The sequence below is a fragment of the Dermacentor andersoni genome, chromosome 7 (genome assembly GCF_023375885.2).
Source record: "Dermacentor andersoni chromosome 7, qqDerAnde1_hic_scaffold, whole genome shotgun sequence".
Taxonomy (NCBI): domain Eukaryota; kingdom Metazoa; phylum Arthropoda; class Arachnida; order Ixodida; family Ixodidae; genus Dermacentor; species Dermacentor andersoni.
In genome coordinates, this window is record NC_092820.1 from 160,747,816 (window position 1) to 160,818,354 (window position 70,539).

General features: G+C 47.7%; 4 protein-coding genes and 1 non-coding gene across 7 annotated transcripts in view; 4 read left to right on the forward strand and 1 right to left on the reverse strand.

The window, feature by feature from the left end:
* Positions 1-1,776: 1,776 nt before the first annotated feature.
* On the forward strand, positions 1,777-17,289 carry LOC126533179 (kelch-like protein 10). Its single transcript, XM_055071598.2, has 8 exons — positions 1,777-1,871; positions 2,752-2,954; positions 3,890-3,969; positions 5,482-5,681; positions 10,078-10,232; positions 10,921-11,099; positions 14,479-14,598; positions 17,185-17,289. The coding sequence occupies exons 1-8, from the start codon at positions 1,857-1,859 to the stop codon at positions 17,196-17,198; spliced, it is 966 nt and encodes a 321-aa protein (XP_054927573.1). The 5' UTR covers positions 1,777-1,856; the 3' UTR covers positions 17,199-17,289.
* Positions 17,290-21,274: 3,985 nt separating this feature from the next.
* LOC129385256 (kelch-like protein 10) lies at positions 21,275-32,612 on the forward strand. The gene is made up of 7 exons (XM_055071624.1): positions 21,275-21,652; positions 24,552-24,759; positions 25,501-25,650; positions 26,266-26,468; positions 29,987-30,065; positions 30,823-31,022; positions 32,366-32,612. The coding sequence occupies exons 1-7, from the start codon at positions 21,384-21,386 to the stop codon at positions 32,610-32,612; spliced, it is 1,356 nt and encodes a 451-aa protein (XP_054927599.1). The 5' UTR covers positions 21,275-21,383.
* On the reverse strand, positions 24,959-25,031 carry TRNAT-UGU (transfer RNA threonine (anticodon UGU)). Its single transcript has one exon. It is a non-coding gene; the product is annotated as a tRNA-Thr (tRNA).
* Positions 32,613-33,435: 823 nt separating the features above from the next.
* On the forward strand, positions 33,436-39,750 carry LOC126533270 (uncharacterized). The gene is made up of 5 exons (XM_055071597.1): positions 33,436-33,587; positions 34,522-34,700; positions 35,391-35,510; positions 38,096-38,221; positions 39,519-39,750. The coding sequence occupies exons 1-5, from the start codon at positions 33,448-33,450 to the stop codon at positions 39,530-39,532; spliced, it is 579 nt and encodes a 192-aa protein (XP_054927572.1). The 5' UTR covers positions 33,436-33,447; the 3' UTR covers positions 39,533-39,750.
* A 14,090-nt stretch (positions 39,751-53,840) lies between these two features.
* Positions 53,841-70,539, forward strand: part of LOC126533323 (uncharacterized) — a 17,790-nt gene continuing 1,091 nt past the window's right edge. Inside the window, exons 1-3 of one of the 3 annotated variants that reach the window (XM_055071883.1) lie at positions 59,404-59,504; positions 63,887-64,114; positions 68,642-70,539. The exon at positions 68,642-70,539 is cut by the window's right edge and continues 1,091 nt beyond it. In XM_055071883.1, coding sequence (XP_054927858.1) covers positions 68,946-70,535 — 1,590 coding nt within the window. In that variant the 5' untranslated portion in view covers positions 59,404-59,504; positions 63,887-64,114; positions 68,642-68,945 and the 3' untranslated portion in view covers positions 70,536-70,539. Of the gene's footprint in view, positions 55,159-59,403; positions 59,505-63,886; positions 64,115-68,641 lie in introns of those variants that run through there. The other 2 variants (XM_055071885.2, XM_055071884.1) reach the window with 2 other exon arrangements.

Below are 70,539 nucleotides of genomic sequence, written 5' to 3' on the forward strand. Positions count from 1 at the left end.
TGTTGTTGTACAGCCCAAAACGACAAGGCAAAAGGCCTAAGGGATGGAAACCACCGACCGAGCGCAACATCACTATCCGCACCAGAGACGGTCGCCCAATCCCCAGGGTCGATTCCATCCGAGTACTGGGAATGATTATCGAGGCGGGCGGATCAAACATCCAAACGGTCCACAAGCTGACGACAAAGACGGACAACGCAATACGACTTGTACGCAGGGTGGCCAACCGTCACCACGGCCTCAAAGAAGACAATCTGCTGCGTCTCGTACACGCGTTCGTCCTATGCCACTTCACCTACGTCGCAGCAATGCATAAGTGGAAACAATCGGAGCGTGACAAGCTCAATGTACTCATACGAAAGGCAGTGAAGCGGGCCCTTGGGCTCCCGATCACGACGCCGACGTTTCGACTCCTCGAGCTCGGTGTGCACAATACCCTCGAAGAGATCGCTGAGGCTCAGGAGAGAGCGCAGATGATACGTCTGACGATGACGAAGACTGGCCGTCACATCTTGCGCGAACTGGGGTACTTTCCACCGAACACCCAGGATCCCCCGGAGCTTACGCCGGTTCCCCGCGAGCTCCGCGACCTGATCACAATCGCACCCATTCCGCGAAACGTCCATCCGGAACACAATCGAGGCAGGCGCCTAGCCCGGGCCACCGCGTTCCTCAAACGAATAAACGAGAAAGCCGACGACGTCGCTTTCGTGGACGCCGCCGCCTACCGGTGCAACCGAGCCTACGCCGCGGTAGCCGTCTCGTCCTTGCAACGGACTTTAAACGCCGCAACGGTACGCACACGTGATCCCGAGGTGGCGGAGCAAGTGGCCATAGCCCTGGCAATGCTCGACGATAAGCGAAGAACAATATTCAGCGACTCGAGACCGGCCATCAAAGCGTTCGAGAGAGGAGTCGTCTCCGTCAAGGCGTTACGCATTCTCCGCGGCGCTGATCCAAGCACCCTCAAACACCACACCGTCGTCTGGTTTCCCGCCCACCTGGGTCGGATCCCGGGCGCCCCGCCCAACCTCAACGAGACAGCCCACGACGCTGCGCGCGCGCTTACCGACCGCGCCGTCACCCCCGGGCAACCACGTCTCGATGAGTTGGAGGCGAACAGGGACGCCCCAGTAACCTACAATGACATAACCAAACACTTTTACTTGGGACGACGTCTCTTTCCGCCCCCGCACCCCAAACTAAACAGGCCACAGGCGCTTACGCTACGCTTATTACAGACAGATACCTATCCGAACCCCGCCACCTTACACATCATCTACCCGGACGTCTACCCAGACAATGCGTGCCCCTCGTGCGGGGTCACGGCGACACTCGCACACGTGCTCTGGGAGTGCAGAAACGCTCCGCCCGACTCTACCTCCGACAAGTGGGAGAGGACGATACGAAGTCCGCTCCTAGAAGATCAGCAATGGGCCGTCCAGCAGGCTCGCGCAGCGGCCGCCAGGTACTCCCTGTCGGTCCCTGCGTGGGAGACGCCCACTGCGCGCTGACGTGCGTCCTGCAGGACTTCTATTAAAGTTTTTCCAATCCAAATCCTAAGCCGCAGGCGCTGGTGGGTATGCCCTATTAAAACATAACTAAAACTGGCGCGCGGCATTGCTCCACAGAGCTACCAACGCGCGGCAAAATGAAACGGACGGTAGGATAAAAACAACGATTTAAATATTTTGTTTCAATCAAAGACAAGATATTAAAAATATTCAATAATGAATAATCGCACACACCATTGCGTCGCGTGGCGTCATCGTTTTCTTTCCAGCCATTGTGCCTTCGACCAGCTTAAGCGGCTCTGCAAGAAGAAGAAGAAGAAGAAGAATTCGATTCGGCGTCGGATGCCCGTCATTACGGTAAGTCGATTTCGGTTAAGTCCTGGGATTCCGATGCATGGTGCAACCCGCTGTGTTGTGAAGAATGAGCTTGTATTGTCGTCCTGCGAGTATGAACTCGAGCAGACGTCTCTGGTGCTTCTGGTCCGACTGGAAAAGACTGTAGCGTCGATGCTACAACGTCCTGAATACAAACACGAAGTCGAGGGCTTGGTTCCTTGGTTGCGGCGACCTCATTTCGATGAGAACGAGGCGTGCTTAAATTCACTTGCACGGTAAAGAAACCCAGATGGTCGTTCATCGATATATCGATCATATCTGATAGCGATACCTGGGCCGCTATCTTGTACACGTTCGAAAAGCGGACGTTCGATTTCGCCTCGCGCGATTGTCCAGGCTGCGCCGGTATCGCGGCCTAGGCGAATCTAGTCCAATCGCGTTAGGCGAAATCGAACGTCGGCTTTTCGAACGTGTACAATATAGCGGCTCTAGTGTGATAGCGCGATATTGTGATAGCGATACCTAGTGCAACTGGAGCAAATGGCCTTACGTGCCCGAAGTTCCCGCGTAATATAGAATTATTCTCGAATCTGACTACGAAGTGCACTGTCCAGAACGACCGCGTCGCCCTTTTCTTTAAACGCGCACCTTGAGTTTGCTCCACGTTAAATAAGACGTTTGTCGGCGTAATCCTCGGCAAGTTTCAGCCGAGTTCTCGCACCTCGGTACGTTTACTTTGAAATTTGAAAAAAACTTGAGTGTATAGTTACATTCACACAAAACAAGATTTCGGCATGCCGCTTTGGCTATGTTGCTGTTCCTGGTGATATACATGAAGCGGAAGTTCTCCGGCGCCTTTGTTTGCAAACAGCGGAGGGGGGTGTCTGTACACGTGACGCAGGTGTGGAAGAACAGCGCCCAGTTCCAGGATCTGACGCCAGAGGAGCTGCGTGCCATCCTGGAGCACGACCGGCTCCACGCGCCCGACGAGGTGGAGGACACGTTCGGCGCCGTCCTCAAGTGGATCTCCGCCGACGTGGACGAGAGGAAGGCCTGCCTCGCCAAGTTCCTGCCGCTTGTGCGCTTCGCGCGCTCCTCCGTCCCGTGAGCGCACCCTCTTGACGTCATAAGCCGCATGTCTATAGCCATACACGCGGACGTGGCAAGAACGCCTCTTGTCCACTCGTGCATCGAATCGCAGCGCTTCGAATTTTACTTGATTTCTTGACTTCGCGGCGGAGGCGAAACCCCAGTGCGGTTTTGGTGCACAGAACTTGAACTCAATTCTCGGGATGTGGCGGAGCTAAATTAAATTAAGAATACAGGCTTTGTTGAACCTTTGGCATCAATTATGAAACCGCGAAGGTGGTTGCACTTCGTGTTTGTTTGGGAACTAGACATTGCAAATAAAGCTTCCGAAAAAAACGAAGGACGCTGCACTTTATACCCTGCTGAAATTGCTAAAATTAAATTAAATTATGGGGTTTTACGTGCCAAAACCACTTTCTGATTTATGAGGCACGCCGTAGTGGAGGACTCCGGAAATTTCGACCACCTGGGGTTCTTTAACGTGCACCTAAATCTAAGTACACGGCTGTTTTCGCATTTCGCCCCCATCGAAATGCGGCCGCCGTGGCCGGGATTCGATCCCGCGACCTCATGCGCAGCAGCCCAACACCATCGCCACTGAGCAACCACGGCGGGTTGCTGAAATGGTTCACCTTTGACGCCATTTCACTGTCGATAATATGGGACGGGGCGTGGTTGTACATGGTTTGCCTCCGCGATCGCTCGGCGCGATAGATCTATCTCTGTATAGATTAGTGGCCACCGAGTCGGTGCTCTAAAGGTACGATGTCCCGTGTACTGTTCTGCGTTTACAAGCGCCGAGCCAGAAAAAGGGTGCTTTCAATAGCGTGTCACGTGTGGGATCACCACACAAAGTGGAGTGTGGCGATTCCTCGATCGAGGCCGGGTCGCCTACTACGCACTTCGCACCCCTCTGCTTTCTATGCAGCAGCATTCGCGTCTTGTTGCAGAGACTTCCGAGAAAGTCGCCACTCACCCACAAGTACTGGGCGACGGAGACAGCCTGAAGGTGATGGACGTGATCCACAAGGTTAGCTGCTCTTCTCTTTCTCTCTCTCTCTCTCTCTCTCTCTCTCTCTCTCTCTCTCTCTCTCTGCACATCGGGCGCTTGCTTCATTACTGATAGCACATGGCTGTACATCGGGCATGCAGTTGATGGCGTGCTGATCGCGACGTGACTGCATTCACAGGCACAATTCAGCCTAATGCGATCTGAACAGGATGGCTCCAACCACATGGGAAAGTGCAGGTATATTTACTCGTGTACTTGACATGTGTACTCGTATACGTGGTTTGCACTCGCGTCATCTCGGTGGCCACGTTGGACTTACTATAGCACTGAGAGGTGCTTCGCCTTGATTTGATGCACTTGTTTCCCATTGCATCGCCAGGTCTGCGCTGGGAGGCACGAAAGTGGCCTCAATTTGTTCTCCGTGACGACACATGAAACAGTACTGTTGAAGGTGTCGCGAGTCGGCTACCGTATGCGGCGCCCCACTGCCACTGCGCACTGCGATCACGCGCATATACATGTGCCATATGAGCGGTGGTCAGGACCCGTAGATACTATCGAAAACTACGAAGATCTTCTTGCGAATTAGTAATTAATAATATAGATGCTAGCGCTGTCAGTTACAGGGGCACGCGTGATGCGTCTGTAATGTTGGCCCCCGCTTTATTAGTGCTTGTACAGGGTTCTCGAAGTTAAGATTAACTGTATAATTTTAATAAACACGCGATGCTAGCTACGCAAAATACTGTTTGCCCAGGCAGGTTATACGCTTAGCAATAACTTTCTTGCTACAACGGTTATGATATGTGTTTATATTTGAAAGGTTAAGACAATCATATTTGACGATGACTGCACTTTGTTTGGTCCGCCTGGAGTGCGCTTCTGTTCCGAGATAACATCGTCAAATTCGACCCTCGGTCGGCTAATTTCATAATTCAAGGGCGGGGATCTCGACACAACGTGAAGCCCCCGTTTTCACAAGAAACAGCCTGACAATTACGCTGCGTTTGGCGACTCTTACTTTCTCGCGCTAATTGTGTCCGCCAAAGTGCATAAAACGCCTGATCAAGTAGATTTTTGCGTAGCTAGCAAGTCGTTTTCGTCAATATTACCATTACACTATACTTAAAGACCTTGCATATTAACGCGTTGTGTAGACGCTAAGAATTTCGCAGTCTCGCAAGTACTCGCGCGGCCACGGCCCTCATGCCCTACGGCTGCTACGTAAACGCCCGTAACACCGTAACAGCGTTGGTGGCGCCGTCCCGTGGCATAGATTGTAATCACAGCATGCAACAGAGCCACACGCGTCTTTTGTTTTGTTTGTGTTGGGCAGAACAGCGGCCCAGTTCCTGGCGCTTTTTAATTCCTTGCCGTGACCTACGAGGTTACTTCAATTGTCCACGCAGACGCGGCTAGCCCGTTATATGTAGACCGACAGGCTCTCCAGCGTTATCGCCTTTCCAAAATCTCGGTACGTCAGGTCTTGCTAATCAAACACACGAGTAAAAACGTGCTGTATTCGTGCAGACGCTCACCCGGCAGTCCATGGCGGTGGGCGTAGTTGCCGGCGTCGACCTGTCCCCGAAGCTGTGGCTCCCGCCTCGCCTGCCAAAGGACATTCTCTTCCTTTTCGGCGGCTGGACAGCGGGCGCGAACAACAACCTGTTCACGTACAACTGCCGCGCCGACAGGTGGCGCGTCAGGAGCGAGCAGTACGCTGCGTCCAGGTAATTGGTGTCCGCTCGACGACAAGCCACATATTGTTTTCAGGTTGTTTCGATCGAGGGCTTCGCACAGTTTGCGGAGAAAAGCAACGCGCCTCATAAATAACGCTACAGAAAGAGGTCGCCGCTATAGCTGAGAGGCTCAAACGCACAAGTATTACGTGTAGACCCTTTTCGCGGAGTATAGTTTGCTCCAGTCGAACGAGATGGCGCTTTCGGCGGTGCACCGCAGATGCCTCAGGCGAAAGCGCGAATTCGAAACCATTACCGCTTCTACGCTGCTACTGTACGACCAGCTGTCGGAAATGCAATTGGGTGGCGGTAACACATTGTGCTTCATTCATTCTGAAAGATGACGCGTGTGGTATATGGCTGCAAAAATATAGTGACTGGTACGAAATTAACCTGTGTGGCCAAGTTCACGGACCGCTGCTACACAGGTACTGTTGCAGGCCCTTCGCGATGAACGACTTTGCTCGTGGATAAAAAAAAAAGTTCACTTATCCGCCAGCATTGCATCGCTAACAAAGAAAGGACTTCAACCTTGGAGCGTCGGCAAGATTTAGAGCCGCTCGTTACACAGTAACAAATGGAGTAGCACCACTTCCTGCCAAAGTAACTTTCCAACACGCTATCTACCCACGTGCCCCGAAAAACCACCCAATTCACAATCCCGCCCACTCTATCACTCACGTATCAAAAATGAGTGGGCGTGCTCTAATGAATGCGCCGAAGCATGGGTTATGCCTCAAGCATACGAATGTTCGAAGCTGTTACTTTCGTGACAGACCATATAGAGTAAGCGAGTGGGAAACTTCCTTTGCTTTAAGCCATTAAAAGAGTACAGAACTACTACGTCCCAAGTAAGGTGCGCTTCGAGAAAAAATATACCGCCACTGACCGAGGAACGTTACTGAGGTGAACACATGGCAAGCCGCTTCTTCAAAGCTTTTGGCAAATAAAGAACTGAGAGAAAAAGACACTGATCCTGATTCAGAAGCAAAAAGTATAGACAGCTTGTTCATTTCTAGCCCCCCTTATAGTACAAACGCCCTATACAAGGTGTAATGAGCGCCGAGCACTTGCGTCATGCACATCTGTTGTAAACACGGAGGAAACAGAAGTGGCTGAGGCGAGCAATGGACGCGCCACCACGTGATCAAACATGGCGGCGCCCGCGGGATCACCATGAAAAAATCAACAGATGCAAGCGGCCGCATGTCAAACGATGGGAAGTGATGCGGCTCCGTATTGTTGAGAAACCGTGGCCTTAAGGAAAGCTTTTACGCAACATTCGCATTCTATGATGGGATATACGCATTTAATACACCCATAAAACCATTTGCTCGGTTAGGGTAGTGAGATTACAGAACGGTTGCGAACTCGCATAACAACCATTGGGGCAGTTGCGTCTCCACATAGCTAGACAATGCAAGATAATGCTTGTGAATGCGAAGGACATTTCATAAAGCAGTAATGCCAGATAGCATATAGCCAGATTTTGCAAAAGTTGGTTGGTGGTTTACAGTCAACCGCAAAACCTCACGGGGCGCAGGATCTGCCAAGAAGCTGAATTATCGCGAAGCGTGGTCACACAGCTTCAAATTAAATGTTGCAGCATGTGGTAGCCTTCGCCGCCTATACAGTGATTCATTAGATACGAAGTGACATGCCTTACCAGTGCAGGAATTCACATTTGAAGGGGAAACCGCATTCTGTAAACCTTTGCTGTTGACTGTACTTCGCATATTAAAAGACGTTCACCGACGTCCACCGCAGGGCGTACCACGGCGCCTCAGTGATCGACCAGTGCATTTACTTCGTGGGCGGCTTCGACGACTGCGACTGCTACCACTCGGTCGTCTGCTTGGACGTATCGCTGGCCAGATGGAGCGCCAAGGCGAACATGGCGTTCGCGCGCTGCTACGTCAGCGTCGCCTTCCTCCAGGCAAGCGAGAGCGAAGAAAAGCAGCCACTTTACTGTTACTCCAAAGCACTGGCTTCAAAGCACAACTGCAAACCCATGGAGTTGTTGCGAGTTTTCGTTAACTTTAGGTATAACTACATGCATGCATATATATATATATATATATATATATATATATATATATATATATATATTGCCGTATACATAAAGAACGTTGACGATTATGATGATAATTTATTGTCGTCCCCTTTGAAACGGGGCGGCAACAAATAGTCACGCAGCATTAGTTAATCAGGTATGCTATACATGCTTTCCGATTAGCATTTTTGCATACTTATCCTTTCTCTTCCTAAAACTTTTACCCTCTACCGCTACCTATGCCTGTACAGACCTGGTCGCGTCAATCTCTTCCGTGCTTTTTTTCCCACCAATACTCTAATCGTCTCTTGCTTGTCTAGACTGCTGACCGGTGGATGCTTCCGTCCACTTTATTTCCAAGCGCCTCTGGAAGGTGGGCAAGTTACCTCCGTGAATCCCTTCGCACTTCATTAGGATGTGCTGATTGGTCTCCGGATTTTCGCTGCAGCATACACATGGTTCATCCTGTAGCGAATATAGGCTCCGGTATGTTTTTTTTTTTTGTCCTTAGGCCGCCACTTCGAGCCTCAAATAGCAAGACACTACCCTTTGTGTTATGGTACAGATTACCCCTTCTAATTTCTTTCTTCCCATTCTTGTAAATCTCCGTGGTCTTTTTTGTTTCCATTCTTTGCGCTCATTTCGCTGTCTCTGTTTATCTCTGTTACTAGATAGAAGACACAACTCTCCACGCTTTGTTTAAACGCAGCAAGAAAGTGGTGTTGCATGATTTCTCTCGCGGAAGGGAAAAAAATATACGCTGCTATTCGCAAGCGTATTGCAAGTTAGGGCCGAAAGGATCATCGTGTGTGGTACTCCGAGCTGGAAGGTAGAGTACGCTTCGAATATTGCGGTCATAACTGCATGCAATACTGTGGGAAGCACGAGAAGGCGATATTTCTAATAAAATAATCTTGATATAGTGAGTGCTGCTTTATGTACTACCTTTTGGTTTTTGTACACAACAGCAACAAAAAAAGCTGCTTCCACATTCCTGAAAGTACAGATGTTTTCTTCTTTAAAGACTGCTACGAACTCGAATGCTCTCTGTATATCTTCCGTCCGCCGTCCAGTCCCCCGCATTACACAGACGATTATTATTATTATTATTATTATTATTATTATTATTATTATTATTATTATTATTATTATTATTATTATTATTATTATTATTATTTACCGGGGACAAATGGTCACCTATCTAGGACACTAGCCACGCGCCTTCGGTCACCTGACGCAAACGCTTGCAGAAGTGAGCGGCCACGACGTTGTTACGACAGAGATAGTAGACAGGTTGTAACACGCCGCTGCTGGCGTGAAATGCATGTTCCAATATTAATTTTTGGCTCTAAATAGGATGCGATATCAGAACATTTTGCAGGCATACGATGGTTTGTCGTGACACTGGATTGAGTAGTAACTGTATAATGTATATATGGCTGTATGCATTGGGAGTTATTGAATTTATGGGTGCAGATATATGGAACAAAGTGCCACTATGGAAACAAAACTAGGCAGGTTTTTCGGAATGTCAGCGCGAACGTTATGGTGCCGTTTATCTCATCCCCAATCCTTGAAGGAACCCTTACCTATTCCCCTCAATCACCCCCTAAACAGCCCCAGCCACTTCTGTTTTCTTGTTTGAACACTTCTCTTACCCTACTCTACGCACGAGCCCACTCTCCTCCTCCTCCTCCTCCTCCTCCTCCTCCTCCTCCTCCTCCTCCTCATCCTCCATCAACGCTGGGGAAAGGGTGAGCAACGCGTACACAAACCCTAAGAAAAGCCGTTGTTGCCCTGACGAACACAGGTCCACCTATCATGCGTTGTCTCCAAGGTAATTGAATATTTATGATTATTGTACCTGCAGTATTCATTGCAGGGATAATTAGCTGATGATCCATGGGCCAGAATGCTAATTGCCGCAACGTCTTGCGGTAGCTGGCGCTGTTGCTGGCATATGTTTGCAGTGATATTTGTAGTGAGAGATCTTATGTGAGAAACTTCATACCGAAGCCTTAAACAGCCCCTCCTACCCAGCCGCCCGATTAGAGCTTGCGAGAAGTGACGTAGAACGCAGACTTCCCCACCAGAACCACTGTGGCTTCTCTCTACTTCACTCACGTATAGTGTAACCCTACGTCATATCCGGCTTCTTGTGTAGTTGCGCGGCGCACCGCTAGGGGAGCCCGCCGTCTGCTACGTTGCTGCTAATTTATCTCTGTGGTTGCTAGTCTCGATGCCTTTTCGCGATGATTTTTAACCCAATGAGTTCGAGTGAGGTTTAGCGGCCAGTTGGCAGTCGCTTAATGTGTCGTCCTGTCTTCCTGGCAGGGCCAGATCTACGCCATGGGAGGCTTCGACGGCCACAGGCGCACAAACACGGTGGAGCGGTACGACGTGGAGACAAACCAGTGGTCCATGGTGGCCAGCATGAACGACGTCCGCAGTGACGCCAGCGCCGCTGTAGCTGCAGGACGTATCTACATGTGAGGTCATTTTCGGATTCGCTGGCTTCCGGATCGCTTCGTGGAGAGTGAATCTAGTGGTCGGTTTGTGACTGTAGCACGGCGACCCTCTATAGAGGCTCGCTGTACGGTCTATGCCCGTAGACGCCAACGGTTCTCGACGAGTTCTTAATCGACTAGGCCGATGGGTCATGATGACATCTCGGTGGCAGGAAGTTGTTGCCCAAGCTGAATGAGGTAATTAGGTTTTACTATGGCGTAATAATTGTTCAGCGGAAATCCGCGAGGCGGGAAGGAGCAATTAATAAAGGGTCGAATTTTTCTTCAACTGCGAGGCTTTTTCTTTCGAGGAACTCATATGGGTTTCCTTTCTAGCAATTGCTACGATTGGGTGGACGTCTCATTGTCCCTTTATTGGGTTTTACTGTATCTACTACAATTTAGCATTCTGTTTCGCGCATAGCGTGCCCGGAAAATCGGAGCATCCATTTAGCGACACATGTGTAAGTATAGTGTGTTGTTTTGGGTTTCGAGGACAGTTCGAAGAAAGCAAATGAATTTGCCTTGGAAGCTAAGAGACGGCTGCAATATCGGTGGTCCGAACAGCCACGCGGTGTGTCGAAGATTCACGCAGAACGGGGTATAGGTAAAATATATCCCAGAGAGAGTAACTGCGATGATGATTATGATAAAACTCGCTCTCGCGCAGCGTGGGAGGCTTCACGGGTCGCGCAGTCCTGGACACCCTGGAGTGTTACGACCCGTCGACCAACGCCTGGACCCGGGTGGCGACCATGGCCTCGCCCAGTAGTGGCCTCAAGGTGGTCGCCCGCAGGGACGCGCTCTACATTATCGGCGGATACAATGGCACTGCGCGACTTTCCTCCAGTATGCCTCTCTTCATTGTAATCGTTACCATTCTAAGCATGGTCTTCGTCAAGTCAGAAGGCAGTATTTGCGTCATTGAAAATTTGCACGGAGCGCATCTGATTTCACCGCCAGTCCACGCGTCATACGCGCACTACGACATATGGCACGCGACGACTTGTTTACGTTTTAACGTCCTCAACGCTATCGCATTGGGGGCCTCGTGTCGCTGAAAATCTGGCGTGGGTGTCGGCGTCGGTGGCGTTGTCCGTATGAGAAAAATCGTCCCGTATACACGCATCCCCAAAAACGCAGGCCCTCCGCGTGGCGCATAGGCGTTGCTGAAGTAACTGACTTTCTCAAAGTAAAATGCCCAACCCACAGACATGACAGCGTCGGATTGCGACTTGAACATACGAGAAAACGCAATTCTGCTACGCGGAAACTCAAACGCGAACCCCTTTTCTAGCTGCCGTTTGAGGTCTGTCTTAGTTTTTGGCGCAGCTGTGCACTATACCTCTGGGATTGTCCCACACAAGAGGCCGCGTTTCTACCAGAAAGCCAGCCTTCCTGCATAGCGTTCAGCGCCAGCGTTTCCTGGTAAGCATTACGGTTATATAAGCTGCAGTTGCCGGGAAGCGTCTCCTGCAAATTGGGCGTCATATTAGCATTATTTGAGGCAAGTTACCGTTAACAGGACAAGCTACGTGGGTGCCGACCATTCTACAGGCCTTTCTGGGCAATCCGCCACATAGTGTTGCTTTTTTTTTCTTTTTGTCACCGACCATATAAAGGGGCTCTGGATCAATTTTTGGAACATGTCTAATAAACCCGACCATAGTCGTTAACCACCCTAGCAGCATATTATTCCTACGGCAGACAGCTGAACGCATTTAATGTGTATCAGAAAATTGTTGACTCGCCACGTGCTTACGTGACATATTGTGAATAAACACCACGGCTGCAGAGCGCCTCAAGAGCTTTCTTTTATTATTTAGTCTTTTGCCCCCATTCATTTCACGTTTCCGCGAAAAATTTAGCCCCTACTTGAGGCAGCGTCGCCACTATAATAGTAATAGGTTTACTGCTTGTTTCCTCTTTTAGCAAGCGTCCTCTAGCTGTAAGAGACCTAGGTAATTCTCGCAGAAGCACGATTTTCGAATACAGGGTAAGGGATTGCTTTAGTTAAAGGTACCTACTAAAGGAAAACATTAAGCGGTTAAATTATTTATCTAGAAATCTGCGATCTCCTCTTGTGGCTTTGTTGCGTAGACGACCGCCACCGAAGGTCCCGCTGCTGCTGTTCAATTTCACTCGCCCGCGCCAGAACGGACGAGTTGGCGTAATACCCACGTTACTACACTCTCTGCCGCTCTCTTTGAATCGACCAGTATCGCCGTCACGTGAGAGGTACAATCTTCGCTGTTCCCGCTACGAATGACAATTTTCGGAATGTGAACTGGAGAAAAGGGTAAAGATGCCCCAATATGTGCCTTTCATTTTTAAAGTCATGCCAAATTAAAGATAAATATACACATATTATAGAAAGCGAAAAATTCAGTACACATGTTTGGTGGCCTCCGGCGGATTTCAATACGATCTGTGGTGGTGGAGGGAAGGATAAATGCTGAACCTTGAGGAGGAAGGCGAGGGGAAAGGCTGTTGGTTACGTGCATCTATTTATCGGCACCAGCAATCGCGTCATAGTGAGAGGGTGAGGATGCCACGAGGCCACGAGCGTAGTGTCGGGCAGAGGCTATGACGTCGTGTGCTGCGCATGGCTGACCGGACTGTAGCCAATCGGAGCAGACTGCGCGTCGCCTTCTGCATCGGAAAGGGCTTCACACCGCACTTCGCCTGACTTCGCACTCACTGGCTGCGTATCGTACTATTTTCCTTGCAGCAACAAATCTGGACAAACTGCAACTCAATGCATTGCCGAGTGCACAGCGCACGACGACTTCTCTGTGCATTAATACAGCGCAAAGTCTGAATACATACCATCCGTGAGTATGATAATTTTATCTTCCTGGAAGATTATTTTACCTTCCTCTGTGACACATGGTCACTCCAGCACTTAGCTGCCATCTCTATAGAGCTAACCTTCACCACAGCGCCGACAGTCGCGGACAAAATGGCGCCACGCATTTGCAATGCCAGCTTGTTTATCTGTCGTCTGCTGCTTGCGCTCGTCAAAACTGATGTACAAAGTTCTCATGCTGGACCTTCTGCTATAAAAATGGCTTCGTGTAGGTGGTGTGGAGCTACGATTTTTCTGCACCAGTTAAAAAAATAGCGATATTCTACACTAGCTACACTCTTGTATGGCGGACCAGGCGTGCCCACCCAGGCCGCTGTGTCCTGAAAGCCGTCTGCGACACGTATACACAGAGTTCGCCGTGGGCTGTGTTTTCGCTTAGTTCGCCTTGATGCGAGCGGCAGCACGAAGGTCAGTTCGCTCGCTGCTGCTGCCATGGTTACTCACGCAGCGTTTTGACGGTGAATTCCCGCCGTCATTAAGTGAAATGTGTTGCGTAAGGCTCCAAAGGTTACCAAACTGATGACGTATAAAACACTTATCCGCCCCATTCTTGATTATGGCTGCATCATATGGAATCCTCATAAGAAGTCCGATATTAAAAAGTTAGAATCAGTCCAAAAGAAATCAGTGCGCTTCATTTTTCGCACCTATAGCCGAGATATTTCCGCTTCTTCCCATTATACATCTACAGGTCTTACAGTTCTTTCATCTCCCCGCCGCATAAAATGCATGAAATTTTTACACACACTGATTCATTCTGAGCGCCTTGTTGCACTAAAGAATTATTTGAACTTTAGTCCACCTTTATCACTAGGAATTCTCATAATCTCAACCTTATCCCTTTCTTTTGCCGAACGGAGATGTTCAAGCACAGCTTCTTTCCATTGGCCATTGAGCTCTGGAATTCACTGCCTGGAAGCATCCGCTCCTTACCTACGCAAGAATTTTTGAAAGCAATTACATATACTTGATATTCATATTTTATGTGCCTGTATCTCGTTTTCTTGCTTTCCTTTCTTTTTCTTCACTGCCCACTCCTGCAATAGCCTCACCGAGGCTGCAGTATTTATAAATAAATAAATAAATAAATGTTTGCTTTTACGTGCGTGACACCATGCTTGTTAATTTAGTTAGTACGCCTATGTTTACAACTTTACTCGGCCGATCAAGCTGCTATCCTTACTTAGCGTAGCTGTCGATGAATTTGCTATCGCAATCGATGCTTCGCCTTTCGGGCGAAACTGCGAATTTTTCTTAAATTTGGTATGCCCTCAAAGAGGAAAGAAAGTCGGCGTTTCTGCTTTCAGCCGAGACAAGCATCCTGACTTGCTCTTGCGGATTTTCATTCACGCTTTCCAGTGGAGCAGCTCGGCGTGAACGGAGCTCGATCTTCAGAGTTACCCAGCATGCCTCACGCCAAGAGCAACTTTGCAGCCGTGATGCTGGAAGGCTGCATCTACACCGTTGGAGTATTCGATGGTAAGACAAGTCAACGGCGTTGCCAATCGATGATTGTGAATAACCCGGCCAATTGACCTATACCGGAAATTATCCAGTGTCCTCACGTGCGTCCCTATATACCATGATCTCTATACATACGGGACAAAAACGGCACGTTGCGTCGTTTCGCGCTGCGATCTACGGTCATCTTTGTGACATTTTTGTCACATGCAGAAAAAAAGATGGTTCTTTAATTTTTAGGCATTAACTGCCAAAACCACGGTCTTATTATGTCTCATTACGGGGTACGCCATGGTGCAGGTCTGTGAATTCATTTTGACCACCTCGGGTTCTTTGATGGGCACCTAAATCTATAAGTACACGAGCGCAAAATTCTTGAAGAATGAGTAAACTGGGTGGCTTTTGCGTATAGATGAACGGTTACGAAAATGACTGAAGAACGTGGGCAGAGCACTGCGTGCCGACACAGAAAACCCACTTTCTAGCTCATGGCCTATTTCGTGGTAAAGGCGCGACTACTCCATTGTTGCCAAATTGCCGGTTGCGCACCACAGTTGATCCGCGGATCTTCCATTCAACATGCATGATTTCACGCACGGCAGGTTCTTGAGGCGGACACTGCACTGATGTTTAGATGCGGGATCCGAAGCTTTGACTATAGGCTCAATGGCCTTGGTGAGGCGCATTGATTACAGTGATCACCGTTAGTCCACGCACTCTCAATAGCATCTCCACGCCACAGTTACATTCCACTTCCTTCTGCAGTTTACGAGAACAAACACGTACGCCCGTCGTGGTTTGAGCCATCGTTTCGCTCTACTGAACAAGTTTCAGGTGACCGCGCGCCGCGCCGGTGTGACGAGCCACAGCGCGCCGCGACGAGGAGGCCAGCAGAAGAGAACACGTTTATAGATACCCGACTGCGGCTGGAGAGTTTCCTCTCGTAGTAAGCAAAGCTTCGCGAAAACAGTTATGTGGTATCGACCACGCGGTACACAGCAATACGCGCGTATGCGTGCGGCTTGTGCGTTGAGCGGGCTCGCGCCATACGTGCGAACATCAGTCGTTTGATGTTCGCGCAACCATACGTTCATCTGTCGAGCCTTGTTCACTGTTGCACCGCGCATTCGCCAACTTTCACGTCCCTGCGCCCCTCGGGTTCACAAATGTCTGCAATGAACAGGGCTCGTTCTTTTATTAACGTGATAGCGTTAAGGGGCTCGTGTCGCACAAAAGCCGGTGTCGTCGGTGTCGGCTTCGGTGGCGTTGGCCGTGAGCGAAAAATCCCGGAAGGTAATTCATAAATACAAAACAACTTGCAAGATGGGCTGCGTGGGAATCAAACCAGGGTCTCCGGAGTGTGAGACGGAGACGCCACCACTCAGCCGCGAGTTCGATGGGTCAAAGCGGGACAAAAGCGCCTCTAGTGAATGCGGTGTTGCCTTAGAAACGAGCCATAGAAAGTTATACTGCGGTGTATATCGATAATTATGAGCATGTAAATTACAGAAATCGCAGTTGCACGAGTAGCGAAGTACGTTTCCGCTACATTTCTTCTGCGCTCTGCGCACACGCAGAGCCATCTTACGGCAAACACAGAAGACCCTCTCCTCGCAATGTACGGTGCTGCCCCCACACGTGGCGCGCCACTCGCTCCATGATGGCGTCCGCCTTCATGGCGCGTCGCGGCCCGGCTGTCCATGCCGATCACGACGTTTGGCTCGCGTAGATCCTTTTGAGAGGGCGGTGCGAACGGGGTGCGATAACGCTATCGCGTTCCACTCTTGAAGGCGAAGCTTAAGCGTTCTCCAATTTTTACTCGCTCACAGCATAGCCGCTTCTTTCTCATTCTTCCGCGTGGCTGTTTTGCGTGCCGCAAGTGCATCGTCCGCTGTCAAAAGCAGGAACAGAGCGCAACTGTCACTGAGCTGCAATGCGTTTATCGTACATTCTGAAGCACCACAGTTTCGGTATATGTAAACGTTGGCATGAATCCCCCTTTCCCTCATCCCTAGTGCATGGTAACAAACCGGACGCTCGTCTGGTTTCACACAGTTTGAATCCACCGAAGACGGCAACAATACACCCAGATCGTCCTTCCTCCGTGGCCCGGTGCAGTGTTGCGCTCGTTTCTCATATGAGTACGCAACGCCATAACAAAACGTCATTGTGCTCCGACAACATGGCCGCTACAGCGAAAAATACCACGCGATTTCCTACGCACTTTTTTTCCTAGCGCGTCGACTGGGTAGGGCCTCTTCTCAGCCTTCTTTGTTTTGTCCTCCATGGCTGGAGACAATACACATACGATGAATACGATGAATAGGCTTATGTTATAGCCACCTTCTGCAGATGTGCTGACTAACGCCTGTGACTACACAGCCGAATATACTCACTGCAACAAATGTACGCATTCAAGCGTTTCATTCCATTAATAAAGCCAATAGAGATTTCTATTGTGTTCGGCTGTTCGCTTGCATTGAAAGTTATCGTCGATGGTTTCTGAGCCTTTTTCTTTCTTTTTTCGTTCTCGTTGTTTCGTCTATAGCACCCGTTTTCTTTCTAAACTGCTTTTCTTTCCCTCTCTCATTTCTCTCCATGTAGCATCCTGGGCATAGGCATCCGCCACATAGCAGTTATGCAGCGCGGAGCAGCACGAGCGACCATCGCAAACTCCAAGCCTGCCGTCGCCTTTCCGGAAACCGTGACGTCGGCGCGATGTGCCACAAGCGACCGCGGTGTTCAATGGCGCAAAATAATTGACGCCAAAAAAAAAGCAAAAAACGAAAAACATGTGCCCTGCATCACTTTTATTACTCTCGCATTAGACAACGAATAAAAAAATGGGGATATGCGAAATTCTCCAAGTGCGTTTTTCCACACACCTTGTCAGACCTAACCAAGATAGCAGACGTCGGGCTAGAATCGTAAATAATTTGTCGACGTGCTGACCGGTGACATCACTCCTGCCGCCTTGTGTCCCCGCACAATGCAAGCTTTCAAACACACCGTAACTTAGATCCGGGATCGGCCTAGTTAGCAATTACGCTGTCGTCAATGCCGGTACACTTTGCTCGCCGATAATTAAACCAGCCGAGGAGGGGCGCCAAAATCTGGGGAAGGAAGGCAAAGAAAGCTTGTCTTTAACAAACGAGATATGCGCTTTATTAAGGTGTTTCTTTGTTGTTGTTTGGATATTTCGGTACTGTTTGCCATTTTTTGCGAAATTTCTTGCAGAACAGAACCGGTCAGTGGCTCTGGTAAACAAGCAGATGTTATACAAGCCGATGCATTATGTTATGTTTACCACATCCCGTCTATTAGGATTCGCGGTCAGTTAACTGTGTTTCTTGTGCTCACCGGCGTCTTTGGGCGCGACAATCTGCAAGCAGCATATATATGGCCTACACGAATCCGTTAGACCAGGGATAACCACAGAGCGCGTTACCAATAGGCTAAGAGCAAAACAGTATACTGCCATCTTAACACGTATCACCAACGTAGCTGGCACCGCTGTGAGTGTTACGTCGTCGAGCTGCCCGTGAGCACTAGGCGCCAATTCCAAGCACGCAATGCAAAATAACGAGAAGGAAAATGGACGCATGTCTACGGAACAAGAATAAAATTGGCAACGTATTCCTGCTATATATGCTACTACAAAACGATATTGACGGCTGCCTCTGCGACTGCTCTCCCCTTCGATACGTTGACAGCGACAAGAATATCTCGTCCGAAGGGTGCAGTATTCAAAGCGGTAGCAAGATTTTAACGTCACAAACCCTGCAGCTCTTAGTACCTGCTTCCACTCTGAGTCGTCCCTGTAGTACAGTTTACAGGGACGAGTCGGGGAACTTCGACATTGACTCGAGGGACGTTGACGTGGACCGACAGTGTCCTTGTCACTGCACAGTGCATGTAAAAATTCGGTCCCTCACATAGTACTATTATTTATTTATTTACCCCATATATTCATATTGGCAAGCCTACGGAAACAGACATGGCGGCGACATGGCGGTGCCATATACTATGAAAATTATCATCAGCAGAAGCTATCATTTGAGGGGAAAAAAAAAAAGAAACGCCGAGAAGCAGGTGTTCCACTGCAGTTCCGCGTGCTCTATTAGAGGAAGGAGAGGGTGGCACATGTTTGAGGTGGAGGAAAAGAAGGAAGGAAAGGTAGGGACCCATGTTTGAAACCGCCAAAGCGCACTGTAGGATTCCCACCAGCAACAGCGGCAACGTTTATAAGTTATTGTATAATTGGACGGGTTTAGCGAAACGCAAAGGAAGCAGTATAGTTAAGAAATAAAAATTCTACATAGTGATGTGCCAACCTAAGAATTGATAATAAAAGACAACGAAGCTGCGTCATCGAGTCCTTCGGAAGTACACTAACCTGCGTGTTCAGAAATGCCCCCTTAAAGTGAAACTCGTGCTTGTATTGGTAACGTCTGACATGAACGCGCCGATGAAAACGCAACGAGTATCTCGGGCATGTTCACGCTGCAGGTATCATCTACAGGTCAAGTTAAGCATGGGCTGCAAGTTAAGGCGCATCTCTCAATACGGGACTAAGGGTGCACGTTCGCTTGGCTCACGGCGTCGCTCGAATCCGTTCGCGCACTGTAGTGGCTGGCTGGTCTTAGTCGCGGCTCCCGCAAGTGTTGCGTTACAGCCAAGGAAGCTGCCTTGGTTGCAGAAACACGATGCCAGCGTTCACCGCAGCAGCCGTATGGTATTATAGTATTAACGCGGAGCCGATATACGGCTATCTGAAAAAGAAAATATTTACTGGTAGAAAAAAAAAGATACGCACATATAGGTCTTCATTTTAATGAGATGTACGCAACGTAACATTTACTTTAGAACCATTGAAAAATGCCTTTCTATAAGCGAAGTCGGGGCTCTGACACAGGTTGTGTTGCAGTTACATCTGACATCCACCACGCCGACGCACAAAAAAACCGTCGCGCGACTTCCCTTAACAGTCCCGCTGTAAAAGTGTGCAGTCCTGCATGCATCGCCAGCTGGAACTTCAACATAGCCTCTACGAATTCCAGTCACCCAACTGTCACCGTTGTTCCTGTAGAGCGCGGGCTAGGATCTTCTATTATTATTTTTTTTAGTCTCTCGGGCTTGATGACACGAATCTTAAAGGGCCACAACCACAAAACAGACGTTCAGAAAATCACTTAGCCAATATAACCCTGGCAGTAAGACAACTTCTCTTGATCACCATGCTACAGCAGCAAAATTCAAGGGGCACTTGGTTATCCCTACGTGGATGAATGCGAAGGCATTGCAGCCAGTCACCGCGCGATGCTCAGGCATTATGCCACAACGCAAGGTCGCGGATTCGACTCCCACCAAAGGTTAAAGGTGCGACTGCAAACAAAGGTCGTGGGTTCGAGTGCCTTCACTGACTGTATCTTAATTAACGGGGCCTTAATTAACTTCGCCTTAACACCAAAGGTCGTGGGTTTGACTCCCACCAATGGTCGTGGGTTCGACTCCTACCATAGGTCGAAGGTTCTATGACTTTTTGGACCATCCGTGGTCACGCGAGCACCGACAACTACGCCGGATCGTCTGCCTCATGAGCCACATTTAATGTTTTAGCATTAATGTCAGAAACAACAACGAGGACGAAGACGAGGAAGTCGGGATCTATACGTACCACGCAGCTCGTGCAAATAGCCGGTAGCGGGCCATTTGAATCGTCAAGTCAAGGCATATGGCTTAGTCGGCTCAGTGAGACCGGACATAGCCTCTACGAACTTCAGTCACGCAACTGTCACTGTTGTTCCTGTAGAGCGCGGGTTCATTCATTCATTCATTCATTCATTCATTCATTCATTCATTCATTCATTCATTCATTCATTCATTCATTCAAAAATATCACCAAAGGCCCTCATTGCGACAGGGTTACGATCTTTCTTTTTTTCCCTTTGAAAGTCTCGGTCTTGACGACACGAATCCTAAAGGGCCACAACCTCAAAACAGATGTTTTGAAAATCACTTAGCCAATAGAACCCTGGCAGTGGGAGAACTGATCTCGATCAACATGCTACAGCAGCAAAATTTAAGGAGCACTTGGTTATCCTTACGTGTATGAATGTGAAGGAATTGCGGCCAGCCACCGCGCGATGCTCAGACATTATGCCACAACGCAAGGTCGCGGATTCGACTCCCGCTAAACGTTGAGGGTTCGACTCCTACCAAAGGTCGTGGGTTCGAGTGCTTTAATTAACTATATCTTAACTACCTGTACCTCAATTAACTTAGCCTTAATTACCAACGAAGGTGGTGGGTACGACTCCCACCAAAGGTCGTGGGTTCGAATGCTTTATAATTAGCCCTATCTTAATTAACTACCATAATTAACTTCGCCTTAACACCAAAGGTCGTGGGTTTGACTCCAACCATAGGTCGAGGGTTCGATGACCTTTTGCACCATCGAGGGTCACGCCAACACCGACAACTACGCCGGATCGATTTTCCGTCTCATGAGCCACATATAAAGTTTTCGCATTAATGTCACCAACAACAACAACGAGGACGAAGACGAGGAAGTCAAGAACTATACGTGTCACGCAGCGCGTGCAAATAGCCGGTAGCGGGCCATTTGAACCGTCAAGCCAAGGCATATGGCTTAGTCGGCTCGGTGAGACCGGTGCGGTGCTGTCTGGGCGCGACGGCGGTGTGGCCGTGGGTGGCCGGCCAGGTGGTGCTTGCCTGTGGCCAGCTCGCTCACTTGGTCCTCTTGCCCTGACCACCGCGCTTTCGAGGCTATATAGCCAAAGATGCACTCTGCCATTGAAGTCATGGAGAAGCCCATGGACGCCGATGACGTTGCAGACAAGACAGGAGATGGCGACATGGTCACCATGAGGTCGGACGCTGCGCTGCTCTTCTACGGCTACGGCCAGCGGCGTGATTTCGCGCCGGCCGCAGCGGGCAGGGCCATGCCGGGACTGCGAGACCAGAGAAAGAAGCGTCAGTTCTGTGACGTCGTGTTCCGGGCTACCGATGGCTCGGAGATCTGGGCACACCGGTTCGTGATGGCTGCCAAGTGAGTCTCGTTCCCGCTTGCCTTTTTTCACTTGTCGTGTTGTCGCGCTTATAATGCCGTGCTTACTGATGTTCTGCGGACTTTGACAGCCGTAGCGCTTGTGCGAGTACAGTATTCGGGTGCCGCACCCTGTTGTAAAGTCAGTGCACTGTAGTCAAGAGTCGCAGGAGTCGTTTTGCACGTGGACCCGAGATGTGAGGGTCGAGTGGGCCGGCGGGTCCATCGAGACGTTCCCGGCTCAGCAACTGCCGCGTTTAGACGAAGTAACGAAGCCAGTTTTAGTTGGTCGGATTGCTCGAGTTTTTTTATTCATGAATGCGACCTAAGCGAGTTCAAGTTGAACCGCTATGAATCTCAAGTTTCTGCGCCGTACCGTACTGCGTTGAAGCGGGCCGTGCGAAACTAGGGTATTAGCTTGGGAGATAACGACGCGCCGCCACGTATATACTCTTTTCCAACAGGTAATCCAGTGACCGACCACCATCCCTGCTCGTACTCAATTGCTTGGTCTTTTCCAAAGGGTTCATTCAGGTCATTAGATATTACCCAACGCCGGCTCCCCTCGACCGGATACGTTAACCCGGCGACCCAATATCGGCCTGCTAAACCCGCTCAATCCTATACTTTGTCGAGTTAATGTGCATGTACACGTATAAGGAAAAGGTTGGTTCAGAAAGTAGCCTTAAAACGAACGACTTTCTTTGGCTCTTTCGCCTGTTTTCGTGGTAGTCTGCGGCCAGAATTTCTCCACCGGTGCAATGGAGCCGATGCACACGCGCTGTCACTCGAGTGATTTATGGCTTCTGAAGGCTGAGATGGCTGCGGTAAGTGGTGGCACTCTGTCGCGTTTCTCCGCCGCCCAAGTTGATGGTTGTGGAGTTCGTTCGTCGCCGAAATCCACCGTGCGCGATTCTCGTCCAGATGCACGGTTTCGTATTGCCGGTTCCCCGCGGCTTAGCGTAGACCGATTCCCAAACTGCATCGAATGCTCACGATTTTACAGCGGTTGGCCGGATGAGTATCTGGCCCCCCGCGGGGTAAACGAGCGGAGACGAAATTGCACGCGTTGCGCAGTCGCTATCATGCCGTCATCGTCACGTTGTCGTCATTCCGTTGTCGTCGGGCCGTCTCGGTCGTGCTGCTCTCGTAGACGCGGCATCGCCTCCATTGTTGTCACACCGCCAGTTGTCGTCACACTGTTCTGCCGTCAAACAAAAACGTGTCCACGATCATTTGTGCCACCATATATATATCAAACACCGTTATCAACATCGGGAGTACGCATCCGAATTATTGCTAGTCTATCAATTTGGTTTCTGCGGTCCGCATTATCCACTTACTTTGAGCATCATCTTCGACGGCTTCTGCAACAATTATTTTTTTTTTCTTTTGGCTTCGCACTAAACTTAGCGCATGGGTACGATCAATCGAATGGTCGAATCAACTCGCCTGCAAGCTGATCGTGAGAAAAGAGCCGCCAATTCCAGCCGTGTAGCCGCCTTGCAGTATAGCTACGCTTACATGAACATGGTCTATAGCAAACCGGCATGTCGGACCGAAATTTGTTGATGTTTGGTATGGAAAATGGCCTGTTGTTGTGATTTGGGAATGGCATATAACTCGCTGGATCCGCTTAACAAAATGCGTGTAAACGTGTTCGCGTCGGTCTGGACCCGCCCTACTTTTTGAACCAACTCTTTCGCGCCGATTGTTTGTAAGCAAATTAAGCTAGTGTGCGGCCTCACTTTGTACTTTCGCAAGCCCTTTCTCGCTGGCCCAACTCACTTCAATTAAATTATGGGGTTTTACGTGCCAAAACCACTTTCTGATTATGAGGCACGCCTTAGTGGAGGACTCCGGGAATTTCGACCACCTGGGGTTCTTTAACGTGCACCTAAATCTAAGTACACGGGTGTTTTCGCATTTCGCCCCCATCGGAATGCGGCCGCCGTGGCCGGGATTCGATCCCGCGACCTCGTGCTCAGCAGCCTAACACCACAGCCACTGAACAACCACGGCGGGTCTCGCCCAACTCACTTCGACGTGGAACGGCGACGCCGGCCGACTCGATAGAATCGAGTTCACTCGAACGTGCGGAAGCATATGGCTAGAGGCTGAGACGTTGGTTGCAAAAAATTTCTTAGGTGGGTTTGGCGCCTGTCTTGCGGACGTGTCTTTGCAGTTGTCTTCTTAGGCTATATCATTTTCTTCAGCGTCCTCTCATGCGCAGAAACATCGAGGTGAGATATCGGGGTGGACAGCCCAAAATAAAAGATTTGATACGAAGGTGAGGAAGACGGACACAGCGTTGCAATCTTCGTCATAAATCACTTTTTCGCTCTGCTTGCCCGAAGAATGCAATGCCAAATCGCCCAACAGAAAATTCTCCTGAAGCAATAAATTCTCTTGATTTGTAGTGCGATACCTGTACGGCGTGAATCAAAGCAAATTCGCAGACGCGTTAACGTAACCGGGGGGTTTCGCCTCTTAGTCAAACTTTCACATCTGCAATCCTCTCCTACGCCAATAGCAGATTTTGTAGTGGGTCAATCCACTCCAAGTGATCCAGCGGCGTTTTTTTTTTTTTTCAACCTTTCCCAATTTGGTTAAAGAACTCTCACGTATTGATGGCAGATAACTGTTATCTCAACGACGACGACGACGAAACGCAAAATGAGGGCGAGCGAAGGTCACGTGGCGCGCGCACGAAAGAACAAGTTCTCGTGGTGCTTGCAGCGTACAATCCATCCATTTTGAGGAAGGCACGTAGAATGAATGACACGCGTGTTTAGCCATACGCCACTTCTGCAGTAAAGAAAAAGGAGTTGCAAGGATTGTGCTTTGTTAATCGTCGTTACGCAATGCTGAAGCACCATGCTGTCGCTGTGTTCATGTGCAGGTATTCTGGCTGCAGCGAGCTCTTCACTGTCGCCGAGAGAGGCATGAGTCCCAACCAGGAGTGGGCCCCGCCCATCCGGGTCACAGTAGAAGACCTGGACAGCGACATGATCCAGGTGCTCGTCGACTTCGCCTACCGCGTTCCGCTGCACCAGAGCATCGGCCTGCACAATGTCGCCAAGGTACTCGAGCTCGCCGAGAAGCTGAAGGTCAGTCGTGGGCAGCGGAGACTTCGTGTTATTAAATTAAATTGCGAGAAGAAATGGAACCGAGGGGCCCGATTTTTATTAACCATTTCGTAATGAGCCAACAAAGACACCAAGGACAACAAAGGGGGAATTACTTGTACTTACTAATTGAATTAAAGAAATTATAATTTGATGGAAATGAAAGTGAATGAAAACAACTGGCCGCAGGTGGGATACGAACCCACGCCTTCGCATTACACGTGCGATGCTATTACCAGCTGAGCTACCGCGGCGCCGTTTTCCCCATCCAGTTTAAGGGATATTTATGTTTTACTGCTAGAACTAACCCTGGGAGTGTCAGCCAGCGCCTCCGCACTAGAGGCTCCTCTCTCTCTCTCTCTCTCTCTCTCTCTCTCTCTCTCTCTCTCTCTCTCTCACTATCGCTTTCGATGCGTCGCCTTCGGATGAAACTGCCGATCTTTAATATCCCTCGAGGGCGTTAGCTGTCGGCTGTTAGGAATCCAGGATGCGGCGGCTGGGAGCCAAACCCACGACCACTTGCGTAGATCGATCTGGCTGCACGTTAATAAAGGAACATCCGAAGCCCTCAACTACGCCGGCTGAAATAGCCGTAGTTTTGCTTCGGGACGTTAAACCTCTCAAAAACCAATCGATTCAATTAGAAGGTACACAAACGAAGAGCACGTCTATCGGTGTGCAGTCATACGAAGCTCAACGGCGTCTTCACACTTTACGACGCAGATACTCCGGATTAAGAATCACTGCCTGAACACCCTCCGTCAGAATCTCGAACCGGAGAGCTGCTTGGACACTTACAACCTGGCCTCCCGTTGCGGATACGAAAACCTCGCCGTAGAAGCTTTTCGGCATCTGCTTCGCAATTTCGACGAGGTACGAACGTTGAAATGGATCATCTTCAACGAAATTCCGCAATATAAATGCAACCATTCGCATTTCGTAAACGCGCAGAAACGTCTTGCCTTCACGCATTATAAGAGAAAAAAAAATGGTTGCTTAAAAAATTCAAGCCATAAGAACGTCTGGAATCCTTAAACACATGAAGGGAAAAGTTCACGTGCTGCACATCGTTTCTAAGGTTGCTTAACGACCACAGTGCTAGCTCCCTGTAATAACTTTTCTACGTAACTCTCCTAAACCACCCTGGGTGCTTAGTGCCTATGGTCTTGGGCTGCTAAGCACGAGGTCGCGGGACCGAATCCCGGCCACGGCGACCGCATTTTGATGGGGGCGAAATGCGAAAGACATCCGTGTACCTAGATGTAGGTGCACGTTAACGAACCCCAGGTCGTTCGAATTTCCGGAGTCCCCCACTACGGCGTGCCTCATGATTAGATCGTGGTCTTAGCACGTAAAACCCCATTTAAAGAAGAAACGAAACTCTCCCATACTCCTAATGTTGCGGTTATTGGTGATGATTTCAAAAGGCGGAACCGGAGGTATTCCGGCATCTTTCTATGTAAGAATTGGAGGTGTTCTGTTGCGCAGGTGTGGAAGAATAGCGCCCAGTTCCAGGCTCTGACACCAGAGGAGCTCCGTACCATCCTGGAAGACGACCGCCTCTACAGTACCAGCGAGGTGGAGTACACGTTCAACGCCATCCTGAAGTGGATCTCCGCCGACATGGACAAAAGAAAGAGCTACCTCGCCAAGTTACTGCCGCTCGTGCGCTTCGCACGTGGTTCCGTCACGTGAGCGTGCCTTCTCAACGTCATCCACGCGCCTATAGATCCTTTCATCCGCACTGTGGCAGCGCTGTGTTCGTGACCCCCAGAGAAAACACGTATTGAGCCGCATAGTACACCATAGCAGCATTTTCTTTGTGTTCAGATATAAGAAACATGCCCCAAGCGTCGAGCTCATGTATGCAGCTTTCTTCTTGTGCTTAGCAGTAAAATGTATTTGTTAAACTTTCTAAGTATACAGCAAGACTGTATGCAGCTGGAGAGTTCTATATATTTAGACTATTTTAACTTTAGTAGTTCCGGATGGGTTAACCGGAAGCATTTTGGCAACTCTGTATCTAAGCATTAAAAAAGCGAAGGATGCACGTTGCGACATTGTCGTCGTGCACGGGACCTCGATCAATTTTATGACGTCACAGACGAGGCTGAATATATATTTCGACTGAGGCACAGCGCACCTTTGTGGGTGGATCTTCTATATTCTGAACTCTTACATCGCCACCGACTGTAGTATATAGGGATGCATTTACAATTGTTAAGCATCCGTTTGCATCGACGAGGGAAACGACGAAACCGGAAAGAAGGTTATAGTTGACGCTTGTTGCAGGAACGAGAGGAATGAAATGCAGATTATTGCGGCAAGAAGGGCGTGTCAAGAATGAACGTAAATCTGGAAGACGTGTTTGTTACCACGTGCACAATGAAAGGCGTCACACAGCGGATCACGCTATCTTAGTGCGGTAGCGCAGTCGCGTGAACGGGGATGACCCCTACATAGGGAGGCCCCGTGAAACTTTCTGAAGGCTATGAGAACACTTTCACTCAGAAGAACACTTGCTTTTTCCTTCAACTTATTGAAATCCTCGCCGCCGTTTGTGTCTAATGGAAGTCACCCGATTATAAGACGCGATTACCATTGACCGGATTCACTAGCAACATCGCGACCAAAGTGCGCCGAACATCGCGTATGATAACGCCGGTATAGCGCAATCCTATAGCGCGATCATGGGCAGAGAAACATGGAAAAAAATATTCACCGACGATTACGATAATCCCTCATGAGAAATTTAAGCGCAGCTGTATACGTGTTTTCATTTCTCGACATATGGGCTGGCGTGGACAATCTGTCTCTTGCAGCACGTCGCAAACGGAGCGAAGTTTCTTGTATAAGGAAACAACAAAAAAAAAAAAAACGAAAGCGCGGCGCGACTGCCTCGCTAACCGGGAGATCGCGAGAGGCAGCGCATGAGTGACGCATGGGCGCGATTCACAGTAGCCGCCGCACACAGACCTCCGCTCATGCAGTGCTTTGTTTCCATGTATGTTATCGATGGCGTCGCGCGCTATTCTGACGCCATCTCATAGCCGTTGTCGCCGCAGAGCTCGTCATGCTCGGCACTACGCTTTTCTTCTCACCCTTTCGCCAAACCCACCCACTCCGCTTTACCGCTCGCGCGCTTTTCGATATATCACCGTTTTTCATCTCCCGCTGCGCTCTGCGTTCGCTCTTTCATCCTTCGCTGTGCCCGTTCGCTCGGTTACGAGGGACTCCGACGCTGACGCTCGCCACAGAAACGGGCGCCTAAGCGGTCTAAAACGCAATGCTCTCGTGGGCATCGAGCATAGTGGGCGCACTGTGTCCTAGAGACGCTCGGCTCCGCAGCCATCGCGCAGCATTTGAAGCTCTGCACCTTCACGTAGCGCACTACTGTGATATAATAATAAATACAATGCTCTATAGTCGAACTCATGCAAACGCGTCTAAGCACAAACAGCATCGAAAGCTGCTGTCGTTAAGGGACCCCAAAAGCGAAGATCATCGTGCACATTATTTGAAGATACTTGTCAACTCAGCCGAATTTGAAATGCGTAAGCATTTCTATGCTTACCCAAGGAGAAAATCGTCCGTCACGTATGGGTCGATCCTGGAGATAGTGCAATACCGGGCCAACCCGCGGTGGAGGTAAAGCAGGCTTCAAACACTCAGCAAAGTGAAGCGAAAAGCGCATACCTTCTTTGGAATCCCGCATACAATATAGCTATAGAGCCCGCAGCAGCGAGAGGCTTTACCTTGGTAGTGCCTGTCGCTTCCACACGAACGACGCGGCGAGAGCAGCGCTCACAATCTCTCAGCACACGTTGCACCCTGCCCCTTTCGCAGATCGCTTTCAAGACATGTATGTGTCCGCGCGTCCCTCTTGAACGCGAATCGGCAAGAACACAGCACACGAAGCTATCAGCAGTCGGCACACGCTGTCTGCATCGCGGATCTTGTTCAGAATATGGTCCGCGCGGCGCATAGTGGTTCGACGCGGGTGGATAAGGCGCTAAAGAGCGATACCAGCTTAATATGATCGGAACGTCGTCAGCGCACCTGGCGCCGCCACCTGTAGTTGTTTGCTTGCGTAATTAGTTCACCTTGCGCCGCCGTCCGCATCAGTTCCTGTCGCCGCAGAGCTGTCGTTTACACCTGTCGTAGCAAGTTTGATAACATCGATAATAACAACGGGCTGCATGTAGATGAGCAAGTGATACAATGCTTGTATACTTTAACTCCCAGACGAATTTATGCGTGACGTTTTTTTAACAATGTTCACAAATTTAGGCTTGACCTAAGATTTGACAAATATTGCGCCAAGTTTTGCAAAAAATGCCTCTCGCGGGAAAGTTTCGCTAGTCTGTCTCAGAACCTTCCGTTGGAAGTCTTTTGTTGCTGAAAGGACAAAAGTGGAGTACTTGCTTCGAGCTATAATAAATATAGACAAGTTCCTGAAGCAGGCGATCGAAATCGACAATAGCAATGTAGCTGCGACGTTCTGCTTGTCAGTGTTTGCTGTGCCAAGTACGTTGCTGCTTTTGTGCTGCATGTAAACGTAAGCCCGCGGAAATAAAGTACGTATGTAACCCTGAAAAAGCTTGCGTTCAGGGCGAGGTTTAAAAAAATATGCATGTCTGATGCCCCTCCCCCCTCCCCCCTATCTTCTTTCCTGCTCCTGCGCCTTTTAGGTGTTGTTTCGCGGAAATTTGAATAATTTTAAAGTTCACAGGTTGGCACGTATGGTTATCACGACGGAGTGATTTCGATGTTGACGTGTATTGTATTGCAGTGGCTTATCTGCAATGGTATTTAACTGCCGAGATTTGGGAATAGTGCTTGCGCAAGCCAGCAGGAGAAAATGAACGTACATTATTGTAAAACATGCTTCTAGCCCTATAGGTTCCATGCTCTTCTAGAAATAGCGCTATTTAGGGACCTTGTATTTGTTACTGTAGGAAGGCCCAGACAATGAAGACTACTTTCGTAACAAGTCCCTCCAATTTCACTGCACTTCCTGGACCAGTCCTCGAATCGCAGGCGACATATTTGTGCACGCCACGTGCCCCGTCTTTAGGTGCAAGCCATTAGAATCATATCGGGAGTTGTGGTTGCAGTAGCGTGTCAGGTGGGGTCACCAAAGGCCACGTCACCCGCTGTTTCGCTTCGCACGCGTCACGGCCCCTTCTCTTTCCACGCCTCGTTGCAGGGACTTCGAGAAAGTCATCAATCACCCACAAGTCCAGGGTGACGGAGACAGCTTGGAGGTGCTGAATGCAATTTACCAGGTCAGCTGCTGATTATCTGCACAGCGGATGCTGGCTTGCTTTATTGCTGATCAACACATTTGCTGTCAAAAAAAGAAGTGTCACAACCGCAAAATCATTGATGCGCGCAGTAGTGAGGGTTTCCGGGTTAGTTTTTGGCCACCTGGAATTCTTCAACATACACCCATTGCACCGGTAACTGAGCATTCTTGCATTCCGCCCCCACGTGCGGTCACCGCAGTGGAGTTCGAGCCCGTGACCTGGAGCTCAGCAGCGCAGTGCCATAGCCACTAAGCTAGACGGCTACGGAAAAACCGCTGTCTAAAACTGTACGTGTGTGTCTGTTAGTTCGATCCCCAGAAATTATTGATGCGTTCCAGCATGTAGGCACAACGTCTACCATTATGTGCGGTCGAATCCAGCGGTCACTCCGTGTCTTCCCTGCTTTAAACCCTCCTCCACACGATGGCGCCGCCAACACTGCTGCGTACGTCTATACGTATCGGCTAACACGGCATTTCCGCGAAGAGTAATGCGTACTCGGACAAGTTGTACCTCTGACACTGCTTTAGCCCACGTCTTCTTTCCACCAGATCCGCACGGCCTGCTGAAAACGTTTCGTTAATAAGACACGATTACTAGCGTAACAAGACGGTGGACTAAGGAAACAACACGGACCTTAGTCCCTGGTCTTGTTACGCTAGTAATCATGCCTAATTACGCTCGCTACCAACTATAGCAACTTTATACCTTAAATAAAAAACGTTTCTCCACGCAGACGCTGTCCCAGCGGTCCATGGCGGTTGGCGAAGTTGCCGGCGTCGACCTGTCCCCACGGTTGTGGCTCACGCCTCGCGTGCCCAAGGACATCCTGTTCCTTTTCGGTGGCTGGGCAGGGGGCGCCACCAACGACATGCTCACGTACAACTGCAACACCGCCAAGTGGCGCACGATGGGAAACCAATGCACCATGCCCAGGTAGCGTGTCAGCTCGTTCTCGCAAGCGTTAGGTCATCGCCGCAGGTAGTTGTGGCGACGAAAATGTCTTCAGGTTGTGGCAATGAGGAACCTCGCACAGTTGGCAGGGCGAGCGAACGTGCTAACAAGAATCGCCACTGGCTAAGACATCTATACCCATAAACAGTACGTAGATGCTGGTTCGTGTCAATGTTTGTATTTGACTTTCTTTTAGCTTGTGCTGTACTTAATATAGTGCAATGCTACGGGGTATGTTTTTCGGTTTTTGTATCATAAGATGCTTTAGCTAATCTATATTGCTCGTGTACCAATTTAATATTTCCTTGTACACACGGACTACTTGTTTTTCAATTTAATAAAATGTATTACTTTCATATACATACATTTTTGTAAATTCACGCCTACCCACTTGTGTACCCACATGTGAGCGCCCGCCTTCCTTTTGGTGCCTCTGATGGGTTTTAGGGCTGGTCAAGTTGTCCGCGCGCGCAACATGTTACCCAGAACCCCACCATGGAAATCTTTTATGGGAAATAAAGTCATTCATCCAAATAATGGGGAATAAGTGCAAGCGGCTTGGCGTTGCATGAGAAACGGCTTTGACGAGCGCTTGACGTCTGCTAGACCAAACCATAGTGTTTGCGCTAGTTCGTATCACCTTGTCTGAAGCCTCTTGTGCGTCATATGTCTAGCCAAGCAAAAAGTGCGGGGAAATCAAAAGTGTGCGCACCGAAATCTCAGGGGCAACAGCGGTGATTTGTCAACTCTATGCAAGATTACACGTTCGGTCTTTCCAGCTGGTCTTAGATCTGGTTTTCCATCACGAAAGAAGAAAGTATTTTATCTTCGATGCTACCTCTGACCGGTCCTGCGCAAACCATTTCAGCAAGATTGTTAAGTAAGATTGTGAAGCAGTAATGAACATTAGCGGAGATCCAGCATCGCAGCCTTGGGACATTTTCTTTTTCGTTGATGCAGCTTTGTTTCCAGTGGCGTAAAGCGAAATAAATAATAAAGAAAATAATTTACACCCTTATTCACTCCTAATGGTGTAAATCAAAAAGGGTGCGAGTTGTAGACCATTTGCATGTTTATTCATTTTTGAGGTTGTAAATAAATTTAGTGTGCGAAAAGAAATGCCGCTGCACATATCGCCGCGTTTAAAGTATTCGTCATATTGCGCAATTGGAGATTGACTACCTAGGTTCAGAACCTACAGCGTGGATAACTTTATGAAGTTTCGATGCAAGATAGCCAGATTTAGAAAATTGATCGGGCGGGATACGCAAAGAAATGATCGCATTTAAAAGGTTCTCGCGGCTGTGCGACGACGTCCACCGCAGGGCGTACCACGGCGTAGCAGTGATCGACCAGTGTATCTACTTCGTGGGCGGCTTCAACGGCCGCGAGTGCTACCACTCTGTCGTCTGCTTCGACGTCTCCCTAGCCAAATGGAGCGCCAGGGCGAACATGAATATCTCGCGCTGCTACGTCAGCGCCGCCGCTCTCCAGGCAAGTATATCATGGTCGACAACAAGCAGCCACTTTACCAGTGCTGCAAAGCATGATAACCTTAGAGAGTTTTGGTGAACCGTAGCTTTAGACTATCCATTAAAATATCGGGGGCGGTGGGGGGGGGGGGGGGGGGGGGTTGTTAAGAGTATCTTGCTGATAGGCGACGTTTGTGGATGGAGTAGTGATGTAGCGTAAGCATGCTTAGCTGAAATGCAGACTAGCACCACTTTCACGATCGCAGAAATCTGCTAAATATTGCCTCTGCGTTCTAGGCAATGTCGTCTCGAACCATTACTATTGCTAACACATTTTAAGGTCGCACATCTTTAATGGGGTGCTAGTCTTGAGATTTCTGCTAAGCAGACATCCCTTCAATACTCCTCGGATTCGATTTAATTCAATTAAACTGCACAGTTTAATAATTATATAATTATAATTATAATTAATCATTATTATAGCTGAAAATATTTTTGCTGCTAATGTCCTCATAACGGAGCTTATCAGCGGGAACAGCAGGAGCCTATACAAGAGTTGGGCGTAAAAACAAACACCTGGTATATTGTCTATCCGTGAATAATAGTGGAAAAGAGTATGGTGCCTGTCGTCAACTACAAGGTGTGAGACCGGGTTAGTTGGTATTCCATGCTAATGTAACCAGCGCAAGAGTGGACACGGGACAGTCAGCGCTTGTCCTTGTTGCCTTACTATTGTCCCGTGTCCACTCTTGCGCTGGTTACATCAGCGTCAACTACAGCCTTACGGCTTTGATGCAACGACTTTGGCGACACCATTATTCGTTTTTATCGAGAGAGAGAGAGAGAAAAGGGGAAAGGCATGCAGGCGTTTTTGTCAAATTGCAGCATTTCTTTAAACGGGGCGTCATATGTTGTCACAGGGCTACATCTACGCCATGGGCGGTTTCGAGGGACGCTTTCGCACCAATACAGTGGAGCGGTATGACGTCAAGAAAAATCAGTGGTTCATGGTGGCCGACATGAACGACGTCCGAAGCGACGCCAGCGCCGCGGCGGCATGTGGACGCATCTACATGTGAGGCCGCTTTCGGATTCCTCGATTTCCAAATCGCTTGTAAGTAATGTAGGTTTGCATGGATTATTCACTGAATCAGTGAATCTGTTCCCGTTTATGCTCGCGGCGTTGCTGATCGAAAGCTGCCTGCTCCTCAGGAGCACGTATGACGCGTGTCCTGCCCATTTCGAAGCCGGAGAGAAACTGCTGCGCGCGCATTCGGCTGCGACGGAGAGCAACATCACTTCGGACTCGAAACTCTTCATGGACTCCAACGACGAGTGGTTAACCAATGATTATGACGACTGTGGTGATTGCTACTGATATTTTCTTGGATTGCCGGTGACGACAAATATATCTAGAACGGGCTAATATATACACGTAATCGGCTTATTGAGGTCTACTCCCAACTACCGTCAGTTGCACTTCGCACCCGCTCGCATCGTCTTTGAGCTAAGTGGACTTCCTCTCCGGTTCCGGCAGGCTGAATATCTTTGCGATGTGACCTTATAAGCATGATAATGATGATGATATAGTGAGCTGGCCTTGAAAGCGAAGAGATGGCACGCACCACGATAGTCATGGGGGAATGGGAATTTCATTTCATTTCATTTGAGCACTTACATCATCAAGAAGTCGGCAGACTGGCGCGGATACTTGTAAGGGACGGCTAAAGATTGGTGGCGCGAAAGAAGACTGAACAAGCACTGAAACTGAAACGTACCCCGTCTTGCTTTGATTGGTGCGCTTTTATTTTATTTCACTGTTCTTAAGTTGTATCGCGCACCGCGGCTCACTCGTCACATTTTCTTCGTGGGTATTCCACGTTCTTCGTATGCGCTCACGCATGCAGGACAGGGCTCGCTTAAGACCTCAGAAATAGTAATACATGCCTGCCGCGTACCTAATAGTGGTGATGGCGATTACGATTATACCCTCTCTCTTTCTGGCGCAGTGTGGGCGGCTACACGGGCAGAGAGGTTCTGGACACCGTGGAGTGCTACGACCCATCGACCGACGTTTGGACCCGGGTGGCGACCATGTCCTCACCGCGTAGTGGCCTCAAGGCGGTCGCCCACAAGGGCATGCTCTACATCATCGGCGGGTACAACGGTTCCCAGCGACTTTCCTCAAGTAAAGCTTAAACCCTTCGAGAGCGATATTGTGCGCGACAGCGACTATAGCGACGGCTTCGGACGACGACGCGCGAACAGATCGCTCGGTTCGCCTACAATTACGTCACTGTGAGCAGGGAGGGCGCGAAGCGGCGCCGATTGGTCGGTGCACGCGATGACGTCATGAGGCTGCGGTGACACAGTGAAGTATGCAGCCCCAACCGTGAGCAATACGTTTCCGATAGATTTTAGGCGTAGGCCGGTATTGTCAAGAGCACTGCGATGCTGGGGAGCGAAGCTCATTCAACGTCGAAGACTGCCTATGCCAGATCACAGCGCCAACGCCCAAAGTGGCTGGCAAAGTATGAAAGCCGGCCGCCGACGGCCGACGTCGTCCGACGTCACGTGACGCCGGCCGGCGCAAACATCGAAAATCCATCGGAAATTTGTTCCTTGTGGTTGGGCTTTAAATTGGAGGCACCGTGTTCACCGAGAATAAGGTGGCATAGTGCACCAGTGGAGTGAACGTGAATGAAGGCTTTGCTTTTTCCGACTGGAGCAGTGCGTGGGATCCGGGAGGTTTTTTTTTTTTTTTTAATTCTGTGTATTCCAAAGCGCAAAGAAACTCGCCCTATGCAGCTACATCGGGTTTCGTTACGTGCGCTCCATCTTTCTAATTCTCTCAATTCTTTTCGTTAACGATTTTCAGTGGAGCAGCTCGACGTGAGGAAAGTTCGCTACTCAGAATTACCCAGCATGCGCCGTGCCAAGAGCAACTTCGCCGCCGTCGTGCTTCAAGGCTGTATCTACACAATTGGAGGCTTCAGTGGTAAGAGTGGCCAATGGGCCTAGCTGTTCGAATCGCGCGCGGCGTTGCCAACCTTCTTTCTTTTTGTCAATAACCCAGAGGACGCTTCCATAAATTCGCTGATGTGCTCACGTGAGCTTTCAGAAGTCCCTACGATAGTCTCTATATGCGGAAAAAAAAATCACCGCCCAAACACTCCGTACACATGGTTAACCAGTGAAGCTGAAACCCGCGGCCCCGGTGATTATCACTGGGTTAATCCCGACGGTTCATTAAACGACGGCTTGGTAGGCTGCCGAATCCTCGGTACACAGTTGCTGCTTGCGTTCGGCTACGTGAGCCTGTTCTTGAGGGCTGCAGCATCGGCACGGCGTCGACGAGCTCGTTCCCGTTTATGCTCGCGGCGTTGCTGATCGAAAGCTGCCTGCTCCTCAGCAGTACGTATGACGCGTGTCCTGCCCATTTCGAAGCCGGAGAGAAACTGCTGCGCGCGCATTCGGCTGCGACGGAGAGCAACGACATCACTACTGGTGCAGCCAATGGTGCGCCTATCTTTCCCTGTTCTCTTTCGCGCATGCGCATGGGGTTGCGCCGGAGGAGTTTTCGGCGTACAGGCGACAGGTAAACGGACGGACGAATCGGCTAGCCACGCACAACTCGGCTGTAAAAATAATTTGCTGTTAAATGTTGTGAGCAAGCGCATTGCTACACGGTCCACCAAAATTCATGCGGTGATGAAGTGGCGAAAATGCACAAAAGAAAGTTAGCACGGTTGATTTAGCACGCGATGGCTTTTAGAGAATATAGCACCAAGCACGCACGTCGAGAACAGTCTTGCTAGCTCGCCACAGCTGGCTTTTCCGCATTAATAGTTATTGTGCAGAGAAGCCAACCTCAATAACTGTTCTCCTATAGAGGCAACGTGTTCATATGCGCGTGTTAACCACGGACGTTGGCATGGCGCAACGTCAAGCGTCGTTTGCGCCAACTTGAGAGTCGGACCCGATTCGTCTGCTCTACGATTCATCTCGCCCTGAGGTCAAGCCATCAGCGGAAGACGGAACGCTGTCCTGTTTCCCGTGCAGAACGGATTGAGCGAGTTCAAAATCGTTTCACCGCGACAACTGTTGTTGTTCTTCCGACTGACGCTTACGATACACTCCTAAACAATCCGCTGCACGTTCACCCACAATTTAGTAACCCACTGGTCACTAAACCGCAGACGGCTGCAGGACAAGGCGGCAAAAGCGCGCTACACGTCAACTGTCGCGAATGAAGCTGCTTTCCAGGGTGAGGAAGCCAAGTTAGTTATTGCGATAGGCAATTTACCGGCCCTCCAGGTACTCCGGGCGCGATTTGGTCCTCCCCGTTGCCGTGTTTTCACGGTATCGATGGACGCATGCTCGTTCCCAGCGCGGAGGTTCAGATCTCCAGAGACGCGAGCGAAACGCTATATGCGCCTGGCTCCGCTCCATGGATTGGTTCTGAAGTACATGAAAACTAGCAGCCTTCTGCCGTCCGGTGTTGGCATGAGCGTTGGACGCGCACACGCTCCTGCTGCTCAGCTGTGCGCATGCGCCGTGGTGCATACACTGGTTTGAGCGTAAACACAGCAGACGTCAAGCGAAGCCTAGCTATTCCTTCGCTTAAACGCTGACGAATGCGCGATGGTTTTCCGTCGATCTCTCCTCGAGCGTTTTGATAGAGCGGCCGTGTCTACACTGTAAAATAATTTACACCTTTGGAAGTGAAAAAAAGTGTAAACCTGTATATAACTCACACCCTCATAGGTGTGATTTATACAACGAACACTCTAAGGGTGCGAGTTATAGACATATTTACACTCTTTTTTTTTCACTTTTAAGGGTGCAAATTATTTTACAGTGTACGCACTCTGTTTCACGCATCAGGTGCAACTCTGTGGAGGCTGCGTTCACGCTTAGAAAGAGGTGCTTTTTGAGCAATTTTTGTGAAAATTTTCTTAATACAAGCTCTGTTCTGAAGGAAAAAAAAATGAATTTACCCTTAGAAACAAAGCACGTACTCATACGACTGGTATTACGCGTTGTTGTATATCAATTTTCTTCTTGTTTTTTTTTTTATTTGCAGCCCGTCGTGGCAGCCTCACATGCATGCTCGCGCGAGCAAACGCCTCCTGGCGCGCAGCGAAGTATAGACGGAACGCGCAGAGTGATAAGTTTTGGTGACCGTATACTTCTTGCGTAGCTTCCATAGCGTTGCAAACCATGTATGAAACGGAGTGCAGAGCAACATAGATGTGCGACGCCTGCAAAGGCAGTGGCAGCGTTGCTCATTACGCTAGCATTGTGAGACGCCTGTCCGGATGCTGTTTCTGCTCTTGACTGATTTTGCCGTAATAATGGAGCTCGTCCAATGTTTCCATTTTGCGTGTTGTGCACGATAGTTGTCTCCGGTAGAGCTGATGTAACCAGCGCAAGAGTGGACACGGGACGCTATAGTTAGCAATAGTTCCCGAGATAATAGCAAAAGGCAAGAATGACGGTGCACAGAAGTGGCATTATTTTTTTTTTTTTTTTTTTGCACGCCAAACCTCTGTTACACTATACTTCCTTTTCCTCGAACAGGGAACAAGACGGTGCCGTTCGTCGAGCGCTACGACATCGCCGCCCGGAAGTGGTACACGGCACCCGAGATCGCCGTGAATTGCAGCGCGTCCGCTGCCTGCATCGTTTACGACGTCACCAACCCTGGTAGGTGTCGTCAACCTACGTCACGGTCACCATCGTAGACCCTTATTATGTGGTATACAACATAACAGGGCGACGTGGGTTGACAAAATTATGTAAGGTGTAATTGGGAAGCATTAGAAAGCAGGTAACCGAGAGTCTAGCTATATAGTGGTACTGCCGCTGAAGACGGGCAAGCGCGCCACGATGGCGGCACGACGGTGGCACGACGGCCTATACGCGTCGAGGACACGGAATCGAACGCCTCGGAAGCTTGTTGTGCGGAAGGGATTATACAGGGTGCTCCAACTATCATACCCCAATATTTAAACACATGCAAATGCCAGGTAGCTGGATAGAATCAACGTAATGTTGTTTGCCGTCGCTTGGGGATACTCAGATTAAATCTTCGTGCACGATAGTCGGGACATTCCCGCATATACGTAGCCATGCCTACCAACTCAACAATTTTTTTGGTCCCCCAACCCGCCTCCGTTTGAAGTATTGCGATTCATGGTGAAATAATTTTGCAGGAGGCACTTCATTAGAGCAAGTTTATACGTACAAGCGTTAGAAACAGGCGCGAAAAAAGGCTACTGTAATCTAAAATGAGTGTTACTTGTCACTATGTGCTGCGCAAAGTTTGTTGTAGCTTTTGTGCGGCGTCGAAAGTTAAATAATCTTCTATAAAAGCGCGTATATATCATTGAAAAGACATGCGTCCAGAGCGAGCTTTTAACACCCCCCCCCCCCCCTACCCCTATATCTTTGCTAAGCGGGTTTTACGAATTTTAAATCTCAGAGGTTGGCAAGTGTGCATAGCTCAGGCAAACAGATGTCCTGCATTTCTTGCTATTTCTAGTTTGGTTATACAAGGTAGGCTGTCACGGTTCGTGCACATTTTTTATTCTCGACCACGCATATACATGGTGTCCCACGTAACTTACACCAAAATTTATATATATGAGATTGCCACGTAGCTGTACAGAACCAAAGCAATTTTGTTTGCCGTCGCTTGGAGCAAGTCAGCCTTTTTTGTATCTGGCTTAATGACATAATTAGTTATTAAGTAGCTCCTCAAACACTATAATCAGAGCAAAATTGTCAATAAAAAATTGTAGGTCATCATGAAAAATTCCCCATCCACCTTTCTGTTGCTCTATAGGCGCAATGAAACGATAAGCGCTACCTACCATCATCGACAGTGTCTGTACATTTTCCTTACTCTGCTTTCTTTGTATCGTTTTTTTTTCTCTCTTTTGCTCTACTTAACACCATTTCTGTATGCTTTTCTTTCCCTCTCTCATTTCTCTCCGTGTAGCCTCCTGGGTATAGGCCTCCACAACACACAAGTGTTGCGGCGCGAAGCACGGCGATGGCCCCCTGACGACCAGCAAGCCTTCAGGAAAGCGCACCAGGAAAGCGCACCGTGTAGGCCAATGCGCGAATGGCGAGCGCAGAGTTTGCGACTTCGTCATGACGTTAGAATGGCGAAAGGAAACTGGCAGAAAAAATATAAGAATAAAATGAAATCCAAAATAATATCAATAAAATATTCCGGTAAAAATTGTCGATAATGATCGTCAAAGTGCGCGTTCGTTTCTTTAAAATCTTCTGGAATTTTCTTGAGCGGTGTTTTATGTAAACCGTATTTAAAAGGCGAAGCGAGGACAATGACGTAGCTCAACCGGGTAGGGGCTCAATCGCGTGACCTCGCCACGTGACCTGAGTGGCCACTGTTCGCTGCCTCTGGGAGGAATCAGCCGACGATGTTGACACATTTTACTCGGCGGCAGGTTAAACCATGGAGTTTTGAGAAACACTATGGGTTAAACCGAGCATACGTGCTAAACCCGGATTATTAAAGCTAGAAAGCGCTTGGAGTCTTTTATTTGTTAGTGAGGATGCTTTGTCCCCGTTTGTTGTTTCTAAATTAAATTCCGTAGAGAAGAACACGGCCGGTGACTTGTACTATTCTGGGCTTACTACAGATGTGTCTCACGTAACGTGTGCCAAAACGTTAGATATGTTCACCACCACAGCGTCGTCGTGATACAATCGATTATTATTAGTTTTGAAAACATATACACCATTAACAGGAAAGGGAAAGCGAGGAGCAGGCTGGAAACTGCCACCGGAAGGGGCACGACGCCTGCATATACTCTTTAGAAGGGAGGTGACAGCAACACAGATATTATGATATCACGCTAGTAACAGCACCACATGGACGTCACACTGTCGTCGTCAAACCTTCCTCGTCACTCCAGTGTCGTCACCCAATGGTCGTCATTCCGTCGCAATGAAATCGTCGTCATTATATCGTTGTCGTGCCGTCGTGGTCGTCTCATTGTCGTCATATGACGTCGTCGTCATTTCAGCATTGTCTCACCATTGACGTCATACAATTGTAATCACCTTAGCGTAGTGATCGTGCTGTCGTCTTGCCGTCTATACGTCACTCCGCGACTCTCTTCGCCACACCGTCCTTATCGTGCCGTCGTAGTCATACCAACGGTATCATTCTAGCAACCGCATCACGTTGTCTTCACACCGTTGTCGTCCTATCGTCTTCGTCGTGCAAATAAAATATCTGCATCGTCATCATGGCGTCGGCGTCGTTCCATCATAGTTTTGCCGCAGTGATTCCATTGCCGTCATGGCGTCGCGGTCCTTTCGTCGTCTAGTAATGGGAGGCACAGCTGACCAGCTCAGACCTGGCGGTACAACAGTCTTTCATAAGATAGGTCAAGCGGGCGGCCGAGGCCAGCGGGGCCTTGGACTAAAGGGGCTCCGAGCATTGCACGTAAATCCTTGAAGACAATAAAGGTTTCTCTCTCTCTCATTACGTCGTCGTTATGCGTGGCATGTGCATGTTCGAGCGCAACCTGTCCAGCTGGGTCGTGTAGTCTCGACATACCAAATGATATCTGAGCAAGAACAGATTCCTGCAACGTGTGATCGATCCCCAGATTTTTTTTTTATTTTAGTTATTTTGACATGCTTTGTTCTGTGTTGTGTGGTAAATCGAGTGGCGCCCTCACGTGCAAGGCGATGAAGTTTTGTAAGCGCCACCCGTACTGTCACGTCCACTCAATGAAAGAGAGACAGAACAACAACATTATCGAAATAAAGACTGTGCTTTGATTACTGCGGGTGGAACCCCTCTTCCAGGGCCCCAATGCCTCTTTCAATATGAAACATGCTGCAGGACCAGCTGGCGCAGAAACACTGTCGTGGTTGCGTGCGCAATGCGCCATTTTCCAAACGCCGTGATACGCCTTTTCGGAAACGTGCACCGCGGCGCTTTCCCCTGGTGGCGTCTTTTGGCGAGAGGGTCTCGCCAAAAGCGTACACGATGTATTGGCGTGAAAAGTGAAAATCGCTGACGGCCCATATTGTACGAAAATACCCCCGCTACGCTCTGGCAGTCCACGGACCGCAGCTGAGATCCCGCACCATCGGCTTTATCATAACCTCGGGAGCTCTTCTGAGGATTCTGTTTGTCGATATTTTTACTTCCAGGCGCCAGTAATCTCGCAGCAATGCATAGCTGTATTGCGGTGAAGCTCAGAGCAGCCATTATGAAACGCATACCATAGTAGAAAAAAGATTTTGCGCTTACCGCAGTTCCGTTCTTGATAAAATTTTGCAGGAATATCACATTTTATAAGCTGAATAGCTCATTGTAACACTTGGCGTCGTCACTGGGCAGTCTATCAAGAAAAAAACTGCGAATTTGTCTTCGCCTGCACCTCTCAGACGCAACCCCGAGCAATTAAAAAAAGCGAATCTCAAAGGTCATGCCCTGCCCCATTGCAGACGACGTAAAAGTCATAGACGGCGTGTTATACATATACATATACATATACATATAAAGCTTACTATAAGTACTTGCTTGGTCTGTCAAAAAAAAAGCTATCAATTTACCTTTGTTTGCTCTCCTGGCAGTTAGTAATGTCCGAGACATGTCTGTAATGTAAGCTTCCTGTGTACGTGTCGTTCTTCTTCGTCTGGTCCCTCCTGTGCTCTGGAGCTGTTTTACTATATACGGACTGTAATTTCACTTACACTGTCTGCACTACGGCAGAAAAATGGCCTTCGAGATTCGCTTCCAATAATTACTCGTGGCTTCGTCCGAGAAGTCTAGGCGTACACAAGTTCGCAGTTATTTCTTGACAAACTAGGCAAGTAACAGTGCGAAGTGTTACATTGAACAATCCGGGGCAAAAAAATATGGATCCTTCTGCAAAATTGGAGCAAGAACAGAGCTGCGGTAAGTGCAAAATTTTTTTTTCTGGAATTTTAAGAGGAAAACGTAGCAAACAACGTAAAAAAGTGTTGACTTACATTTTTTTTTAGCTTTGTAACGCTATGAGCGAATATTTGCTGGGAAGGAGGGGGAGGAGGAAGTAAACTTTACTGCTCTAGAAAGAGTAATTCAGCGGTCGGGGAAGACTCCGGAAGCTTACACAACACTTAATTGCTAACCTAAACCAGCAAGAAAACGCTTGATGTTGCTTGCACCCGTCATAACGGGCGCATGGCGGTAGCAGACGATAGCGGAGCTAGTGCGCTTTCATCCGGGCTCCTCAGCGGACTGCAGCTAGGGGGGCGCGTGGCTTCCTGAAGAGCTGAGTCATTTAGGAAAGCCGATAGGGTAATCGCCCCAAATGAGGGAGCAACACAGTATAGCACAATAGAAAACAGCTTAGAACTGACCAATCTTAACTGGAAAAAGGCGGAAGCAAATGTTCCAAAATGCACGTCCGCAGGGATAGACGAAATTCCAGTCGAGTTAATTAAAGGGAAGCTGAAAAGGTTTTCAATTTCTATGAATTGCTGGGATTGGGAAGAACAGACCTAATAATTTACGGTTCTGAAATTTTTTTTTTCGTTTTGTTAATACAACGGGCGGAAATCGCTTTCTAAATCACCCGCGCGGACACGCCCCCATCGCTTCCCGGAGCGCCGGGTGAGGACGTTGGCAGAGGAGAGAACCGGCGAGAGTGACGTCATGGGCGGAGACCGAGCCAACCGAGCTGCGGACCGGCGTGCTTACATGTGCTGGCATGCCTCTTTCCGTCCTGCGCTTTACTGAACGACGCTACGAGAGATCTGCCGCCGCCGCCGCCGCTCACATTTGTTTTGCGATTTTCGTAAACTGTTCTTTCCTTCTGTGCTGCGTGAGTGCCTACAGCCAAGGGCGCCCAACATGCCCTCGTTCTGTGCAGCATTCGGCTGCGCGAACACAGGCAGGCGAGACGATGTGGTGTTTCACAAATTCCCGAAGGAAAAGAAGCTTGCAGCGCAGTGGGTACGTGCGGTGAGGAGAGATAAGTTCGTGCCGACGAAATCAACTGTGCTGTGCTCGGACCATTTCCGCGACAGTGACTATCATCGGAGCTTGACAACGATGCGGGCAATCGGTATTCCAATTAAATCGGCGCGACTGAAGCCCGAACAACTTCAAGTACACAGCTTGGCAGAATTCGACGGTTCTTCTTTCCCAACTTTTTCCATACTAGCCAGACAAACTGGCGGTATGCTGCATACCTCAACTGCCTGTAAAAAAAATTGCTTTTGCATCACTCTTTTTCCATTGGCCATATCATTTTCACACCTGTGTGTAAACTTCTTGCCTTGTCCAGCCGGTTCGACTCCTGTCTGGGCAAGTGCCACTTCCAGTACTGCCCTGCTGAGGCACACAGTCCTGAATTGTCTTGAACTTGTTACGCACTGCGTGCGCTTTTGTTTTTTCCTAATCTCTTGCACCTCCTGGCAGCACAAGCAGTTCTCTTCATCTTCCACCAATACGCAGCACATGCAGGTGCACCTAGTTTAATGAAAGCGTGATTAGGCCCACATTGATGCACTGGAGAAATACGAACATTTGCAGCCATTAACGTCTGGTAACACAGTTTTAGCGTAGCCGGATAGCCTTACGACAAATGCGAAAACGCGTTGTTGCTAGCGTTGCTATACAGCCATTAACGTCTGGTAACACAGTTTTAGCGTAGCCGGATAGCCTTACGACAAATGCGAAAACGCGTTGTTGCTAGCGTTGCTATACTCCGTTTCATACATCAGGTGCAACGCTGTGGAGGCTTGAGATACTTCTTGCAGTGGCTGCGTTCGCACTTAGAAAAAGTTCGGTGCTTCTTGACCCGATTTTTCAGAAAGCTTTCCATATATAAGCTCAGTTCGGAATGAAAAAAAAAGAATTTACCCATAGAAACCATCCGTGTACTTATACGGCTGCTAACACGTTCTTTAAAAAAAAATTTCTTTTCGGTATTTTTTAATTGCAGCCCGTCGCGGCAGCTTCACGTGCATGCTCGCGCGAGCAAACGCCGCTGGCACGCTGCGAAGCATAGACGGAAACGCGCGCAGTAATAAATTTTGGTGACCGGACTTCGAGCGTAGCTTCCACAGCGATGCACCTGAGGTATCAAATGGAGTGTAGGCTTGCCTAGTGACATTCGACGTACGGTTCAGTTATCGTGTTTACCACACGGTGGTGCTAAAACTGCCTAATATCTTTATGTCAACACTAGCATGGAGCACGCATACCGATTCTTGACCGAGCCACACTCGCAAAGTGGTCGAACCATAGTATGAATATTGCACATATAATACCTCTGGTCATCTCTGGATGTGTATGATAAGCAACTTCCATGACTGTACCTCACAGCACTGCATGTGTGCGCTTTGAAACGCGGCACTTATGTTCGCGATCGTGTATCAACGCTGAAAAAACCACGGGACTTTAGACAAGCAGCGGCAAGGTGCTTGACATCGCGGAATTACACCCGTGTAAATCTAATGAGAAGTAAGTGCTTCGGCATTCTTCCAGCAGCATGTTCCCAGTGACACTTTAGCGCATTTTTTCTCCCGTCATTGCAACGTACAGCTACATGAAAAAAAAGATGCGTACCAGCTAAGATTTCCAGCGCGCGAGAAGGTGCACACATCGCTCTCGCTGTTGGCACACTCAATATCGTCGTTGACTCTGTTGCCGCCATCGTTTTCCGTATCGGCTGTGGGTTCAAACATGTACGGGGACAATACAAGCTGTCGGAGACAGCGAGGACGTTCCATCTTGCAACTCAGCTATGAAGCCAGAACAGCAGAACCGCGTGCTACCAGAGAGAAAGGAATGGTGCTACGCTCTGAAACGGAGACATGCGGCGGCGCCGACCGGCGACTACCGCCAACGACGTCACAGCGGCCCCGACCAATCACGGGCAACAGCGGCGTTCGGGCGATGCCCTGAGGCGCTGGTGCGCGTTTTCTTGGAAAAACAGCCGCTTGCGTTTGTTTCCGCCCTTTTTGAACCAGATATTCGTGTTCAGGGGACTCAAAACTGTAGAATGCCGCAGAGAACTCATTTTTTTCGAAAAGTGTTTCAGCTTCCCTTTAAGGAACTTGGCCCAAGAAGCAAGGAACCGCTGATAAAAGCATTGGAGGCAGTCGTAACAAATAAGCAAATTCCGCACAGCTGGAAACAGAGTAAAATGAATTTGATTTATAAAGGGAAAGGCGATAAGACGAACATAAAATCCTTCCGACCGTTTACGATAACATCAGTTATATACAGGCTGGTGATGCAGGCAGTGAAATTAAAAATGCAGTCATGTGTAGAAAGTAATAGAATACTCAGAGAACTTCAGAACGGGTTCAGAAGTGCTAGGTGCTTAGATGATAGCCTGTTTGTGCTTACCCAGTGCATAGAAATAGCTAAGGCGGGAAATAGACCTCTGTATTTAGCTTTCCTGGACATAAGCGGTGCATACAACAACGTGAACGGGGAACTCCTGTGGAACATATTAAAAGATGAAGGTATCGGTCATGAGGTAATTGATATATCCTACAGGAAATATATCGAGAAAATGATGTTGAAGTAACATGGGAAAAAATTAAGGAGTACAACTGTCGAGGTACACAAGGGATTAAGGCAAGGTTGTCCTCTGTTACCGCTGCTGTTCATGCTTTATGTGATAAGTATGGAAAAAAGGCTACAAGGAAGCAATCTAGGGTATAATCTGTCGTACAGATTATGCGGAAAGGTTGTTGAGCCACTGAGCAACCACGGTGGGTCCACGCATCTCTTTTCAACACTAAGTAAGCGGCGAGAACACAGCGCGCGAAGCTATCAGCAGTCGGCGCTCTTTGTCGGCATCGCAGATCGCTTTCAACGCTCGGCCCGCACGGCGGTGCCATACGAAGCCGCCGCCCGAGTACGTTTGGTCACGGTTCATAATGGTTCTACGTGGATGAATAAAGCGCTAAAGAGCGATAACAGCCTATAGTGATCAGAGCGTCACCAACGCACCTGGCGCCGCCACCTGTCGTACTTTGCTTGCGTCATCAATGCTCCTTGCGGCGCCGTCCGCACCAATTCGTGTCGCCGCTGCGCTGTCGTTTGTACTCGCTGGATCAAGTTTCACAACGTCGATGATGACACCGGGCTGCGTGGAATGAGCAAGTGGCACAATGCTTACGCATACTTAGGCAACTCCCAAAGGATTCGCTGCGTGATTTTCACCTGTTTTAAAGCACTGGGACATCGCTAGTACACACCAGCGCCAAGCAATTATAATGAGAAATATTTATACAGAAAACCAACCTAAAAACGTTGAGCAAACAGTCGTTAGCTGCCAAAATTCGCTGCTAAAATGTTACATTTCGTCATTTTGTGAAAGCATAGTTGTTGTAGCTTCGACGGGGCGGCCGGACGAAGGATTTACGGCATGAGGCCTAAACACAGTTAACACAGGATACCACAATAGTCGCTTTGAAATTCCTAACGTGTGGTGAATTTTAGGGCCTACAGTTCAACCAGCTCCACAGATATAGTAGGAGCTAGCATAAAGAAAATAACTTGCTGGCACCATCATTCGTTAATTTTGTTCGCGAGTTGTGAATTGCGTCAACTAACGCTGGCCGATTTCTGAGTCACCCAAAACTTAACCCAAGTAAAAGTTGGAACGTTCTCGTTTTTATTCACACATTTTGCACTGGAGAAAGGCTGACCTCCACGTAGTTCGAAAGCGTCAATCTGCAGAAAAAAATCGGAAAAAAAAAATAGACAGCTTAAACCTTCTTCAGTGCGATATCTTAGTAGTGGTGCATCAGACAAGAAATCACGCGCGGTCATCGTTTTGCCGCCATTGCCCTTTAAATGTGATAAAATTTGATATGCTTCAGCCTTGGCTCTATACGTTGACAGAGTAGAATGAACAAAATGTAACAAACGCACTCAAGCCCTTCATTACAAGTATTTCACCGGAAGCAGATCGGCTGCTGTCATGACGAACGAGTCGAGCAACATTGCTCTTATACTAGTCTGCTCTAATGCATGCACAGCTGGTTTACTCTTACAAAATGGCTACCTGCTCAGAAAATAGTGTGAAATATTCGCACTCACCTGTTGTCATTAGGAAATTTGAAAAACTTCGCAGAGCTGGTAACCCCGGTGTTAGAACACCGCAGAGTCGCACTAGATGTGACGCCCCGATTTAGCCATCTTCGCCTGACCGTCTTCCGTGCCTTGCTCGCCTGAACAAGCTTCTCTTGTCTTATCTTTCCCAAGTTCATACTTCGCACGATAACCGAAGCAGATGACCGAGAGCGATCCGACTTGTGATCTTGCTGAGCGAGTGGCAAGGGTGAGAGGAGGCAAGCTCGACCAAGCTCGATGGACGCACGAAGTCAACCACTTGCCGCATATTCACAATAACTAAACAAAAAGGATGTGTTTGCCCGTCGCTAAAATTTGTTTATTTCTAAAAACTTGCGAGTAGCAAGAAATGCGAACGTCTACTTCGTTACGCCAGATCTTAGGATGCCCGGCAACCGCTAGGAGCACGCATGTTCCTTGAAATCAAAACTAGCATTCGCCTTCCGGAGGTTGTTCAAACGACAATTGTTAAAAAAAATGGGGTGGGGGGACGTTGAAGTTGAATGATTCATATGCAAAACGTAGGTACATAAATGTAATATACAGACGAGGGTCCCAAAGTAATAATACTGAAAACGGGACCCTGGGTTATTAACTACAACAGAATTGTAAAATTGTTCGCAGCACAACATTGGATAGCATAATAATATATTAATTGCAAGAAAAGCAAATGGTAACGAAAGAAAAACCCAACAAACAATGCTCTGATTGATGTAGTGTAACAGAGATAACAACGTAAGTGACAAAAATTATACAATTGTTAAAGGCAAAGAGAAAAAAAAAAGAGAACGAACAAAAAGAAAGAAATGTGGCGCAATTTGAACAGTTCAAGAAAAAAAAAAAAGAACGGGTGATACTTATTAGTTAGGTGACTATGAAACTACAAATATTTATTAGGCAAAATTATCAGAGGTTACCAGACAATATTTTAGCGAAGCTTTGAAACTCTGAAATGTAGGTAGTATTTTAAGCGAAGCAGGAAAACGATTCCAAAGTGTAATGGTAGCGAATGTAGGTTTTTTTTTTTTTTTACCATAGTTAGTGCGAACTGATGGTAACAAAGAATTATAATTAGAAGAGAACCTAGTAGGGTTTGTATTTCTAAGTGAGCTGCTTTGAATATATGGAAATGTCAGCTGGGAATCAAGCAATTTATAAAACATTATTGCTAAATTGTAGTTGAATAATCTTTTTATACATGACATTTTGTACTGCTCAAGCAGGCCGATAGCATTAGAGCGCGGTGAACTGTGGGTGATGATACGGATTGCCTGATTTGGTATATGCTGAACTGAAGACAAATAACATAGATATGTATTCGCATGCACCCTCTAATCTCTTACCAAGACATCACACAACATTACAAGCTAACCCGCAGAACATATGCACCCCCACACAAGTCACTACCTAGAGAGCAGGAGCGATTCCTCCGAGCTCTACAGGTTAATACATTCCCCCACCCAACCAGAAATCACCTCATAGACCCTACAAAATTCTCTCCGCAATGCCGCTTCTGCGCAGAGCCCGGGTCCCTCAGGCACATAGTAGGGGGTTGCAGAGCGGCACCATTAAATCCTCCGAACCCTTACCCCACTGACGAGCTTTGGGAGAGAGCCTTGGCCAGCTCCGACCTCGAGGATCAGCAACGGCTGATTGCGAGGGCCCAGGACGCGGCCCGAGCTCAAGGCATTCTGGAATGAGGACGCCTCTCCGAAGCTTCATTCACCGAATAAAAATGTTTATTCTCTCTCTCTCTCTGTATTACCCCAAACGATTAATCCGTAGTTAATGTGTGAATGAGTGAAAGCAAAGCACAAGGAGAAAAATAGTGTCCTGCCTTGATAAGCGCACGGATAGCAAAAGCGCACTTCAGCTTGACATGATTTATGTGCAGGTGAAACTTCAGATGGCTGTTTAGGATAACACCTAGAAATGAAACGGAGTCGCTAATGGGAATAGAATGATTGCCTAAGGTTAACGAAGGAGAAATAATGAGTTACTTTTGGTGCGAATTGAATACTAAAAATTTCGTTTTAGGCGCATTAGTGACTAGATCGTTGTCATTGCACCATTTCATTAGGTGGTCAAGCGTCTTATTTAGTTTGTTTACTAGAGAAGAGATACACTTATCAGCTATAGATACTGGCGGCCAGCTCCACCACTGGAAAAGTTGGCGCCACCGTTGGCGTGACGTGGCATGAGGGATCACGTGGACACAGCGGCCGCGTCGGCTGCTTCGGAAGCATCGAAGCCAGCTGAAAACGAAAGTTTAATGTCCCACCTGCGCCGCGGTTCTGATTAAGTGGTGGGGCTTTACCGCCTTGTGTGTCAACTTGACAACATCTGAAACTACTATAATAGGTAGTGGCTGCCTTTGGAGGCGTGCAGCATGGTAGGTTACTGTTCGGTGCCGCAGTGCCGGACGTACGCAACGGAGCCCGGTGTCAGCCTCATTCACACGTAGCCGCAGGGCAAGGAGCTGCGTGAAGCTTGGCTGGCGAAACTTAGAACCGGCAGACAGCCATCGGCTACAACTCGGGTATGCAGCAAGCACACACGCGAGGAATATTTCTGCTATGTATACGGCACCGGGACTGCGCGATGTTCGGTGAGTAGCAGAAAGCGCCCACTGAGACGCTCGCCCGCGCCCGCTTCCCGCCTAATGTCAGGACGGTTTGGTCTATGAACTTGTTGACGCTAGATACTGGCAAGTTCACTGGAACGGAAAGGAAGCGGTTAGACGGACATTAAAGAAAGGCATGGCATATGGTCAGGTTTGTGTTAAGAACTAATACACTGGAGTACAAAAAAGAAGCAGAGGGAAATCACACGCTGATAAGACCTATAAACATGCAGTGCGACGCAACTTGAGAAATAATATTGATATGTCCAAGAACTTAGAAGACAAAAAAAGATTGAATCGTCGCGACGGCACATCACAGTCGCCGTAGGCGTCGAAGTTTCTATAACGAAATTATTTTTCAACAGTTCTGATAGCGTCCACGCAACGTTTGCTAGTGTACTGTCAAGTGCTCATATGTTGCGGCCTAAAGCTCACGGCACGGAGCGAAAACGAGCTCGCAGCGAAAGCAAAACATTGCGCGCGGACGTGCATGCAGATGCGCAGTCGGTCGCTGCGAACCCGTGCGATCGCTGCATTGAGGCTTCATTCTGTCATGCCCCATTTAGTTATAAAGACAGCCCACTATAAGAACATATTTCACATAGTTTACTCTCAGCGCTTGCCTACCTTTCACGCAAGAAGCCGGTTCGGGAGGCTCCATCGTGGCGATCGTACGTATAGTGGCGTTCGCTGTACGTATTCGGTAAAGAGATAGCATCTGTAAACGATTCAGTGCTTTCAGCTTGCCCAAGATTATTATATCGACAGTCAAAAACTTCCCTCGTTATGAGAGCATCTACATAAATGTCCAGGAAGGCTGCCGCGTGGTGTCCTTATTGAGCGCCGTAAGCGAAACCTATGAGGAGCGCGCCGCGTGATCCCTTATACTACGCAAGGGAGGCGCTTCCGACATATGGCAACTCCGTAGCTGTTCAGAAACAGGAACACTAACACACATAATGTGGGAATGCACCTCGCTCCCGTTCTCTCATCCCCCCGTCAGCAGCGAGACTGACTGGACAGCCTGGCTCAGTTCCGGGGACGTCGACCGACAACTTGAACTGGTGGACTGGGCGGAAAAGGCCAAGCAGGCCCAGGGCCTTACTTGAGCCCTGACCCTCAGCCACGTCCCTCTTTACCCTTCCCCCTTTTAATAAAGTTTATCACCACCACCACCGTAGCTCCTCGCCCCCAATAGTTGTATCGTCAGCATATAGAACGTAATGACTTAAGTCTGTGACGTCTGGCATATTATTAATGTAAACAGAAAAAGAAAAAGGCCCAGTATTGAGCCCTGTGGTACCGCTCGGTTAAGTTTTTTGGAACTGGAAAAATTTTCACAGGAGTAAACAATACATTCCCTATCAGACAAATAACTTTTCAAGAAGGCTAGGGTGGGGCCTGTTATTCCATATGCTTCAAATTTACGAAATAAAATCATGTGATTAATTGTATCAAATGCCATAGTAAGGTCTAAGAAAACTGAACCAACGAATTCATTATTGTCAAGAATATTCTTAATAAAATCAGTTAAGCAAAGTAGAGCTACGTTAATGGAGCTTCCAGACCGAAAACCGAACTGGCAGGATTTAATTATATGGAATTTTTCCTAATACTTGCTTAATCTGATCAAAAATAATTTTTCAGTTATTTTACTTAGGGAAGAAAGAATCGAAATTGGACGGTAATTTGAAATTAATTCTTTATTACTTTTTTGTTAAACTGGAATAACCTTTGCACGCTTTAGCAATGGCGGAAATTCACCTGACTTAATGATCAGGTTAGTTACTACGCTCAGGGGCTCGCATATGGCATCAGCGACTAGGTTTAGGTGGCGCACTGCAATACCATCTAATCCTGGACTTGTGTTACGAAGATTACGCGTAATAGAAAGCACTTCATGCGGCGTGACAGGATCAAGGAAAAATGAATGGCTCAGGCGTTCTATTTTAGGCTGAAAAGTTGTTTGCTTGCTTCTCTCAGGTAACGCGAAATGATCAGAAAAAGCACTTGCTATCTGAGCAGGCTGACAAAAAGTAAGATTGTCGCATACAATTTTACAGATAAACTTAGGCGGATCATTCTTGAAAAAGTCATTCAGCAACTGCCATCGCTTTTTAGGGTCGTTTTTATTCTGCAAGAACGCTGTTTCTTAACAGGCCTCTGAGAGTCCTGTTAAGAACGTTGCAGTATGTTTTGTACCGATTTATCAGAGAACAGTTAAATGGTTGTCTTTTAGCCTTCTTATGCAAATAATCTTTTTCCCGGAAGCTCTTCAGCAGACCATCTGTCATCCTATGATTATTGAGACGTTTAAATCGATTTTTACATCGCACAGTTCGAGAGCAAGTACTGACAGATTTAGTGAATAAACTGCAGAAGAAATTAAGAGCTTCTATAGGTTCTTCAATAAAATTCAGATCTGACCAGTCAGTGGAGCTAATGGCAGAAATTAATTTATCTGTGTCGAGTATTGTAGTGAAGTAAAAGGTGACAATGTTGGCCAAATGTGTTTCGAAGATTGCGAAAATCGGAAAGTGATCAGTGAGGTCAGTGTTAACAACGCCCGCCAAAATGGGTACGTCTAGGTTTGCTCAAACATCATCAATTAGTGAATGAGAACCTTCACCAACGCATATTGTAGGCGATGTAATGAGGGATTCAAGGCCGTAGCCACTGAAGCAGTCAGTGTAGGCTGTATACAAGCTAGAATTAACATCCAGCAGGTTGATGTTTGCATCTCCCACAATCATTACACTCTTATTTTCCGACAGCAGTTTGTTAAGTACGTTATGAAGAGCATCGATGAAATCCGAAACGTTAGAACCTGGTGACCTATAAACACAACCGAGAACAAACCTTTTAGTGCTGCATGCCTCGATGGGCTCGTTAGTTTCCACTCATACCGTTTCGCAGCAATCGACGTGAAAGATTAAACCATTTCGGTGAGTGTAACTGATGCGCGGAGAAACAAAGATGGCAGCCCCACCATGTCTACTGTTTAAACGCTGACAGTATTCAGGGCTGTAAGAATGGAGCCCATACATGTTACTATCATCGCTAGAAAGCCACGTTTCGGAAACACAAATAAAAAAGAAATTATGATCAAGCGAAGATAAAAAATTATTTATCCCCTCGTGATTCTTTAGTAGACTGCGTGCGTTAAAATGAATCAGTGAAGGATTAGTGTGACAAAGTAAAGAACGAAGTTCACAAGAATACGTAAGGGACATAGCGACGAAAAAGTGACCCGGCTCGTTTAATTAGCACAATAGGCACTCTTACGTGAATATGCGCAGATCCGACTCGGCTGAAATTCGGAACACCCTGCTATCACTAGCTTTCCGCGCTTTGATCTGGCTGTTTTCAGTCCAGAGGTACTGCCACTTTTTTGCCTTCTTCAGGGCAAGTGCTTTGGCAAACAGCATTTTATTACTGATTGTCAAATAGTCGTTCACGTAAACAGCCGTGTCGTTTGTGCCAGAAAACCCAAGGTGGCTCACACGGAGCCGAGCCTTGCGGGCTCTCTTTACAAATTCATTTTCTTGTCTCTTGAAACAAAGCGAGCAACTAAATGTTGATCGGATGATCTGGACGGAACGCGATGAACTGTCTCAACGTCAGTTTAAGATAAAGGACACTCGATGACATCGCCCATACTCTTCAGAATGGCTCCGCAGATCTCCCCCTTTGTCAGAGGAATTCCTTTAACTTCAATGTTTAGCCTAGAATATTGCTCCAAATCAGCCACCCGTTTCACAAGCATTTCATTTTGGGCCAATAAGGACTTGTTCGAAGTCATCAGTTAATCCTGCCTGGCTCTGAACTCATCAAACAGGTTGCTCATAAAGTCAATGCTTTCGCGAAGCTAGGCATTTTCAGACACACCAAAGTCGTTCAATTTCAGTTTGATCTTAGAGCCCATTTCTAACATAAGGGATTCGATCCTATTGTTGAAATGTTGTTCCAGCTGTTCAATTTTTTTTGGCAAGTTCTTGACACGTAGGCATGACGTAACAAACGTCATGCCTAACAAACGTCGGCGTGAAGCCGCGCACGGCGAGAACGCACGAGCCAGAACGGGCTCGACTATGGACTCGTCTTGTCTCTACTCGCCAACGGCGCTTTGTGTAGCTTATCAAGCGCCAATCTTTGGCTATATTCTGCTCACTTGAATAAATTTTATGCAACAAATGTTAATGAGCTTTGGCATAGGCAGCAGCGCACATCCTTTCCTTTTTCTTTTTTTTTAGCGAAAGCTGCGCTCTCAGTGGTCGGCGTGAAACGCAATTTACGGCTGCAGTGCGGCGCCGTCACTGGCGAGTACACAAAACTGCCCCCCTCCGCCCAAGCCCGGGGCCTGGCGCAACAAGAAGACAGGCGAGACTAAGTGCTGCGCGGTAACTTTCTCTCAAGAGGGGGCATCTCAACCGCACTGCGCATAACTGCACAAGGGGGGTAGAGAAAGATGGGGTGGCAGCAGCCTAGGAAAAGATAGGTGGGAAGGGAGTGATAGGTAAGGGGCGAGTGAGTGCGCGTCTCGCGGACTTTTCTTGGCCATGAGGCATGAGGATGAGGCCCATGAGGCGAAGGCTACGAAAACTAAGCGCGCCTCTTTCACCGCTGCTGGAAGTAGTCCCGCAGTTTTGCTGACGTTTTCTTCTGTGGAAAATAAGAAACAATACTTGTTTTTTTTACAGCACTTAATTTGAAGCAATACGTAGCATTCACTAATGAAATATTGATATTTTATTGTACTCTTAGTTTGCTCTTCCGCGTTTTCGCACACCCGAGACCGTCGCACGTTTTGCACATTCATCAAACGCAAAATGACGACCGTGCATGTAACTCTATGTGTGCATGGGCCCGTGTCTTCTGGTGAGTGTTCGTCGCTTGCTGCACGGCCGCTCGATGCAAAGCATTGTGCTTTTGGATCGAGCGGCCGTGCTTGCTGTCTCGCCAATCAACTCCCCTGCGAGGCTGTTGACTAACTTTAGCAACTAAAGACTGTTGAAACACACAAAAAAAGTTTTTCCAGCGTCTGCGTGGAAACCAAGCGAGCCCATCTGGAAATCACAACCATCGGCACGTACAAACGAGTGAGCGAGCTTATCGCTGCGCCGGCTCTACCGACGGCAGCGTCGCCATACGGCTGCTTCGGAGCTCCGACGCACGCTGCGATGCTGGTTGTTCATAACTTGGTACATATCGTATGTGAATAAACATTGATTCACACCGAGTTATTGTATCTGCCTTGACTAGCAAAGTTATGCGATGTTGGCGAAACCGAAACCGGTGCCGAGCGCGCCCGGACTACATTGCGTACGAATACAGTCATGTGCAGAAGCTCCGCCCCCAAAGCTTTCGCTTCATAGCCAAAACGCCGGCATGTCTAGGGGACAAACGCATACAACACGTGCTAAAGAAATCTTCTCCGTAGTGCCTAGGCCATAGAGTTTCGTCTAAAACGTGGATATGGCTACGCAAATAACGCGTTTTCAAAGTAAAATCTTCATAAAATGTTTCCATTCACGAATATTACATCTTTACTCACCCACGATGCATGACCAAGCGAAGAAAATCAAGAACAGACGACCAACTGTTTCAAAGCGAGCGCGAACTTTGTCGTCTGTTCTCCAACTTTAGCGGCCCACTGATACTTTTTACGTAACATATAATCGTACACGTTATAACAAGTTCTCATAGTTAAACAAAACATGTTTTCGCGTAATAATAAAGCTAACACAGCTTTTCACGTGCTGTTCTAGTAGAAAATGAATGATTGTGACAGACGGAACGGTACTTACCAAGCGCGTCTTCAAGGTGTCCTGTCTCTACGAGAACGATGCCGATCCGAATCCACAATATACCGGCATTCCCATGCATACCACAGCGCAGCAGCGCCAGATTTCCCTCTAGGTAATGTAGTGAGAAACTCTATGGCCTAGGCAGAGTCGCATATTCAAGGAGCAAAAGCCCCCAGATTTTCTATCTCGCGCCCGTTCTTACTCGCGCCTGCGCACAAACGACTGGCGATCCCTCAAATGAACGTCTCGTTCATTCCAATGCAGGTTGAGGCAGCGCTCATGAGAGTATATCGCTAAGTACGGACAGCTGGGCTAGTTGGTTGTGATTAATATTATGAAACATCGTTCCAGCGCACAATTGAACACGGACGAGAAGAGAAAGACAACACGAACGCCGTATTTCATAATGCTCATGAGAGCCCCCGTACCAGCCCCGTACACACAGAAGCGCCACATTTTCCTCTAGAGCATTTATTTAGAAACTCTATAGGACGGCTATAGCCTCCGAGGTTTACCCCCGCGCGCGCCGCGGTAAATCTCAAAGGTCATAAGACGGCGCTTATAGGTATACCTATATTGAACTAGATATATAGCGGCGCCCATAGAGTTTGTAGGAAACTCTATGGCGGCGCCCTAGCGGTTCCCACATTTCCGGGCCAGCTTTTCCATGCACCTAGGATCAGGTCGCGTGAGGGATTTGGTGTGACCATTGTACGACATATAGGTGTTCAGTAATTTAGACGCCGCGTGTTTTCGACGTCACCTATTATTCTACACCTCTCTACACGTTTGGGCCGAGTATTGTATGGAGCAAGAAAATAGTGCCTCCCTCCCAAATGGAATGGTCCATCAACATCGGCACCAATCGGTAGAGATAACATGGGAGGGGGAAACTACAAAGCCAGCTAAAATAAGAAGAGGTCTCAGGCAGGGCTGTCCATTGTCGCCTCTGCTTTTTATGATTTACATGAGCCAAATGGAAAAGAGACTAGAACAGAGCACAATAGGAACTGACATAAGCTATATGCTGGAAGGGCAGAAGGTAGCTCAAGTACTAGCCGGACTGATGTATGCAGATGATATTGTACTGCTTGCTGACACCCGAGTAGAGCTACAGGAACTAATGAACATATGTGGAGAGGAGGGAGAAAAATTGGGACTGCAATTCAGTAGAGAGAAGTCTGGGATAATAGTATACAATGAAGAAAGGGGGAACCATTGGAAATACAAAGCACTAAGATTGATCATGTTGAAAAATACAAGTATTTGGGCATATGGCTAAACGAGGGCAAAAAGTACTTGGAAGAACAGGAAAAAATTATGATTGAAAAAGCGAAAAGGAACTCAGCTGTAATGAAACATAAGGCACTTTGGAACTATAATAGGTACGAGGTGGTTAGGGGCGTATGGAAAGGGGTTATGGTACCTGGCCCACGGAGTAAGACATATAGGAGGTGAAACTCCCGTCAGCGCGAGCGAGCGAGGACGACCAGATAAAGTCACAATTGTTGCATGCGCCGACGCTACCCTATGCAGTGGCGGCACCATGCGGCGCGTCGTAGAAGCCGCAGCGGAAAAAAAAAAAAAAACAGCAGCGCCCGGCAGGCGGCTCGGCGGCTCCGGCGCTCACTCCGGCGGCGCCCGCTCAAAGCAGACGACAAGCAGACGACACGGGTGTTTGCTTCAGCGGGCACGCCGTAATCGAACTGCGTAGGTGCGCGCACTCAAGAAAACTGTTTTGTTGTGTGCCCATCAAAAAAAGCAACACGTGTGGCAAACTTCCGCTAATCTTCCTCTTATCGCCAAGCAGCTAGGGCAACTAGTTTTCGCGAGTCTTAAAAAAAAGAAAAGGAACGGAAACACATGCACGGCGGCATCCTTCGTAAGCGCACCCCTGTGAGCAATAGAGCGAGAAACAAGCGGTCGCCCTTTGAGCGATTAGGAACGAGATAGCCATCAGTTTCGCAAGCGCAAAAAGCCGAAAACCGCCCGCCACGGAGCAAGATAGCCCTTTCTACAACCAGAAGCTACGTATCATCTTATAGCTGTCATGGAAAACGCGTTTTATTTTTTACTGTGCTCAAATGGCTGAAGGGTAGCAGCAGTTGCTCTTCGGGCTACAAGCGGTAAAGAAGCGCGCAAGAGTGCCCTAAGTAGAAGTCAGGCGCGCGCGGCCGAACGGGAGCAACACGCTCGACCGGTTGCCCTGGCAACCGAAACGGCGGTAATTTCTTCCCATGCCGCCAGGTGCCGCCAGCATGAAAATATATCCGCGGGCTTGTGACCTTTTCTGGTCGCCGCAAACAGCGGAGTTTCCACTCCTATATTTCTTGCTCCGTGACCTGGCCTCACATTCGGAAATTCAGTACTGTGCATGAAATCGGAAGTTCAGGCATGCATGGAAACGAGACAGAGAAGTGTAGGCAGGTTGGCCTTAGGAGCACACGGGAACACTCCTAATGAGGGAGTGCAGGGGGACATGGGATGGACGTCATTCGAAGGTAGAGAGGCAATAAGTAAACTAAAATTTGAACAGAGACTCCCAGCACTGGAGGAAAAAAGGTGGGCAGGAAAAGTGTACAAATATCTGTACATGAAAAGTTTGAACACAAAGTGGACACTCAGAACGAGGAAGCTGAGGAATAGATACCTACAGCCGAGGGAGGGGGTCCAACGTGGTTCTAGTGTGGGAAAGGAGGTGAAGGAGACGGAAAGAAAAATGTGGGAAGAAAGAATGCTCGGAAAGCCAGCGCTATCAATGTATAGGTCACAAAAACAGGAGATTAAGAGAGAGCTCTTATTTGATAACTCGCGGGGCAGCTCACTATATTCGAAGCTAGGACGGGGGTTTTGAGAACGAAAACATACAGGGCTAAATTTGAAGACGTGGACCTTCGGTGCACAGCATGCGGAACCGAAATGGAGACCACTGAGCATATAGTGCTGAGATGCACAGACCTTCGCCCAACCCTGGCAGAGGGAACAGTGGCAGATATGGAAGGGGCATTAGGTTTTCCCGGGGAACGAGGGCAAATAGACGAGAAAAGAGTGGCAGTAACGAAGGGGAGGCTAGAGGATTGGTGGAGGAAGTCAAGGGATAGATAACACCATAAATCGGGGAGATAATGTTTCCTCTACTGTGTTAGATAGTTATTTTGGGGGGAGGAGGGGAGTGAAAACTAGGTTAAGGAAAAGAGGATATAAAGAAAGGGGAAAAAGAATAATAATAATAAAATAGGAAGGGGAGAAAAAGGCTAGGTGGCGCCAGCCGCCGCCCGTTACAAAGGGTATAGCCACCATCCATCCATCCATCCGCGCGTTTCGATAGCACATTTTTGGTGTGTGCTCGTGTGCTGTTGATTGTTTCTGCCGTTTCGAAGACCATTTGCTCCCTACCTCGTGTGTAAAATGACAAGCGTGAGTACTGGTAGAAGCGGTAGTACGTCTTGACTAAATGCAACACCCTCTCGCCTGTGAGCAAGGCCGGTTAGCATCGTGCAAGCGATCTCGATCGGCGCGATATATAAAGGACTTCGCCGCTCGTTACGGGATACAACACAGAGACCGCTCTCCATCATTGAGGTTCAGAGAAGCTGCCCTCGACACGCTGAAGAGAATGAAAAATTCCCAGAGAAATAATGTGAATCCGATCAGACGATTTTACTGCATATATAATGTAAAGGGGGAAAAGCGATTAGGCAAGTTGATGGCACGCTGGTGTATGTTAGGGACAATGGGGAAACGGAGTCAAGTTGAATCGTTACGCCCCGTCCGAGTAAAGAATCGGTTGGCGACAATACTTAGCGAAAAGGTTGAATTCCAATTTAGCTAAATTTTGATCTAACGAAATGCGGATCTTACCGACCTCTCTTTATCGAGGTTTAACTGTATTGTCATCCAATGGCACCTGTTGCGACACTTATTCATGAGCTATTTAAGTTTTGAAGGAAGTGCTAAAAATTATTTTCTGATTTCGTGCCTTCATTGCTGCTACTGTGCCAGCAGTTCTGCAGCTTGCAGTGGAGTTTATTTCGCTAGTGAAGTGTGTGAAAATTCATCTTAAGCAGGCTGCCCTGTACAAAATGTTAACATGCCAGGAGATGTAGAACTCCCCTGCTTGTTTTGATCTTTAATGGTGCCCTCCGCCTGCCCATCACTATTATCCCAAAATCATTTGCAAGGAAACTACAAAGAACGAAATGTTCTCATTCTGCTGGAAGGACATTAACTCACAGTCAACAGATTGGCAGTCCAGGATTGTGCCTCTCAGCCACTCTGCTCGTATATCAGTGGATAATACTTATCTTGGAGAGCAGGATGGTGCCAGCAGCTGTCATGACTGTCCAACGCCCGCTCAACATCTGTGTATTGGATAGAGCTGGCGTCTGTACCTTCATAGTCAAGCATGTAGCTTTCCCAGTTGGGGAAGTGGTCCTAAATTAAGTTCTTCTCATCGACATGTAATGAGAGTGATTGTAGAGCTCTGCTTGTCCTCATTTTGACTGTATGGTGCTGATATCCTTTTGATTCAAGGTTAGCGTAAGGCCTGTAATGAGACAGCCAATATATAAGTTTTAGAAAAGCTGGACGAAGAAGCTAAAGTCTTGTTTTAGTAAAAAGCAGTGGCTCATTCCATCTGCATGTTCTCTACACTGATTTCAGATACACTTTTAGGCAGGCTTTCTGTAGCTTGAGTAGCATCCATGACACCTTTTGTGCAATTAGTTCTGCAGACTTGCTGTTCTTAAGTATGGTAATTCTTTAATTAAATCAGATAGTCTGTCATTCTTGAAGGGGAGAGGGTACGAAATATGACCATGGCCGTTGCTAGGACCAATTTTCAAGTAAATCAACCATAGTACTGAGAGAGTTCATGGCGAACGCTGTCCCTCTTCTTAGTTTTCTTAGAATGATGGTTATGCTTGCGCAAGAAGCAGCAAAACTCTTAACTATCCTCTGCCCCTGAAAGGCGTGTAGTTTGAGTCTGCTGAGTCGATAAAAGCTCAATTAAAGGAAATGCTGGACAAGTCTGTGTGTTACTGAGTTGTTTGAAAGCTTAATTCAACAGATTTTTATGTTCTGATCACGTCCTCAATGTACCTCTGCGATCTGCCCAGTCTTCCATAGCAGTCATGATGCTTAATCTTGATAAACAAGCACAAGCTCCATCATTTATATTGTTCGAAGCTTGAGCTTGAACGCTTGCATGGTGTGCAGAATGGCGGCTCAGTAGGTGCTCTCTTCCATGTTTTCCAAAATTGCTCAACGAACTGTGCCATGACAGCATCCTCTCGTCACTATGGATTTCGCAACTGAAATGTCTGTCTCTTCTTTGTGATAGAGAAAGCCTTTTGAGTCGCTTACCATTAGTGAAATGGGCTGGTGTAACTACTTCCATTTTCTCTGGTGACGAGGACATTTAAGTGAGAGGCCTGCATTTCATTACTGCCTTTACCTTATACAACACTCCCAAATTCTTGAGGCATCAGCTTTACCTTGCTGAGAACCTTCTCGGAGGCTGGAACTGCAGTTCTTAACATCCTCTCCCAAAAGCCTCCCTACCATGCTGCCTTTTCTGCAATAAGCTTCCACTCAGACCTCCTTTGAGAGCATTACTGTTGAACAGTGCACTTGTTTTGTGAGAGTTGCATTGAATTTCTGACACTCTGCTGGCCAACGAAATGCTGCCATTGGAATGGTGATCCTCTTATGCAATGCAGCGTGACTGTAGAATTGGTTCAACAAGGTTAGACCTATTTTATGCTTTGAGGGAGCTAATCATGAACTTCACCAACCTGGCTTCTAGCAATGTACCAAGAAAGTTGCAGTCTCGGTGGCAGTATCTTCTTTATATTTGGTACTCTTGATTTGGCCATTACAAAAGCTGCGGACATGCGCTCATGTTCAAAATATCTGAAAAAATGTGCAGGCTCCATAAGTTTTCTAGTTGGTATTAAAAAACATGTGCACTTGAATGGTTTGATTTTCTGGCTCAGCATCCACCCAACAAGGGACAGCCTGAGTACGAATACGATGCAGCTCTGAGCACCAGTTTCCCCACTTTCTACACTTCTCGCGGCTTGCTGTCTCAACCAATCTTTCATTGTCACAGCTCTTAAAACAGTAGCTTCGCTTAAATACTGAAATGTGCAGTCATTCCAAGGGGGTCAAATATTCTTGATACCGTCTACAGAACAGACCTCTTGCATGGTTTGTGTTCTGTCTGGAGAAACCTAAGTGCAGATCTTGAGGCAATTGTCAAAACTTGTGCCACAGGGTCCCATATTATTTCGAGTAGGAATGGCGGTTTCATTGGCTGCATCAATGAGCTCATGGTGAGACTGTGATGGCCATTTCCTCAGCCACGTACCCATCTATTCAGTCGGGGTGTTGACATTTCTGTAGGGTTGTTGTGCTTCTTCCTCTTGCAGGTCTAATGCGGAGGCCAAGTACATGGAAAGATTGAGCTAATTGCCTGGCTGTCGCTTATAGTAGGCCTTACACAGATATGTGTTGCCGCAGAATGACATTTAGCATGAATAGGCTTTTTGCAGTCCCAAAGAGCTGTCTGCTTATTCTCAACTCACTGCACAGTATCTCTTTCTTCTTTCTTGATATTCAATTGTAGCAAGGCTTTTACAGTGATAGTTTTCTTTGCCTGTTCCCCCCGCTGTGCAGTTTGTCAGTTTCTGTCCATTTATGGTCAGCTTGGCTCACTGGATGTCTCGTTGTCACTAGAAATAACATAAACAAGAACGTTCGTTGGTTAGATTAAAAGTGTGCCCCCAGCAACAGAAGCTCGATGCTCTACCCATTAAACCATGGACGCATGCTTGAAAAGGGGGCAATAAACTCATGCAAGTCAGCATTTGCGTGTCACATAGCAACAGTTTATAAAACGTCAGTGTGCATGTCTTTCTGATGGCGATGAAGGCAGAAGGTACGGGATGCAGTCGTGTCTGAAATTACACTCTAATGTGGTAAGTTTTTTTTTAACAGTCCTAATAACACTTGTAAAGCTGCGTACTTGCTGGCCAATATCCCATAGTAAATATAAGCCATTCTTGGGGCAACAACACATTTGCTGCACGTCTCTCATTATACTGTTATGCTTTGGCACGTTTCTGCAAAGTCAAGGTTAAGCACTTTGTGTCTTATGATTGAGGAAGTCTTTATCCTGTATAAGTGTACCGCTTTCTGTGTAAGGTCTTATGGTGGTTGAGGAGTACTTTCGTCACTGAAATTTGCAGTCGTCTCTTGTAATGCACAAGCTATCACTATCAAAGATATCAAGCTACGGTTCGATCTGCCAAGATCTTTCTTTAAATATCGGCAGTCAAAGCAGTTTGGTATGAGAGGAGCAACAAAGTCAGTCGGAAGATTAGGTCCTTTTTCTAAGCATTTATTCGGTGACAGAAGTGAGGTCTATATGCTGACTCTTCGAAGATCATCCATACTCTTGTAGTTGTTGACTCACTACATACGACAGCGTGATGTGGAATGTAATGAATATAAGACATGGCGCACCACTTCTTTACAGTCTACCTTCAGCAAGGCATGTCCTGATATAAATTTTAATGGTAGAGCCATATTCCGCAGCAAAATCCCTATTAAACTCCCTTTAAAGCTTCTCTTTGATTGCTGTCTAGCTACTCACAATCTTCTTTCCATGAGAAGGCTACCTCATAGCGACCACCGTCAAATCCAACTTTGCTTTGAAACAGTTCAAGAACTGATGAAAGCATTGAGTTTTTCGAAACTCCTTTTCTGTCAAAATTCCCATGCTCTAAAATTCCCAGAACTTTTACCGTGCTTGGCGTCGGCACCCGGTGCACCTGGGCCGTCAGCATCCGCGACACCGCAACCGTCAGTCGTCTTGACCCATCTGCGCGACCCCAGCACCTTTTCTAGTACGGCACTGACAGAGTCAACATCGAAGAATGGCTTGGCATATACGAACGCGTCGCTGCACACAACCGATGGGACCCGACAGTGATGCTCGCAAGGCCTGGTCGTCTGTCAGCGTGGTAGGACGGCCAAGGACAAGCCCGCTGCAGAGTTTCGTCTTTTGCAATACCCAGCACCTCCACCAAAAATGAAACGGGCAGAGATATAAGGTTAAATGGAACCGTAATTACTCTGCAGAAGATATGGCCGGTAAAATCAGTATGGCCGAACGTTAGGTTAGCCCCACTATGTCGTCTCTTACGTTTTGTTGGTGAACGTCGTCTTTGTCCCTCCTGTGGCACCGTGACATAACGTTCCATAATTTTACAGCATATACACGTCACCAATATCGGTTGGTAGTTTTCAGCCATGTTTTTGTTGATGTCATTGAAGCTCGGTATGACTGGCAGTTTCCAATCTTGTGGAATCTGACCAGTCAATAAAGATTAATGAAAAACATGGAATAAAAACCTGCTCAGAGACAGTATTCTTTAGTAATTTAGAGTTAATATTGTCAGTAGTTGTTGACGACGAAACTCTCCAATTGTTAAAGAGTGCTGAGAAATACCATCAATAAACAGCCTTATACCGTGATGTATGCAAACGGTTGACGGTTATTTTAAAAGTTGGGTTCTTTTCATCCCGAATGCCTTATTTATGTGCATAAACAGGTGTCAGCTACATTAATTGCCTATTTCAGTTAAAATTGCACTGTATGGTTTTGTGCCAAATTTCCCTTGAATAATCTAAATGAAAGAAAGATTGACGTAGGTTTGACACTGCGCCAGAAGTGCTAGTTGCTGTGCAAAATCAGCTTGCTGGTGCTAAGATCTGCACCAGAAAGTCAAATGGCTGTTCCATCACTGCACAAGGTATTTCACATTTTCTCGTCAACGCAGCATAAACTGTGCTCCACTGCCTCAACTATTCTCTAGCACTCCAACTGGTGCCCTAAAGGACTGCTTCATGGTTTCAATTGAAAGTTGTAGTGAACGGATGGGTTCCGCAAGCAATAAGTGACTCATTGTAAGAACAGTCGGTGCCATTCGGAGAGATGTGTGCCGTATCATCGAATGAAGGCTGCTGCAGGCCACTGTGGAACATTTATTAGCTTGGCTTTTGGTCTTGAACAAGAACATATCCTCCGCGAAACTGCCGGTCAAGCATTCGCAAAGTGTATACTATTATTGGCCATACAGCTTATTGTGTGTCCACCCATTCATTACCAAATACACCTGCTTCCAACACTGCGGGTGCATCCCCTAAACATGCAAAATCATCGTCCTGTCTGACTGACCCCAAATTTGCAGCAATAGGTTAGAGCATGTGATCTGTTGGCACTCTAAACAATACCTAGATGAAGACAACATGCTGTTTGGAGTCCAGCATGGTTTTATGGAAAGCTTTAACTGTCACTCAGCTTATTGCCTCATATAACAACTTAGCATTTAATAGCAGGGAATAGAGGCAGTATTTTTTAGACTTTGCCATCGCCTTTAAGTGCCTGAACTTAAAGCTCCATGAAGGTTTACGCAGTCGAATAGACACCAAATCTGCATTTTATCAGAGCCTATATTGAAAACCGTGTTCAGTACATCAAAGTCGGCAATTGTATTTGAGGCATTTCCTTTCACGACAGGTGTAGCATAGGATAGGGGTCATTCTTGGGACCTTCTCTGTTCCTAATAGTCGATGACATAGCAAATATGGTTGGATGTATTGTGCACAATAGTTAAATCACAAGCTGATGAAACTAAGCTCAGCAATAACCTTGATAAAATTTGCCACTGGTGTGAAGGATAGGAAATGAGCTTGAACATTAATCAGTGCTGTGTTTTGAAGATAAGCAGCAAGGAGACACCTTTACGCCTATTGGTAACAACCCCTAACAATGTTTCTACTTATTAGTACCTCGAGGTAATTCTAACAGAACACATGAGGTGGGACAAGCATATTGAAAACATTTTCATGAGCGCCCTCAGAAGTTTATGGACCTTTGTCGCAGTTTCAAAGGAGCCCCTATACAGGTAAATGTATAGGGGCGTTCGCTATGCTGTCAGACCTAGCTATGAATATGCATAAGCTTTGCGGGATCCATATGCCAATAAAATATTGTTAAATTAGAATTCTTACAGCAAATAGAAGTTAGGTTCATCTGCAAATGCTGCAGAAAAACTGATAGTGTGTCGCAGATGCTGAGTACTCTCCATCTTGAATAGCTACAGGGAAGACGCGCTAGACTGGCTACAACTCTTGCATTTAGTGTACAACAGAGTCCAGCATTATGAAATAATTTTACCTGTGTACTGCTTCTTGTGCCAGCATTTGTCAGTACCACAGTAGAATTATACAGGACCTATGTGCCGTGAATAATGCTTATGGATACGCAGGGTGTCTACCAAGTTGACATTTCCAAATTCCCAGAGTTTTCCAGGTTTTCCCTGAGCACCTTTGCAAAATTCCCTGAATGAGCCAGAACTCACTTTTATGTCAAGGCAGGCTGACACCATGTTGCTTAGTGCCGTCACTCTAGTAAGCATGTTGAAACAAAAAAATGACTAAATCCAGTTTGAATAGTAAGGAGTAATATCTATTTTATTTTAAAAGAAAATAGAGGGCATAGCGAAAAAAATGGCAAAAGCCATTCCAAATTGTGTCGAACATTTTCAAATACGCGTGAAAAGGAGATGCATGCATAAGTAAATATTTTTTAATATGCGCTATTTCTATCAACTGATAGCAAGCTTATCGGTATGAGGCCTGAACTTTGTCACGACTAAGATTCTCTCTGCAGCTGGAAATTCAATTTCAACTGTCCTGACATACTCTCAGTCCATACACAACATCTCAATGTTGGGTTTCACTGCTTTAAAGAGCTTATTTTGGTTTCAATGAGGGACACCTACATCTCGGTGTCAGCCAACACTGTTTTTTGAGCTCAAGCTCCTTCAAAGAGGCGGCGGCACGCTTCCTTTCCCGTTAATTCCTCGGTGCGTCGGTCCTTTCTGTTCTCAACCTCCTCCTGCCATGCGTTCACCCCATGGATCATTTGAAGCATCGTCTTGGTCAGTTGTACAGTCAACGTCCGATTTTTCGGACTCCCTAGGGGCCGCAAAAACATCCGAAAAATCGGGCAGTTCGAAAAAATGAGTGCATGCCTTTAACTGACTTTAAGGGCTAAAATTGCCACAGGCACGCCCGAAAAGCTCTTAAGGCCTGCCAGTACACTCATTAGGCATATCGGTGCTCGTACTGTGACAGGAGATGGGGTGGACGCGTGTATAATTAAGGAATATATACTGTGTCCCATGACAATTGCCCCTTCCCACGTTTATCCTTCACCGCATAACACTGCTGTAGTAAGACAAAGCTAACTTTCGGAGACGCATTACGCAACGCGTTGTGCTCTGCGAGCTTCGAAGCCAATCGCGAGGATTACAAAGGCAGAGTCGGTGCCATTGCTGACAACGGCGAATTCTTTCAATGAAAAACACAGCACCGCACGGCAAGAAGCTTAATAGCAAACGTAGAAGCAGCTAGGCCTAACGTTGCCGCGGTGATGGCTACGGCTGCCAGCGGACCTGCGTGCGAGAGTGCCGCTTCGAGGCGGCGAGATAATCAAAATGGCGGCGGTGGTGGCTTTGATTAATGTCATTTGAAACATGCAGTCAGGGCAATAGACATTGACTATATGGAGTACGTGGTGGTGCCGCAAAGCCATGCGAATTATAGGGCATGTTCGAAAAATCGGACGTCTGGAAAATCAGTCGTTAACTACTCTGGCAATACCTCGTGCCGATGACACGGCGTCAATCACGATACGTTGCAATTCCTGTTACTGGAGCCAGCATTAACACGACTTTCGTTTCCTTCCAATAAAGTTACAGCTAATTTTCCCTGATGAAAGCACAAATTCCTGAGAATTCCCGGTTTTCCCGGTTGGTAGACACCCTGAGATAGTAATTTTTTTCTCAGACTAAGAATGGAATGAATAGTCTAAGAGTGTTGTTGAAAGTAGATATGTTGTCATATTTGTGATTTGTATTGTTTGGCTATAATATTGTTTTCCAATGTTTGTGTTTTTTGTCCCTTGATTACATTTTTCGTATATTCATTCCTCCTTGGACTTAAATGAGTCGGCAGCATTTATAAATAAATTTCACAAATGTAACCATGTACCACAACAGACAATACCGTGAAACCTAGTTCGAGATGAAGTGCTGCTGTTCTTAATTTGGTCATCAGGCCCATGATGGTATTACTGAATGTTTGGGCTGTCGCACTTGACTGCAATGGCAGCTTGCACTAATACCATGCTCCTAGTCTTCTCACTATATCTTGGTTAAAAAATGTTTTAAGCAAAAATTTGCAAATTTCATAAACTTGGCCATTGAGCAATCATAAAAATATATTCATGTTTTCCAAATCGATATGGTTGACCTGCTGTGCTCTGATTTGATGTTAAATCACTACCAAGACATTGAATGAAGAAAAGGCTGATCTTTACCACTGCTATGTAATTTCATTTCTTCAGCATTTTACGATTAGCTTTTTATTTTTAAGTGAAAAGCATTACTCAGGTGAACTGTCTTGTTTTCTTGGTGCAGCATTGAAGCATACCAGCTGTCCAGCAAATGCAGATGGTGCACTTACATGAAGGATACCACCACTGCTGTAACTCCTGTGTCTTTGAGATGGATAAACTGATCTGAAGTGCTCACCAGGATCCATGCAGGCCAGCGTGTGTTTGAATTCCATTTGTGCCCTCAGAGCTTCTCGCGAACGTTCAAGCTGAACACTGCACATTCCTGCACACTCACACAGCCAAAAGGCCATTTCAGTGTCCTTCACGCTCAGAGCTTCTCACGAAAAGTTATTCTAAAGCAACACCTGTGCATCCATAGAGGTGAGATGCCATTTCATTGCCATTTATGCGCTAAAAGCTTCACAGTGAAGTCTACATTGAAGGAACACCAGTGCATTCACACAGGAGAGAAGGCATTTCAGTGCCCTTCGTGCCCTCGAAGATTCAAACAAAAGAGTACTCTCAATCGACACCTGTGCACCCACACAGATGAGAGTCCATTTCAATGCCCTTTTTGCCCTCAGAGTTTCTCACGAAAGAGTGTCCTGAACCAACACCTGCGCACCCACACAGGCGAGAAGCCATTTCAATGCCCTTCGTGCCCTCAGAGCTTCTCACTGAAAAATACTCTGAACCAGCATCTGCGCACCCACACAGGAGAGAAGCCATTTCAATGCCCTTCGTGCCCTCAAAGCTTCTCACTGAAAAATTCTCTGAACCAGCACCTGCGCACCCACACAGGAGAGAAGCCATTCCATTGCCCTTCGTGCCCACAGAGATTCTCACAAAAGAGTAATCTGAACCAGCACCTGCGTACCCACACAGGCGAGAAACCATTTCAATGCCCTTCATGCCCTAAGAGCTTCTCACAAAAGAGTAATCTGAACCAACACCTGCACACCCACACAGGAGAGAAGCCATTTCAATGCCCTTCGTGCCCTCAGAACTTCTTACAAAAAAGTAATCTGAACCAACACCTGCACACCCACACAGGAGAGAAGCCATTCCATTGCCCTTCGTGCCCTCAGAAATTTTCACAAAAGAGTAATCTGAACCAGCACCTGCGCACCCACACAGGAGAGAAGCCATTTCAATGCCCTTCATGCCCTCAGAGCTTCTCACAAAAGGGTCATTTGAACCAGCACCTGCGCACCCACACAGGAGAGAAGCCATTTCAATGCCCTTCGTGCCCTCAGAGCTTCTCAGTGAAATATTCTCTGAACCAGCACCTGCGCACCCACACAGGAGAGAAGCCATTTCAATGCCCTTCGTGCCCTCAGAGCTTCTCACTGAAAAAGTCTCTGAACCAGCATCTGTGCACCCACACAGGTGAGAGGCCATTTCAATGCCCTTCGTGCCCTCAGAGCTTCTCACGAAAGAGTACTCTGAACCAACATCTGTACACTCACACAGGTGAGAGGCCATATCAGTGCCTTGCATGCCCTCTGAGCTTCTCACAGAAGAATGCTCTGAACCAGCACCTGCGCACCCACACAGGCGAGAAACCATTTCAATGTCCTTCATGCCCTCAGAGCTTCTCACTGAAAAATTCTCTGAACCAGCACCTGCGCACCCACACAGGAGAGAAGCCATTTCAATGCCCTTCGTGCCCTCAGAGCTTCTCACTGAAAACTTCTCTGAACCAGCACCTACGCACCCACACAGGAGAGAAGCCATACCATTGCCCTTCGTGCCCTCACAGATTTTCACAAAAGAGTTATCTGAACCAGCACCTGCGTACCCACACAGGCGAGAAACCATTTCAATGCCCTTCATGCCCTAAGAGCTTCTCACAAAAGGGTCATCTGAACGAGCACCTGTGCACACACACAGGAGAGAAGCCATATCAGTGCCCTTTATGCCCTCAAAGCTTCTCACAAAAGTCAACATGGAAGGTTCACCTGCACTACCACTGATGTG

What these genes read in the sequence shown, in the direction of transcription:
- LOC126533270 (XM_055071597.1), top strand. Translation starts at nt 33,448, where the DNA reads ATGGGCGGTTTCGAGGGACGCTTTCGCACCAATACAGTGGAGCGGTAT. An exon ending in GCATGTGGACGCATCTACAT is followed by an intron (nt 33,588 to 34,521) that starts GTGAGGCCGCTT and finishes TTTCTGGCGCAG; the next exon opens with TGTGGGCGGCTACACGGGCA. An exon ending in TTCCCAGCGACTTTCCTCAA is followed by an intron (nt 34,701 to 35,390) that starts GTAAAGCTTAAA and finishes AACGATTTTCAG; the next exon opens with TGGAGCAGCTCGACGTGAGG.
- LOC126533179 (XM_055071598.2), top strand. An exon ending in TGATGGACGTGATCCACAAG is followed by an intron (nt 3,970 to 5,481) that starts GTTAGCTGCTCT and finishes GTATTCGTGCAG; the next exon opens with ACGCTCACCCGGCAGTCCAT. An exon ending in GAGCAGTACGCTGCGTCCAG is followed by an intron (nt 5,682 to 10,077) that starts GTAATTGGTGTC and finishes TCTTCCTGGCAG; the next exon opens with GGCCAGATCTACGCCATGGG.
- LOC129385256 (XM_055071624.1), top strand. Translation starts at nt 21,384, where the DNA reads ATGCACTCTGCCATTGAAGTCATGGAGAAGCCCATGGACGCCGATGAC. An exon ending in CGGTTCGTGATGGCTGCCAA is followed by an intron (nt 21,653 to 24,551) that starts GTGAGTCTCGTT and finishes GTTCATGTGCAG; the next exon opens with GTATTCTGGCTGCAGCGAGC. An exon ending in TTCGCACGTGGTTCCGTCAC is followed by an intron (nt 26,469 to 29,986) that starts GTGAGCGTGCCT and finishes GCCTCGTTGCAG; the next exon opens with GGACTTCGAGAAAGTCATCA.